We start from the raw sequence: 57,805 nt of genomic DNA, 5'->3' as shown, positions 1-57,805 counted from the left end.
GGACCCACTAGCAGTCACGGACCAGCCCTGTTATTGGTATAAACATGAAAAGCTATCTGTTGAATTGGGCCCACGTTTTATGAAAGAACAAGTCAGACAGATGCATTCTGGTTAATATGAAATAGCTTTGGTTGGCAGCTATGGAATTGCATCATTGATTCATAAACAACTAAGGTTGTATAGTGATAGTGCATATCATACTCAGCATGTTATAAGCATTTAGTAACATCAATAGTATTTAGACAGTTGCTGTTTTTAAAACATATTTTTTTTCTCTTTCATGACAGTGTAGTAGACATGACTATACCAGGAACTCAGCTTAGCAACATCTCACCCAGGTCTTAAAGAAGATGTGAAAACTGCTCTCGGTGTTGAATTTACAACATAAAGTCAATAGCCATTCCTTAAAATGTGTCGGCATTAACTTTTGACCTGGCTGTGTATCCTCCTCCGCCTTCAATATTTTGATTACCGTTACCATGGAAAACTGCTAAAAATTCCCTCATACTGTTAACACATCTCTTCCCCATGATCAGTCCAGTTACAGTACATGAGAGGAGAGGGCGTGGAGGGCAGTGTGAAGAAGGAGGGGGGTCCACACAGAGGTCACAGTGTATGACCTGGAGCAGGCTGAACACAGAGGGGCGTTATGTGCTACCATTCAGCAGAGAGACAGACAGAGAGTTCCCCATTCATGCTGTTCAAAACACCCCCAGGGACCTGGGCTGAGGGATCACACCCTGGCTACTGCTAAACCATGCTCTAAGAGGTGTGTGTCTGCGGTCACTCACCTAAACCAAACCTGGACTTCAGGCTCTCTCTCTGGGATCACTCAGGCATGTGATGAGTCACCTGGACCATGGTGGAGCTGAAGATCAGGTTAGGTGTGACCTGGTCTCAGTTGGCCTTGTAGACCAGGACTCTTGGAAGGCCAGACTTTGGTTTCTATCATTTAGTGGCTCATTAGAATAAATATATCAGCAGCTCAGGGTAAATGAACAAAGTGATTAATGGTCAGTAGAAGGCACACAGAAAGGCAGTATTGCAAACCCACAGGCACCCCCTTGTCTTATTTTCTTGAGTGAGACTTAAAATGATCTATTCTGGACACAGGCAAACACACGCACTCTCTCCAAGAGTAGCAGTGATCATGTGGTAAGAATTCCCAACTCAGCTCATCTTCTCACGCACATCACGAGATGGATCAGAGCAGCCAGCCAAGAACTAAGGAGGGGTTACCAAGCTGTCTGGAGTCAGGCCACTTTACTCAGCTACAGCAAAGACCGCTGCCGCCACCGGGGTGTGAAATCACCCATCTGATGATGGGAGACGTCCCAATGACACCCAGAGGAGACAGGGACAGTACAGGCTGTAGTGTAGAATGAGTCCACTGAAATATGGTGCTGTCAGAGGAGGGGAGACGCTGAGCAGAGTGGCGCGGGCGGCTGCAGCCGAGGCCTCATCCCTCCCTGTGGCTGACTTCATCAGCTTTCTGTGCGGCGATCAGTGGGAAGGATGACGTCTGCAGACATTCTGTACATACATACATACAGACAGATATACCCCTCACTAACTGGGGGAGTCCTATCTCGCCTCCTGAACATCCAGTCATTTGTTTCAATTGTCTGGGACCATAAACACGAATATCCCAACTTCAATTTCTTCCCCTTTCAAAGAAGGGGAATCTTAATGAGAATGTATTGCCCTGTTGTTGCAGCCGTGCAGTCGTTCGGACTCCCAAGGGATACTGAAGGAACGAGACATTTGCATACTCCTTAAAATTGATGAGTGGAGAAAGTGAGAGAACCCAAGTTTTAAGAAGAATACATCTTTGCCTCAGACACCAAAACCGGGGCCAGATGTTTCAGAGATGAGGCACGAGGCATTTAAACTGTCAGGCTGTGCACTCGAGTGTGTCGTCAGTCTACTACTCAAGCTGCTTCCCAGCCTCGTATAACGCCCATCACTTTTGATGCAGAGTGCTAACACAAAAAGTGAGATGTTTGTTATCTCAGATATATACGGCACACTCGGCTCTGTATAAAATATGTGCAGGATGAGGCAGGATGAGCCATTATCAAAACAAATGAGCCAGCGACTGCAGCTGCATGTAAATCAGAATATCATTTTTTCTCACGGTTCAAATGATGGAAACAGTTTTTTCTTCTTGACTTACACTGTGCTCACGCAGTCATTGCTCCCTTTCTCTCCATCCAACCTGGACTCAGGGGTAGATGCAACACAGTAAACGGAAATCTGTGACACAAATTAGTATGATATGTATTGTATGGGTATGGTATGTATCAGTGGCGGTCTGTAACATGTCGTCCTTTCCTGCAGTCGAATGACCAAAGCGTCCTCTAGTGGCCTTATGGGTGGAATGTTATTAACATTTTTGCACAGCAAATCTGGTGTTTCTAAGTCAAACGGTTTTGTTATATTTCATTCTGTGATGTATATAAAGTGTAATTGTCACGTGTGCTTCCTCTCCGACCTCTAGGTCACCAGGCTGCTCGATTGGCGCACACCTGTCACCATCGTTATCGAGCACCTGCGCGTCATCAGACTCACCTGGACTCCATCACCTCCCTGATTACCTGTCCTATATATGTCACTCCCTTTGGTTCCTTCCCCAGGTGTCATTGTTTCTGTTCCAGTGTTAAGTATGTGCGTTGTTCGTGTTTCTTGTTTTGTTTTATGTTTGCGATTATTTATTAAAACACTCACTCCTTGAACTTGCTTCCCGACTCTCAGCGAACAGCGTTACTGTAATATTGGGATGCAAACTCAACATATAAAAACATTTCAACTCTACACTGAGTGTACAAAACATTAAGGACACCTAGCTAATATTGAGTTGCACCCCCCCCCCTTTTGCCCTCAGAACAGCCTCAATTCATTGGGGCATGGACTCTACAAGGTGTCGAAAGCGTTCCACAGAGATGCTGGCCCATGTTGACTCCAATGCTTTCCATGTCTCAATTTTCTCTAGGCTTAAAAATCCTTCTTTAACCGGTCTCCTCCCCTTCATCTATACTGATTAAAGTGAATTTAACAAGTGACATCAATAAGGGATCATAGCTTTCACCTGGTATGTCTATGTCATGGAAAGAGTAGGTGTCCTTAATGTTTTGTACACTCAGTGTATATCTGACATGGTACAGAGGTCTTCTTTTTTAAGCCCATAACCATGTGTGTAAGGTGTATACTTTTTGTTTAAGACTACCTGATTTAGACCACTGCAGGAAGGCTACTACTAGGCTACTACATGATACTAAAATGTTCACTATACCTATCATGAGGTTGCTACAACCTAGCCTATGAATGAAAGTTTACAACGTAGGTGCACAGATCGAGAGGGAAATATGAGTAATCAAGGTGACAGACAGTGATACATTCAATACCATATTGCACACGCTTGCCTGCATCTAGCTGATCTAGGGTGTAATCATTAGTCTAACAGTTGCAAACGAGACTTTCTATTGGACAAATTCTGATATGTATATCCCAGTTTCATTCCGTTTGCTTCCATTTAAGAAATGTTTTTCACCAGAATCGGCGGAGTTACTAAACCCCTGATCACACGCAAACACAGTTGACTTTCATAGCAGCCACATACAAACAGCATAATCATTTTGCTTGTTGTAGAATTCCTTCTCGCAACTATGCGCTCTCCACCTCTCATCTTTTATCTTCGCTTGTGGACGCTTCTGTGACCAGGAAAAAAAACTTTCCAAGCCAAACCTTCATATCATGACCGCTAACCACTACACGTAGCCTACATTGTTGTCAACAACCCGCTACAAGCAGTTTCACCGGCGGGCCCCGGTCGCAATAAATTAATAAAACCTAAAGCTTACCTTGACTTGGAAGAGTTCTAGTGTTGGAAAGCCATAGCCATAGCCAGCTAGCAAACATAGCATCCCTCTATGTTTGAGCCGGGTGTTTGAGAAGGATAAACTAGCTAGCTGCATTCGTTAGCTAAGTGAAAGTGAAGAAAATACAACAAAATATAACTCTCTCTCTCTCTTGCTTCTCCTTCATTTTTAAAGAAATTAATTTGTTCAGAACTGTTCAACTGTTGTCCTTCTCTTTGAGTCAACTATTCACGACATTTTATGCACTGCAGTGCTAGCTAGCTTTAGCTTATGCTTTCAGTACTAGATTAATTCTCTGATCCTTTGATTGGCTGGACAACATGTCAGTTCATGCTGCAAGAGCTCTGAGAGGTTGGAGGACGTTCTCCAGAAGTTGTCATAATTACTGTGTAAGTCTATGGAAAGGGGTGAAAACCACGAGCCTCGTAGGTTTTGTATTGAAGTCAATGTACACAGAGGAGGACGGAAACTAGTTGTCCTCCGGCTACACCATGGTGATACCCTACAGAGTGCTGTTGAGGCCACTGTAGAAACTTCATTGCAAACAGTGTGTTTTAATAAATTATTTGGTGACATGTAAATATATTTTGGTATAGTTTTATCTAAAGAGGATAACGTTTTTAATATTTCCCTATTTTGATTTGTATGAAATTCGAAGAGGAGGATGGTCCTCCCCTTCCTTCTCTGAGGAGCCTCCACTGGTATGTATTAATTTGTGGATGTAACATTTCGTACGATATGTTACAAATTGCAATTTCTACAATATGTTACGATTTTCAATATGTATATGTTACAAATTCCAATTTGTGGCTAACACTAAGGTTAACTTGATGGATAACATTTTTTTAATTTTACCTTTATTTAACTAGGCAAGTCAGTTAAGAACAAATTCTTATTTTCAATGACGGCCTAGAAACAGTGGGTTAACTGCCTTGTTCAGGGGCAGAACAACAGATTTTTACCTTGTCAGCTCGGGGATTCTATCTTGCAACCTTTCGGTTACTAGTCCAACGCTCTAACCACTAGGCTACTTGCCGCCCCATTATCTAGGATAGGGGTTAAGGGTTAAGGTTAGGGATAGGAGTTAAGGTTAGGGGAAGGTTTAGCTAATATGTTAAGTAGTTGAAAAGTAGCTGAAAAATAGTAAATAGTTGCAAAGATGCTAAATAGCTAAAATGCTAAAGTTGAGCTGCTAGACGTTTGCGTTAGATGCAGACCCATTCAACCCGACCAACCACCCTCCTTTAGTTTTTGCCTTAAGTAACCTTCTTTCATATGTAACCATATCATACTAATTTGAGTGTCCTGGATTTACATTTACTATATTACATCTAGTCAATGAGACCAGGCTGCTCCATCTCTCCTGCTCTCATTCTTTCTTCCCTCCTTTCCTGAAGACAATCTCTCCTTTCTCTTTAACCACAGAGCAACATGTTAATCCTCCCTGAAAACAAAGGTGAGCCTTTATTCATTGAATGAAGTTGAAAAGCACAGTAACAGACAGAAGATGAATTACCTGTGGCCTTGATGTTGTGCCACAGAATATGTGTGCAGCAGGCAGGCTCTGCAGATTGAGACCTCATGTCTGGGGGTTATTTTTTGGCACTGTCTGGTTGCATAATAATTCCTTTTCTCTCCTTCCTCTAAATTCAATTATCCTCACCAAGAGAATGCTTGAGTGGGGAGAATAGCAGTCTCAAGTTGTGTCTTCAAGCCTTGTCTCATCGCAAGCCAGCTGGTCAAATTATGTTGGAATGCTTAGTGAGCTTATAGCTAGTTAGTTCTATCATTGATCTGAGCGTAAGTAAGGATAGAATGCTAAGGTCAGAACACTTAGAAGCTTTATAATTGTGTCAGAGGAAGTAAGATGGTAAAGACCAAAGGTGGACTAATGAATATTGATGGAGAGGAGACAGACAGGCAGAGGCAGGCAGAGATACATAGACAGGCCATGGAATGAAGATCCATGTAGCTATGACATGATTAAGTGTTCTGTGACTGGTTATTAGATACATCAATTACCTGTCCACTCCCTCTGGCCTCATGGGAGTTTTAATAGATGGATCTCTAGGACAGTAAGCTGTCCTGTACCTCTCCTATGGGTGTGAATGGACCTCAACTTTGTACTGAGTGACGGTCTGTGACACCCTCACAATGAGGATAATGTCAGATTTAACTCTGCAACACTGTACAGCTCACCATGCATTTTACAAGTCACTCATCACCCTCATCGACCCTCCTCACACCCACTGCTTCCTTTCCTAGAGCCTAAGAAGTACAAGACCTCAGTTGAACCCCATAGAGCCACGCCAGTAGCATGAGAGTTCTTAGATGCCAAAATGTGTTCCCAATGTTTGCACAAAACTGAATCACATGCCATAACTTGGATATACATTCACACTTTTCCATTTTTTATGTAAGAGCCTAGAAATGCCTACCCACCCTGTTTATAAAGCTGATGTCAAATTATGTACAGTAACTCACTGCAGTGAGTATTCTGTTACCCTGTCCTCTCTTTCAAGCAAGCAAGCAAACACACACACACACACACACACACACACACACACACACACACACACACACACACACACACACACACACACACACACACACACACACACACACACACACACACACACACACACACACACACACACACACACACACACACACTCACACACTCACACACTCACACACACACTCCCACACGGACCCACACACAAATACCTGGAGGACTTTTTTGGAAGTGTCTGTGTACCGTAAGGAAAAGGCTGAGAGCAGCCTGAACAAATAGCCATCACAGAGAGGAAGTCCCGTCAGAGTGGTCAGGGTAATACAGGGACAAACAGGAGGAACATAACAACCGTGGGGATGACACAGGAAATATTGGACATTTTGTTCTCCGGAGATGAAAAATATTTTAATTCCGAAGGATGACAATGCTTCCTGAGCAAACACCACTAACTTTCGTCACCCAACATATTCAAATCATAATTGTTCACTCAATCATGATAAAACATTGCCTTCAATGTCCAATGCAGCTGTTTTTATCTCAAAATCAAACATTTCTGGGTAACAAATTAAGTACCTTACCGTGATTGTTTTAAATGAAAATGGTAAAAAAATTGCTTCTTAGCACGAACAATTTCTCAAGCAACAATTTTGCTAGGACTATATGGGCGTGGTTTGAGTGGGGATGGGAAACTGAAAACTAGCTGTTATTTGCAGAGGTTTGGAACTCTCTTTCTTATTGGTCTATTAACTAATTTAACGCATGGTAATGTCACCATGGAAAGCCGAAATTCCCTCCCACCAAAACAAGCTGATATTTCAGGCGGTATTTTCAAACAGCTCTTGTACTAAAAGTGCATTGATCATTATCACTATTTCACAGTATTATTCCAACCTTATAGTATGGAAATATATATACAATACAGGCAAAAGTAAAGTTGAAGTGAGTTTAACAGAGGGCAAATCCCTGTTTTTAAAATCTTATCCTGCTGCATTAGTAATACAGGAAAAGTATCGGCCAGACTGTTACACAGGCAAACAGTCCCTTCCTCACAGTATGAATCTAGGCTGCTCCACTCTCCTGGTGAGACAAGCCTGTGAAATATCCTCAAACACTTTCACTCAGCCTCTCTGTGTGTGTGTGTTAGTATGTGTGTGTGTGTGTGTGCGTGCGTGCGTGCGTGTAGGTGGGTTGTATCTGTTGTTTTCTCCTTTCATTCTCTTCCATTGGGTTTTTCAAAGAAACCAAATCAACTCTTCTTTGTTTGAAGAACCTTCTAATAACCCTTTCTACCGAAGGTGATTGTTGCTTTTAGGAAGTCTTCAAAAGGCTGGATATTGCTTGCTGTGATATGTTCTATACCCCCTACTCAGGCGTTCCTGTTACCTCTTGTTGTTTTAAGTGTCTATCACTACCCCACATATTTGTAGTCTAGTTAGATTGGCCTGTACTGTGGGGTCAGGAATGCTCAGTAAAATAAGCCTAAGCCCTTCAGCTGCTGTTGGAAAAGCATCATTATTGAGAAACACATCAACAAATGTTACTTTTCAGTATTGGGGTCGTTTGAGAAAGCTTTTGCTTTTGCTAAAAAAGGCTACACTTATTTGTATTCCTTTACCGAAGGCACTGTGTGTCCATATCCATATTCTTATATGGACTTTATGGCATTGGATGCTCATAATGATGTTCAACTGTAAAGCCCAATCGAGCTGATCTTGCAACATGTCTCCGGACAGGAGATGTGTGCTCTGTTTCAGGCTTACTAACATAGAGAGAGACTGATGACCACCAAGCCTGCCCCGAGACACAAAGTAATTAGTTGTGCGATATCAAATGATGAATGCATGACACAAATGAGACAGCCGTGTCTCTTGCTTGGCCATGAAGAGCTGTCTGTATATTTGTATTCACCGTATATTTTTGTGAATCTGAAAAGGTCTGTTTTGCATTCCTGCCTGGATGCTGCATGATAAATGTACACAACTACACAGACAGACCTACAGTAAATGCCATAATGCATTAAACATACCGCACCTGACAGAGTAGGAAACCATAAATAACTTTTCAATATTCAAATCTCAGGGCATTTCTGAATCAACAGCACTGTTTGTTTGGATGTGTGGCCTATTATGTGAACGCCCCGGAGCAGTGGAATCCCAAACTGACACTGGAACTCTTATTTAAACATAATAGGGACAATAAAATGAAGGTACCGTAACAAAATGGATGTATGTCCAAATCCTAACATGAGATACACACATGAAACTGGAACTTTAAGTACTTTCCAGCATTGAAGTTTGGTCTAATGTTTATGTCTCGTGCATGCAGATGTCCAAAAACCTTGAATACATTTTTGATCCATTTTTGTGCTATTATCCCACAAAATGCAACATATTTTTTTTAAACGCAATGACAGAAACCACATTGGTAACTACAGCCTGTAAACAACATTCACATGTCAGTCCAAACACCTTATAGAGGTGAAAATATATGTCTTTATTGGGTATGTCATTTTTGACAGGTGTTCAAGAACAGAAGAATTCAAGCAAATCAACATATACTCATATATTTAATAATACCTGCTATAATCCACAAGTCTAATAGTGTAATTCCATTGATTGAATAGAATCTCCTAATTATACTTTCCACCTGTCTTGGTAAACCTACAATATCAAGAGCAACCAGAGTACAAAGAAGTGTTGGTCAATGACAGCATTGATAGACTACTATGTACAATGTTAAAATGGTAACGTTAACGTGTAATATGGTATATAAACAGTATACAAGACTAGACCTGTTCTGCATTTGTTCATGTTTCTAAATCCTTTCTCTTAAGTGTTTTACTGTAGGTGTGTGTGGCAATGGAGTGTGTGGGAGGCCATAGTGGGCCATCATCACAGGGATGTGTAATAGAAACCGTACACTCAACTGGAAACAATAGCTCACTCTTTAAGAGGTAGGTAGAGACGGCATTTCAGCACTCTGTCTGTCTGTAATGCCAAGCTAAACCTACTAGTGTAACGCATCACAATGATAGTTTTTTTTACCACATCAGTTTCTTTTTTGCAGTCACTCTCTGCCGCAACACACTCAATTTGAACAAGTCAAAACTATGATCTGGATTTGCATAAAAAACGATATATGAGTTCCTGGAATTTCACAAATACAGCAACAATTCAAACACAGTACTAAAGACCCTTTCGTTAAAAAAAGAGAAGAATCAAAATACAATCAATTAAAACAAGTACAGTTCTCCATAGCTAAAACCATGCATCAGTGGGTTAATTGTCATGTACATTCTTCTTACAAAGCTACAGATAACCTATTTGGCATCTGACCAGTGTTGGTAGTTAAAAAATAAAACTCCAATGTAAGTTTTATTCTGGAAAGCACCTGGTTGAAAATAAATGGCAGTTCTGCCAACTAAGCTTTATGTTTTCCTGTGAGACAAATACAAAAATGAGGGACGAGGACGGAAACTGACTTCGACGGTATTTAGAGGCGGTAACGCTCTAGGTTCTGACAGCCTCTTTGTGTTGAGTGACTACTTGATGGAGACTAACGTGTGCAAACAAACAAGACCTGGTTTCTCCCCTCTCTCTAGTCTCTCCATAATATTACACTATGCAAATGTGCTCAGAGAATCACCATTTTTCAACCTGGCACAAAGAGGCAGAGAGAAGAAGAAAAACAACACTATAATGGTCCTAGTGAGTCACTGGCTGGGCTGCCATGTCTTCCTCCCAGACAGCATGGATGAATGCACAATTCTTTGAATTTGTTGAATTGCAGTTGAGCCCAGACTCGTCTGGGACCACTAATTTCAGCACCAGCTCCATTTCACACCTTATTTATAAACTAAACCGAGCCACTCTGCTCACAGCTGTGAGCAACGTATTCACAATGTCCAAGATGTTTACTATTTCATGGACAAAAGCCTCATTAAGGCTGTCAGAGTAGAAATAAGAGCAGTGGGGTTGGTCTGGGAGAGAAGGTTGTGGATAATATAGAAGGAAAATGACAATGGAGACTGTGGGAGACTGGAGTGTTGAGTTTGGTATGGGTTTTCAGTTTGTGTGCTTGTGTAAATATCCCCATGTTCTCTTCAGTGCCACTGGAACCCTTGTTCACTCTGGGCCCAGGAAACCAAAAACAGCACAAACAAAACAACAGCAACAACAATAACAAAATGAATTCCATTCACATTTCAATGGAACAGCCCTGTCCTGGAGGACTCACCCTGGCTGGGCAGCCTTCCCGCGTCCGATCAGGACCTTCAGGATGGACACAGAACAAACAACACAATGAGGCGGTGTTCATAACAGGGAGAGACAGAGAGGTTAGCGTACCTGTCCACACATTCTTACTAAAGACCTTTTCTGTAGACCGAGGCAAGGTTATTATAGTAAACTTAAACTGAAGCTAAAACGAAAACAAATCATGAAAAAACTATTTAGAAACCGAAAGGAAATAATGAACAAACCCGTTTGAAAAACGAAAACTATTATCTTTGACTCCAAAACGAGCTAAAATAAAATAAAACAATCAGGAATTATGTTGTTTCATTTTTCCCCCTAAACTTTGGACAGAAATCGAATGGGGTTTTCATGCTTTTGAAGTGTTTTAATGCTACTGAAAAGCTGCCAGGAGATGGAGAAGTTTCAAATAGGCCTAGTTTGTGCATCACTGTCACTAGCTATCACTAGGTAACAAGGAAAAAAATCATCTAAGTAGCTAACTTGATTCGCCTTTAGGAACGGACTGGCCGAAATGTCAGATTGGCTGGTGCATTTTTAGCCCAGTGGGCCTGTCTAACATTTTTGTTGTTGCACTAAATCAGCATTATCTGGCTAAAATTGGGGGCCTTAAATAAATAAAATGGGCTGGTGAGGGGGCCTCAAGTGAAAAAAATGTCTGGTTTATCAGGGCTGATTTCTGGTCCCAGTCTGCCCCTGTTCTTCTTATATGTACCACTAAAGTTAAAAAGCATTGGATTGGCGTAAACATGGGTGAGAGAGAGTTTCTTTCCCCCATATCTTTTAGTACCAGTCTCAGAGCTTGAGATGAAGTTTAAAATTTAAACCTAACCTAACCTATGACCTGATCAATCAGCCCCTAAAACGTTACAATAGAAATGGCTCCACATGCTTTCTGTCCCTAACACAAAACCGTTACAATAGAAATGGCTCCACATGCTTTCTGTCCCTAACACAAAAACGAAATTGCATGTTTGTTGTTAGTTATTCACAACTAGGACATACACAGAGGGTATATACTGTCATTATATGTTTCCATATCAATCCAATGTCAAATAAAACTTCACATATCACTGTTGTCTCATAGGGTGACATGGTTTTCTGAATGCTTTAGCCCACTCACCATTTATTTATCTGTGTACTCCCTATATACTCCATAGAACTAGAGGTGATTTACCACCTCACCTGTACATTTTCATAGCTCTAAAGCTAAGTATTTTTCCTAAAAAGGATTTATCAGTAATTCGGAGTGTAATAATACACTTCCTAATCAACCCATTGAAAGTACCAATAGCCTTACTGCTCCTTATGAGAGGCAGTATAAAACTGTCAGTAATCATTCATCTTGGTGACATTGATGAACATGATTCACAGAATCATTAGGTAATAAACAACATGAGTTCTAACAGGTAGTTTGGCATAATAATGAGAGCTTGTCTTTTGACTAGTGGCATAAAAGAGACGTTGCTGTACTCACTGAGATATCTTGCAGTTGGTTGTTGTGACGAAGCGTCCCGTGTAGTGGATATTACACCTCACCACATTGTTGGTGAAGTCGGACTCCAAGATAAGGTACTTGGGGTTGACCTGGAGCTAAGAGGCAGAGGAGGACACAAGAGGATACCACTACAGCTAGGCAGGTAGGAATAAAACAATAACTTACACAGTACTATTATCAGTGGAATTCTGGGCAGAGACTGGTGAGAGAATCTTGATTTGAGATACTGTATGTGTAAATAAAACATTTGAAGTGCTGCTTAAATCGTTTGTTGATATCAATGGGGAATTGATGAGGAACTAAGATAGCTATATGTGTGCTCTAGGCTAATTTATGTGCTCTCTGACACCTGGAGTTGCATGGCAAATGGTCCAGGAACAAAGGACAATGCCCAAGGATTAGTCAGCCCTTCCCCTTCTGAGGGGCCAAGAATATTCGTCCCTCAGTGGTGGAAGGGCTGACTAGTCCTTCGGCATTGTCCTTTGTTGTATCTCTTTTATCTCTATAGTATCCACATATGGTTTCTATCTGAAACTTGTTCACTGAGGATAACTCTGATGCTATCTATATATATGTATTATCTCTGTGGTTACTGTTCACTGAGGAGAACTCTGATGCTATCTACATATATGTATTATCTCTGTGGTTACTGTTCACTGAGGAGAACTCTGATGCTATCTATATATATGTATTATCTCTGTGGTTACTGTTCACTGAGGAGAACTCTGATGCTATCTATATATATGTATTATCTCTGTGGTTACTGTTCACTGAGGATAACTCTGATGCTATCTATATATATGTATTATCTCTGTGGTTACTGTTCACTGAGGAGAACTCTGATGCTATCTACATATATGTATTATCTCTGTGGTTACTGTTCACTGAGGAGAACTCTGATGCTATCTATATATATGTATTATCTCTGTGGTTACTGTTCACTGAGGAGAACTCTGATGCTATCTATATATATGTATTATCTCTGTGGTTACTGTTCACTGAGGAGAACTCTGATGCTATCTATATATATGTATTACCTCTGTGGTTACTGTTCACTGAGGAGAACTCTGATGCTATCTATATGTATGTATGATCTCTGTAGTTACTTGTGTCTGTATAGGGTAAACTCTGAATTATTATATGCAAAAAGATTTGATGTTCCTCTCAGGAATTCTGTCTTATTTACATTGGTCTCATCCCCCACTCAAGCCTTTCAAATGCTGTGACACCCTGTGTAGATTGGGCCTGGGAGTTTTTAGGTTACTGCCAACTTGGTATCATTTGATTGCTCAGTGGTGGTTGGTTTTGGGTTGAAAGGTTACACCTTCAGATGTTATAAATGGAATGAAATGCCTTTGATCACTCTCTCATCCTGTATCCAGTCCATGCCCCAAAAATGGTCAAAGACTCCAGTCACCCAAGTCATAGACTGTTCTCTCTGCTATCGCACGGCAAGTGGTACTGGAGCGCCAAATCTAGGACCAAAAGGCTCCTTAACAGCTTCTACCCCCAGGCCATAAGACCGCTGAACAATTAATCAAATGGCCACCTGGACAATTTACATTGACCCCCCACCTTTGTTTTTACACTGCTGCTACTCTCTGTTTATTATCTATGCATAGACACGTTACAAATTACCTCAACTAACCTGTACCCCCACACATTGACTCGGTACCGGTACTCCCTGTATATAGCCTCGTTATTGTTATATCATTTTCTTGTGTTACTTTTTGATTAGATTTTTTTTTCAACTTTAGTTTATTTTAATCTTTTCTTAACTCTATTTCTTGAGCTTCATTGTTGGTTAAGGGCTTGTAAGTAAGCATGTGACAAATTACATTTGATTTGGAGGAAGGTTGTAGGATCAATTCCAATTTCTTAGGCTTCCAGGCCTCTGGACTAGTAAACATATTTTTGTTCATACTTTGTCCTGTAAATTAATCTTAGAATCTACTGTATATACTTAGAATAATGCCTTGTAATGCTTGTTAATGCTTTGTAACTTAAGCTTTATGGCTTGTAGGTGAATCCATTCATTGTACAATGTTAATTAAATACCTGCCTTTGATATAGACAATTCTCAGACCAATTCTTGCTAGTCAACGTCAACTCATTGCCTAATGCTTGCTTGTGTATTTTAATTATCTTTATGGAGTCAGAGAAACATTTTAATAGGCTAATTGTTTAGTCTTCTTACGATTCGCATGTGAGGTATTTATAATATCATATATACTGTATATAGACATGTCAAATATTACTGTCCACTACATGCAACCCAAGTTAGGATTTGTCCCACATTGAAACACTTGAGGTCAACACAGACAGGTAGAGAGCGATGGGACTGAATGGCAGTCAAAACTAGTAGATCAGTATGAGCCACAGTCTAGGAAACGTAATGTTTTATAGCTTTAGACAACTTTCCAAATGTAAAACTTTCCGATACATTTTTCCAGTAACCTTTTCCTATGGAATGTTGCCTTTGGAATGTCGCCTTCCTGGAAGATTACCAAGTACACATCAGAACTTTCCTCTGCTCTTAGTCTCACCTTTAGTATGTAGTTCCCAGGTTGGATGTCTGTTATATCGATCCACTGGCAATCAATATCAGCGTTGTACGTATCGTAGCAGCCCGGACTCAGACCCTGGAGGAACATAGAGGAGAGTTATTCATGTGGAACATCAACAGACTATGCTTATAGCTCAGCACCAGAGAGACGTGCCTGCACCATCTCTGACTCATAGAAAGACTGAGTGGGGTGGAAGAACTGTTAAACAAGAGACATGTTGTAGTTGCTCGCTGAAATCTCAGATGATGATACATTGTTGCAGTACCTGGTGCAAGACCATGACACCGACTTGCCGTCGGACAAATGAATGATACCATGCCAAATGTACTGGCAAATCTACCTTTGTGAGATATGTTTTGGTGTATCTACCTGAGTGTGAGATGTACAGGCATAACGCTTCAGGTGACCAAAGTCACAGGTGGTGTCCTCCAGACAGAAGCTGGCCTTGTGTCCCTCAGCCACCTTCCTTCCTGTGGTGACCTCCAGCAGGTCATAGTGGCTGAACTCATCCATGCTGTGGTAGTGTCTGTGGGTAGACAGAAGGGCAAATAGGTGGTCGGTAGTGCAAAAAGAGGGGAGTAAATGTCCACTTTTACCTTATTAAACCTCTCTAGGGACGGTAGTGTCCCACCTGGCCAACATCCGGTGAAATTGCAGAGCGCCAAATTCAAAATACAGTATTATAAATATTTAACTTTCATAAAATCACAAGTGCAGTACATCAAAATAAAGCTTAACTTCTTGTTAATCCAGCCAAGGTGTGAGATTTCAAAAAGGCTTTACGGCGAAAGCAAAGCATGCGATTATCTGAGGACAGCACCTCGCATACAAATGCATGACAAATCATTTTCCAACCAGGCAGTTGCGACACGAAAGTCAGAAATAGCGATATAATATATGCCTTACCTTTGAAGATCTTCTTCTGATGGCACTCCAAAGGGTCTCAGTTACATTACAAATGGTCCTTTTGTTCGATAAAGTCCTTCTTTAAATCCATAAAAACTCAGTTTAGCTGGCACGCTTCAGTCAATAATCCACCCAGTTTCCCTCCATCAAAATGCATACAAAATTAATCCCAAACGTTACCAATAAACTTATCCAAACAAGTCAATCAACATTTATAATCAAACCTTTGGTACCCTAATACGCAAATAAACGATCAAATTTAAGACGGAGAATAGTATGTTCATTACCGGAGAAAAAAAACAAAGAACGTGCTTTCCTCCACATACTTGGAAACACTACAGCCAAAATGGGAAAACTACAACTTCTCCCTCATTTAAAAAAAAACAGCCTAAAACTCTTTCTCAAGACTGTTGACATCTAGTGGAAACCCTAGGAACTGCAATCAGGGAGGATTTCACCCTATAATAAAAGTGCCAGCCATTGAAATCAGTGTTATGCTGATTTTTTTGGGGGGGATGGTTTGTCCTCGGGGTTTTGCCTGCCATTTCAGTTCTGTTATACTCACAGACATTATTTGAACAGTTTAAGAAACTTTAGAGTGTTTTCTATCGAAATCTATATTATACATCTATATATATATCTATATATCTATAATATATGCATATCCTAGCTTCTGGTTCTGAGTAGCAGGCAGTTTACTTTGGGCACGCATTTCATCCGGACGGCAAAATACCGCTCCCTAGCCCAAAGAGGTTAAAATGAATTTGTGACAGGTAAAAGGCGTCTGTGTGTAGCGCAGGAGAGAGAGGAGGCATGGAACAGGGTGGTCAGCAGGGGAACAAAGAAGAGTCTAATTTTAACATTTATAAATTCAGTTAATGACAGGTACAACAGCCAATACTAGAGACATGCTCAATTTGCATAAAGTATAATTACATGATAATCAGTAAACCAACACAAAGCAAACTGTTTACTGCAGGCCACCATCCAAAGTCTTTAAATTAGATGTGCTTGTTTATTTGAACAGCCCATTGCCCTCACCTGTCAACACTTCAACTCGGTGCAGCTTGACTGAGCATATCACAATGTACCAAAGGAGACTATAATGTAATTAATACCTACAACCATGCACTGATGAAGCAAGACATTAACAATCGATTGATGTATGAGGTCTCGTTAATTACTTTATATCAATCTGGAAAGTTTTAATCACTACCGCAAGAGAAGTGAAGGATTGAGCATGTGTTTGTGTGTGTGTGAATGTGTTTACACAGCTTTAACAGTGTTGGAATGCTGCGTTTTGCCACTGCTAGCCTGGTTACCCATGAGAACAAATCATATCCTCAGAATGTGAAATGAGTTACACCACTCCGTGTCTCAGTGTACTGCTGGTGCTGGTCCATCTGAAATCATTTACTCTAATAGCCTTTTACCATCTTGTAGCTGGGATGTGGACCAATGCCAAGTGTCAGACAGTGACCTGAGAGGGCTGGCTGTTTACTGTTGCCCTCTGCAGACCAGCATGTTGTGAATATCCTTTCCATACTAACTGTTAACACTGTGGTACTCAGATAAATCAGACAGATACCGTTACACTGTAAGGTTGAGAATACAAGTGACATACATGGGGGATTCCTTTAAATATGCATTAGAAACAGTGTGGCACTGTGAATAAGAAGGCTTCCTCTGTCTTATTCAGTCTCCTGCTGTTTGGAATAAATGGCAGCATGGTAAATGTTAAACATATTGCATCTTGATTCCCAGATACATTAATGGCCTCGTATTCCCGCCAAGTTAGATTTCCTATGAAAGACGTCATCTGAACTGTGAACACAGCGTCTAATGGCTGAAAAGCTGGAGTGCTTTGTCAACCTATTCATCTCACATGTACTTAAATGTATCCTAATCCTAATTATTGAAATGAATCACCCTTTCTTGCAATTTTTACCGAAAGTCACATTCCAGATTCCAGACACTAAGAATTTTGTCAGTGTTTGTTTTGGTGAATGTAGTGCAGGTGTGGTAAGTGCTGGAGCTGGTTCAGTCAGTTGGACTCAGACTGCATAAATAATAGCCTAGTCTCCTTACCTCATGCTCCCTGTTTTAACATAGCTACAACTTTTTACTGGCGTAGTCATTAAAGATTGAATGGAAGCTTGGAGGGAAAGGCAGACGGGTACTTTCCACCAATGGAGGAGGTGACAAATGAAAGAAGAAGTCATTCTTTCCATAGCAGTTGAAGATGGTAAACAGCTCCTCTCAGGTGAGGAACAGTGTGTCTCCGCAGGCTAAAAGCTACACCATGTGATTCTCTAAGGGGGATCTGCACCGACTACACAGGGAATCTGTAAACCCAGAGGAATTGAAAGGGCTGCACACTGGGTATCCTGAGAGGGCAGCTCTCTGCAAAACACCCTCTGTATGTGGTGTGTGTGAGTGTGTTTGTGTGTGTGTGTGTGTGTGTGTGTGTGTGTGTGTGTGTGTGTGTTTGCGTGTATGTGTCTATGGGCAGGGGTTTTGAGGCAGGTGTTCAGTGCAATGGGGGTTTCAAATATGGCCATAATTTTTTCCCCACGACAGACGTTTATTTATAGATGGTAGCCTTGAGATTGTTATCTCTCTGTGAGAGTGGGACAGACAGGGAGACACTGGGCCTAGAGCTGTCTGTGCTGGAGGGCCCTTTTCCTCGCCTTGGAATCCTGGATCTCCCCCTGTGACTATGTCAACTAGAGAGAATTAACTTTTGGAAGGACACAGGGAGAAGGCTGGAATAAGACTGGCTTGTAATCCTAACAGACAAACATTCCAATCCAACTTTGCACTTTATACCCATGAGTCATTTCCCAGTTGTGTTCAAATGCAATACAAAGACTTCCAGGAGGCCAGGCAGGAAAAGGGGGGAAATATTTAGTGGATGGTGTTTGCATTCCATACAGTGCAACCAGATTACAGGAATCCCAGAAATGTATCACAATAGACCTGGGCAAACAGTAGCCATGGCCTTTGACCTTAGAGGTAAGGGGTCACTGTATGCTTGTGCTGCATAGAGATAAAGAGAAGAAAAGAGGAGAAAAGATATCTGCATGTACAGTGCCTTCGGAAAGTATTCAGACCCCTTGAGTTTTTCCTTATTCTAAAATGGATTCAATAAAATAAAACTCAATCTACACACAATACCCCATAATGACAAAGTGAAAACATGTTTTTAGAAATTTTTGCAAATGTATTAAAAATAAAAATCAGAAATACCGCATTTACATAAGTATTCAGACCCTTTGCTATGAGGTACGAAATTGAGCTCAGGTGCATCCTGTTTCCATTGATCATCCTTGAGATGTTTCTACAACTTGATTGGAGCACCTGTGGTAAATTCAACTGATTGGACATGATTTGGAAAGGCACACACCTGTCTATATAAGGTCCCACAGTTGACAGTGCATGTCAGAACAAAAACCAAGCCATGAGGTGGAAGGAATTGTACGTAGAGCTCCAAGACAGGATTGTGTCTAGGCACAGATCTGGGGAAAGGTAGAGTTCATCTTTGGAGATGGGAGAACCTTCCAGAAGGACAACCATCTCTGCAGCACTCCACCAATCAGGCCTTTATGGTAGAGTGGCCAGACGGAAGCCACTCCTCAGTAAAAGCCACAAGACAGCCAGCTTGGAGTTTGCCAAAAGGCACCTAAAGACTCTCAGACCATGAGAAAAAAGATTATCTGCAATCATTTACTCTAATAGCCTTTTACCATCTTGTAGCTGGGATGTGGACCAATGCCAAGTGTCAGACAGTGACCTGAGAGGGCTGAAACCAAGATTCAACTTTTTGGCCTGAATGCCAAGCGTCACGTCTGGAGGAAACCTGGCACCATCCCTACGGTGAGGCATGGTGGTGGCAGCATCATGCTGTGGGTGTGTTTTTCAGCGGCAGGGACTGGGAGACTAGTCAGGATCGAGGCAAAGATGAACAGCGAGATTCTTGATGAAAACCTGCTCCAGAGCGCTCAGGACCTCAGACTGGGGGCGAAGGTTCACCTTCCAACAGGACAACGACCCTAAGCACACAGCCAAGACAACGCAGGAGTGGCTTCGGGACAAGTGAATTACCAGCCAGAGCCCGGTCGAACATCTCTGAGGAGACCTAAAAATAGCTGTGCAGCAACGCTCCCCATCCAACCTGACAGAGCTTGAAAGGATCTGCAGAGAACAATGGGAGAAACTCCCCAAATACAGATGTGCCATGCTTGTAGTGTCACACCCAAGAAGACCCGAGGCTGTAATTGCTGCCTAAGGTGCTTCAACAAAGTACTGAGTAAAGGATCTGAATACTTATGTAAATATGATGTTTCTGTTTTTTATTTTATTATTTAGTTTTAGAAAAATAATAAATTACACATTTTAATAAATAAACATTTCTAAAAAACTGTTTTTGCTTTGTCATTATGGGGTATTGTATGTAGATTGTGTGCAGATAGATGATCCTAAAATCAATTTTAGGATAATGCTGTAACGTAACAAAATGTGAAAAAGGTCAAGGGGTCTGAATACTTTCCGAAGGCACTGTACGTCATCCGGATTTTAACTGTGTACATCTGTTGTACTGTTTGATCATTATTGATCACTCTATTTTGTAAATTGACAGAAATGTAATATTGAGATGTACATAATTCTTAATAGAGAAATCTGAATCTAATGATGCACACTGTATTTAAATTGAACAGAGTTCATACTATCTGTTTGTCTCCATAAAACACTGATTCTAAGGTTTTATCCTAAACTTTCTGTACCGTACAACATTTGCTCAATACACAAATGAACATATGGATGGATTAAGGGGGCATACTCTGACTACACATTGTACTGAAATATTCCATTGGGGTGCAAAATGTAGGACAGTAAAGTTGATTTGACAAAGAGTGTTCGTTTTCTCAAAACAAGCACACTTGTTACTGTGTTCTTTATATTTATTTAACCAGACAAGTCAGTTAAGAACGAATTCTTATTTACAATGATGGCCTACCCCGGCTGACGCTGGGCCAATTGTGCAGCACCCTATGGTACTCGCAATCCTGGCCAGATGTGATGCAGCCTGGATTTGAACCAGGTACTGCAGTGACGCCTCTTGCACTGAGATGCAGTGCCTTAGACCGCTGTGCCACTCGGGAGACGGGGAGTTCTGTGCTGTTCCACTAACACAAAATCATGTCATCATATAATATCAGGCACCAGGCCTATGATGCCAGGGCACAGATTGACAGGAACATTAATGGATTCTATTCCCATTTCCATCGGCTAGTCAAATCAAGCTGTTGCATTGGCTAACTCCCGCCCTGGAAACCAATGTATAAACGAACAGTGATGTCAGCAGGCAACATTGCCAATCTGCTAATGGGCAGTCAACATTCCATAGAGCTGAGGACAGTAAGTACAGCCTGAGACTTGTTGCACAAACCCAATGAACCCAGACATACTGTGACCAACAAAATCATTGTGGAATGCAAGGTCATAGAGGAAGGGCAGGGCAGAGGGTTTCCAAACATATCAGTGATGTCATGACATACTGTATTAAGTAAAGTCATATTTCACCAAAAAGAGCAAATGTGAACGCACTGAACTCAGCTAACCAAACTAATAGAAAACGAATGAGCTAAACAGACAACTTTTAATGTCACGTGAAACAGCAAATCGGATTAACCCTGTAGAGCAAGGGTCTTACAGTTTTTAGCATAGCAAGGTTGTGTACAATGGCAATGGAAAGGATGGCTGCCGTTTTATGGGCTCTTTAACCAATCGTGCTATTTTGTTTGTTTTTTCGCATTGTTTGCAACTTATTTTATACATAATGTTGCTGCTATCGTCTCTTATGACCGAAAAGAGCTTCTGGACATCAGAACAGAGATTACTCACCTCGAATTAGACAAATCATTTTTCTTTAATGAGTCGGAAGAGAGGGATTTACTCCAGACACCCGAACAGGCCCTCATCCCTGTCATTCGCAGGAGAAAGAGACTGAGTTTTCGAGGAAGGAGATCGGGGTGCCTTGTTAGGATCCGTCAACGAGTGGCTAATCTGCCTTTGCCATTGGTACCATTGGCCAACGTACAATTGCTGGATAATAAAATGGACAAACTTAAAGCACGTATATCCTACCAACGGTACATTAAAAACTGTAATATCTTATGTTTCACCGACATGAATAACATGAATAACCGACATGAATAGCTGACGGGTTATACACTGTACCGGCAGGATAGAAAAGCGGCCTCTGGTAAGACAAGGGGTGGCACTCGATGAATAGTTGTAAACAACAGCTGGTGCACGATACCTGGTGCACCAGCTGGTGCACGATAAGGAAGTCTCGAGGTTTTACTCGCCTGAGGTAGAGTATCTCATGATAAGCTGTAGTGGCTTCTCCCTAGAGAGTTTTCATCTGTATTTTTCATAGCTGTCTACACAACACCACAGACCGATGCTGGCACTAAAACCGCACTCAATGAGCTGTATACCGCCATAAGCAAACAGGAAAATGCTCATCAGGAGGCGACGCTTCTAGTGGCCGGGGACTTTAATTCAGGGAAGCTTAAATCAGTTTTACCTAATTTCTATCAGCATGATAAATGTGCAACGAGAGAGAAAAAAATTCTAGACCAGCTTTACTCCACACACAGAGTACAATCCACAGCACAAAGCTCTCACCTCGCCATCCATTTGGCAAATCTGACCCTAATCCTATCCTCTTGATCCCTGCTTACAAGCAAAAATTAAAGCAGGAAGCACCAGTGACTCGGTCTATAAAAAAGCGGTCAGATGAAACAGATACTAAACTATAGGACTGTTTTGCTATCACAGACTGGAACATGTTCCAGGATTCTTCTGATGACATTGAGGAATACACCACATCAGTCACTGGCTTCATCAACAAGTGCTTCAAGGACATCGTCCCCACAGTGACTGTAAGTACATACCCCAACCAGAAGCCATGGATTACAGGCAACATTCACACTGAGCTAAAGGGTAGAGCTGCCGCTTTCAAAGAGCGGGACTCTAACCCAGAAGCTTATGAGAAATCCCACTATGCTCTCCGACGAACCATCAAACAGGCAAATCGTCAATACAGGACTAAGATTGTATCGTACTACACCGACCCCGACGTTCGTCGGATGTGGCAGGGCCTGCAAGCTATTACAGACTACAAAGGGAAGCACAGCTAAATAACTTCTATGCTCACTTCGAGGCAAGTAACTGAAAAATGCATGAGAGAATCAGCTGTTCCGGACGACTGTGTGATCACGCTCTCCGCAGCCGATGTGAGTAAGACCTTTAAACAGGTCAACATTCACAAGGCTGCAGGGCCAGACGGATTACCAGGACGTGTACTCCGAGCATGCGCTGACCAACTGGCAAGTGTCTTCACTGACATTTTCAACTTCTCCCTGTCTAAGTATGTAATACCAACATTTTTCAAGTGGACCACCATAGTCCCTGTGCCCAAGAACACTAAGGTAACCTGCCTAAATGACTACCGACACGTAGTACACATGTCTGTAGCCATGAAGTGCTTTGAAAGGCTGTTCATGGCTCACATCAACACCATTATCCCAGAAACCCGAGACCCACTCCAATTTGCATACCGCCCCAACTGATCCACACTGCCCTTTCACACCTGGACAAAAGGAACACCTATGTGAGAATGCTATTCACTGACTACAGCTCAGCATTCAACACCATAGTGCCTTCAAAGCTCTTCACTAAGCTAAGGACCGTGTGGTGCAAGGCAACAATCTCTCCCTCAACGTGTTCAAGAGCAAGGAGATGATTGTGGACTACAGGAAAAGGTCCGAGCAAGCCCTCATTCTCATCGACGGGGCTGTAGTGGAGCATGTTGAGAGCTTCAAGGTCCTTGGCGTCCACACCCCCGAAAAAAAAAAATAAATATCATGGTCCAAGCACACCAAGACAGTTGTGAAGAGGGCATGACAAAATATATTCCCCCTTAGGAGACTGAAAAGATTTGGCATGGGTCCTCAAATCCTCAAAAGGTTCTATAGCTGCACCACCGAGAGCATCCTGACGGGTTGCAATACTGCGTTGTATGGCAACTGCTCAGCCTCCGAACACAAGGCACCTCAGAGTGTAATGCGTACGGCCCAGTACATCACTGGGGACAAGCTTCCTGCCATCCAGGACCTCTATACCAGACGGTGTCAGAGGAAGACCCTAAAAAAGACTCCAGACACCCTAGTCATAGACTGTTCTCTCTGCTACCACATGGCAAGCAGTACCGGAGTGCCAAGTCTAGGTCCAAGACGCTTCTAAACAGCTTCTACCCCCAAGCCATAAGACTCCAGAACATCTAACCAAATGGCTAACATTTATTACCTCAATTACCTCGACTAACCGGTGCCCCCGCACACTGACTCTGTACCGGTATCCCCTTTATATAGCCTCGCTATTGTTATTTTTACTGCTGCTCTTGAATTATTTATTACTTCTATTTTTTTTTAAATCTTCAAACTGCATTGTCGGGTAAGGGCTTGTAAGTAAACATTTCCCTGTAAGGTCTACACCTGTTGTATTCGGTGCATGTGAGAAATACAATTTGATTTGATTTAAGTATCATAAACCAATAGCATATATGGGTTTTGGGAGACACTGGTTACTCACTGATGGCAGCTGTGCCACTCCCAGGTGTGTCTGGGTCGGTTGGGCATGAAGTCAGCCGTCCCCTGGTTCTTAACCCTCTGTGGGAAGCGAAGGAGGACTCTGATGTCATAGTCTGTAGTCTCAGCGCTGTAGGCAGTGCTGTGGGGAGACAAACACAAAGTATGGAATAGCAATGAGTGAAGGAAAGTACAGATGGCTACAGAGAACTAGTCTCCCAAGGGTTGTCCCGGTGAGTTTCTGATACCTCAGGCTCACAATGTGTTCCTGCAACTAGACAGAATTGAGCGGGCCTGGAAAAGCTACAGGGAAGGAATATGATAAATAAATAATTCACATTACAGATTACTGTGATTAATCTCCATAGCCTACTGCACAGCTTTTCAGTCTTGTAGCAAGGACATATTTGTAGTGGATAGGCATACACTGTGTAGAGAGTTCCAGTATGAACACATGTTTTAGAATTGTTTTAATATTAACCTGCATTCCAAAGTATCAGTAAATATCTTTGTAATTGTTGTTGACATTGGAGTGTATAGCACATTATACAAGGCCATCTGTCCATGATTGCTGATAACACAGACAGGATATGAGAGGGCTTCGAGGAATGGCGGTGCTTGAGATGGGAAGGAGGGCAACCAGGAGAGGCAGTGGGACAACAAAGTTCATCGCCATCATTTAAATGCTCTGCAGCCTGGGCAATTGTACCGTACCCATATAACCCTGGGGCCAAAGTCAGAGGCCCATTATGTGTGCTGCGACTGCAGACCAAACCACTCAGAGAACCATTTACTGACACGCCAGGTTAGATAGACAAGCTTTAGGCTGTGTTTACACAGGCAGCTCAAATTTTAACTTCTGCCCAATTATTGGGAAAAGATATGATCTGATTGGTCAAAAGACCAATTAGTGGGAACATATCCGAATTATGTAAATGCAGCCTTAGTGACAGGCATAGGTGACCCGATTTTAGGTTATTGATGTTGCACTGTGAACTGGGTTCCAAACTTTATATACTGCAAATTAGATAAGGAGTAACTTTACTAAGCAGGTAGATATAACAGTCCGGTGCTGAGACATTAAATGAGAATATTCACCGATAGGTGTAACGGATGTGAAATGGCTAGTTAGCGGTTACGCTAACTGGCTAGTTAGCGGGTAAAGTTGTACTGTTACATTGATGCTGTTGACCCGGATCACTGGTTGCTGCGGAAAGGGGGTGAGTGTAACGGATGTGAAATGGCTAGCTAGTTAGTGGGTCCGCGCTAATAGCGTTTCAATCAGTTACGTCACTTGCTCTGAAACCTAGAAGTAGTGTTGCCCCTTGCTCTGCAAGGGCCGCGGCTTTTGTGGAGCGATGGGTAACGACACTTCGAGGGTGACTGTTGTTGATGTGTGCAGAAGGTCCCTGGTTCGCGCCCGTGTCGGGGCGAGGGGACGGACGTAAAGTTGTGCTGTTACATTGATGCTGTTGACCCGGATCACTGGTTGCCGCGGAAAGGGGGGTGAGTGTAACGGATGTGAAATGGCTAGCTAGTAAGCGGGTACACGCTAATAGCGTTTCAATCGTGTCGGGGCGAGGGGACGGACGTAAAGTTATACTGTTACATAGGCACATGGAATCTTTCAATCTGTTCTAACTGGAGGAGACTGATTGTTCATCAGAATGTGTATACTGGCTTACAAAAACTGGTGATAATTTTTCATGCCATTAAAGTGTGCAGAGTGACTACTAACAACATTATGTGTGTTCTCTTCATCCAAAGCAAATACAGACACTTATTAAAACACTTAAAAGGTTTAAAATGGTCTCTTACCTTGCCAAGCATTTCTCCTCGGCAGCACAACGGAGAGAGTACATGTGAGCTCTCTGGATATACGTGGAGGCCTGCACATAGTTTGGATCAGGAACCAGGTCTGGCAAACCTAGAACAATACACTTGGCTCAACACATAGTATCCTTCAACAGCAATTGATTCAATCATGTTAGTACCAGCACCTTGATGCCAATGTCAACTTTAACAGTTCTGCATCATCCCTTGACAGAATATAGAGTATTGATGTGGTGCACCGACCAGTGGGGTCATTCCTCAAATAAAACAGCACAGCTTTACACCTATTTATCAGCTCTATTTAATTCCCCTGCATCGTGTTATTGTAAGGACTTTGATACAGATGCTGTAGAAGGTCCTGCCTTAAATCAAATGCAGCTTATAAAGCCTTCATAAACACTGCAAAAAAGTGTTACAAATCATCTATAACCGTATGTTATGCTTTATCAATTGTTCATAAATGTGGCATAACTGTGTGACATAACCACCACTGTCAAATGTGACACAACCCACTATGTCAAATATGACATAAGCCTGCGCTTTATAAAGGGTGGTATAAGCACCGCTAATAAAGGCCTTATAAATCATATTAAATTGAGGCTTCACAAAGCATTTATAACTCTGTCATAAGCATCGCAACGGCAGGCTATTGGGTTTGATTCCCAGGACGACCCATACGTAAACATTTATTCATGCATGACTGTAAGTCGCTTTGGATAAAAGCGTCTGCTAAATGTTCTATATTAATTCACTAAAACATTTCTAGGATGGCCCAACCTCTTTCCCTCTTGGGTGCAGAGTCAATATTGGACCTGAACTCAACTTCCTCCAAAATGCTGTGTTGCAGAATGAAACACACTCTAATGTGCAGTCATGCACAGCAAAACACGTTGGCAGGGCCTTTTTCACACTTTTTAAATAGAAAAACAACCAAATTGGATTTTCTGTGTTCACAACAATGCTTAAAACTTCTTAAGGCTAGGGGGCACTATTTTCACGTCCGGATGAAAAGTGTGCCCAAAGTAAACTGCCTGCTACTCAGGCCCAGAAGCTAGGATATGCATATTATTAGTAGATTTGGATAGAAAGTTTCTAAAACTGTTTGAATGATGTCTGTGAGTATAACATAACTTACTTGGCAGGCAAAACACTGAGGACAAGAAACATTTTTGAGGTCACTCTCTTTTCAATGGGTTTTCTTTTTTTAATTTTTAAAAAACATTTTTTTATCCCCTTTTCTCCCCAATTTTCGTGGTATCCAATCGCTAGTAATTACTATCTTGTCTCATCGCTACAACTCCCGTACGGGCTCGGGAGAGACGAAGGTCGAAAGCCACGCGTCCTCCGAAGCACAACCCAACCAAGCCGCACTGCTTCTTAACACAGCGCACCTCCAACCCGGAAGCCAGCCGCACCAATGTGTCGGAGGAAACACCGTGCACCTGGCCCCCTTGGTTAGCGTGCACTGCGCCCGGCCCGCCACAGGAGTCGCGATGAGACAAGGATATCCCTACCGGCCAAACCCTCCCTAACCCGGACGACGCTAGCCCAATTGTGCGTCGCCCCATGGACCTCCCGGTCGCGGCCGGCTGCGACAGAGCCTGGGCGTGAACCCAGAGACTCTGGTGGCGCAGCTAGCACTGCGATGTAGTGCCCTAGACCACTGCTCCACCCGGGAGGCCCTCAATGGGTTTTCTATGGAGATCTAGATTTCTAAGGCACTTAGAAATGCAGTTCCTATCGCTTCCACTGGATGTCAACAGTCTTTAGAAATTGGTTGATGTTTTTCCTTTCAGAAATTAAGAAGTAGGGCAGTTCAGAACGAGGGTCGAGTGAAGTGTACAGTTTGTTAGAGGCTCGTGACCTGAAAGCTCCCTCCACTTTGTTTTTATCTGCTATTGAACGCAGTTTATCCCATCTTAAATTGTATTGATTATTTACGTAAAAAAATACCTAAAGTTGTATTAGGAAAGTTGTTTGAAATGTCTGGATCAAGTTTACAGGTAACTTATTAGATACTTTGTAGTACTGTTGCGCGAGTTGGAACCAGTGGTTTTTCAGAATCAAACGCGCCAAATAAATTGACATTTTGGGGATATAACAACAGAATTAATCAAACAAAAGGACCATTTGTGATGTTTAATGGACATATTGGAGTGCCAACAGAAGAAGATCTTCAAAGGTAAGGTATGAATTATCCGTTATTTCTGTGTTGTGTGTAGTTTCTGTGTAGTGTTGTGCCTGGCGGGTTGAATTATGATTGTCATGTGTGTGTTTGATGGGGTGCTGTCCTCAGATAATAGCATGGTTTGCTTTCGCTGTAAAGCCTTTTTGAAATCTGACACTGTGGCTGGATTAACAAGAAGTTCATCTTTAAACACTTGTATGATTTATTCATTATTATTATGAGTATTTCTGTTTTTGAATTTGGCGCGCTGCTATTTCACTGGGTGTTGTCAAATCAATCCTGTTAACGGGATTGGCGCGCAAAGGGATGACTAAGAAGTTTTAAACCACATTAAGGGATGACTTTTGATGTCTGGAAAAAATCGAAGAAACTAAGATTTTTGAGTGTTGTTGACATTTAATTCAATGAGCATGCCCTGCACTGTTGTTTGGTTTGCGGATTTTCTGTAGTGAAGTAAGCGCACATGTAATGTGATTCGGGCGCCAATGGAATTGGTTGAGTAAAAGGCCAGGAACACCGTATTATTCAGAGCCCCATGAAATGACACCATCTATACATTCTAGAGATCCTACTGAGTATTCCCTACAATACTAAGCCCATACGTATTCCATATACAGTGATTCATATTGGGGGCATTTATTTGACCTTGGAACATATTTTAAAACACAAATTTAATGCAAATGTCACTTAAATATGAAAAATATGAGTCATTGTTAATGTTTAGACAGTTATTGTTCATATCTCATTAATGGTTATTGACACTTTTCTGCTATTACGTTGGGCACATTTATTTTTTTTAAATCAGAAATTCCGTGACACGGAAGTACTTTTTTAGTGTTGCCGACGAGACGCTGATCATGTGATGAGTTCAAATGCCCACTTGTGCTGCCGCTTGACAGTAAAAAACAAGTAAATTAACCTTTATTTATTGTAATTTAAATTAGTTTGTGGTAGTTAAGTGTTGAGTTAGATTACATACTATAGCTACCTCAATTGTTATTTAAAATAATTTTGGTGACTTCACAGGATTTGCTAGCTAGCCGAAATGTAGCTACCTAGCAGGCTCAGCAAAATACAAATCCCCCTAGATAGAGCCACGTCTCATAGTCACGTCATGATAGTAATATTACGAAGTGAATATAGTTTTCCATCTTCCTTCCCATTTAGAGTTAATTAACATGAACATATTAGCATCTCCTGGCTTCCACGCATAGCATACAAGCCACTGACGCAGACCTTTAAAACATCTACATTTTAAAACGTCAATAAATCCATATAAGAATAGTCTACACCATCACAATGAATCCATTATTTATTTTAGACAAGTCTAAGGAAACATGATATGAAGAAAATGTAGTCTATTTCAGAAAAACAGAATTGCATATTCTGAGCTCTCCTTATGTTAGGCCCTGATCTGGCTATGCCATATGGCTGTGGTCTACACTAGTTCCTCACTACATATCCGTCGCCAAACCCACTGGCTACAAGTCATCTTTAAGTCTTTGCTAGATAAAGCCCTGCCTTATCTCAGCTCACTGGTCACCATAACAACACCCACCCGTAGCACGCGCTCCAGCAGGTATATTGCACTGGTCATCCCCAAAGCCAACACTTTCTTTGGCCGCCTTTCCTTCCAGTTCTCTGCTGCCAATAACTGGAACGAATTGCAAAAATCTCTGAAGCTGGAGTTTTATATCTCCCTCTCTAACTTTAAGCATCAGCTGTCAGAGCAGCTTACCGATCACTGTACCTGTACACAGCCAATCTGTAAATAGCACACCCAACTACCTCATCCCCATATTATTACTTACCCTCTTGCTCTTCTGCACCCCAGTATCTCTACTTGCACAACATCATCTGCACATCTATCACTCCAGTATTACTGCTAAATTGTAATTATTTTGCCTCTATGACCTATTTATTGCCTACCTCCATACTCTTCTACATTTGCACACACTATACATAGATTTGTCTATTTTTCTATTCTATTGTGTTATTGACTGTACATTTGTTTATGTGTAACTCTGTGTTGTTGTTTTTGTCGCACTGCTTTGCTTTATCTTGGCCAGGTCGCAGTTGTAAATGAGAATTGGTTCTCAACTGGCCCACCTGGTTAAACAAAGCTGAAATAAAAAAAATAAAAAAATACATTTAGCAGACAAGATTTGCTTAGAATTCCATTGCATTATTTTATATTATTATGTATTATATATTATATCTACATGGCATGTGCGACTATGATTTTAGAAGGTAAATCAGTTTAGCCTTTTGTCAATAGGGGGCGCAGTTAGCATTTTTTATTTCTGGGTGTCGCCAAATTAAACTGCCTCGTGCTCAATTCTTGCTCGTACAATATGCATATTATTAATTCTATTGGATAGAAAACACTCTCTAGTTTCATAAACCGTTGGAATTATGTCTGTGGGTGACCCAGAACTCTTTCTACGGCGAAATCCATGACAGGTACTGCGATGGTCTGAGAGCGAAGCTCTGGTTTCAGATCAGATTTAAAAGTCTGTGTGTATCCTATGGAACGACATGAACTGCACCCGCCTTCCCCTGGATGTCAGTAACCAATGAGAAGTGGAATGGGCTTGCTGCGTAGCTCTCAGAGGTTATAAAAGGCCAAGGAGTGAGAGTAGCCTTCCTTTCGACGCTGAACATTGCGCAGGGAGGGACCTCAGGATGCCATTTTCAAACGCTCAATTTTAAACGTTAGATGTATCTGTTTGTAATTCAATTATACATAGGTGTTAGAAGCATCATAACGAAGCTATTTTAAACCGAGTTATATCAGATAATGCGAGTATATTGCTATTTTTCAGAATTTCCTCAGTATTGCGCCTTGAGGATTTGGACACGTTGGGGCAAAATAGCTATTGTTAGCTACTGTTAGCTGCTATATCAGAAGTTGAATGCAACGTTTTACAACCAAGCAACGATTCTTTTGGACAAAGAACCACCATGCCAAGATTCTGATGGAAGCTCGTCGAAAGTAAGAGCTATTTATGATGTTATTCCGTTTTTATGTGGAAAAATGTAAACTCCATAATGGCGATTAGTGACCCGATTATTGCAGCACTAGTCTGGCTGTAACGCACACTGTATGTCTAGTAACGTTAATTTTAAAAATCTAACTCAGCGTTTGCATTAATAACTAATGCATCTTTCATTTCATGTCCAACCTGTATTTTTTTAGTCAAGTTTATGAATAGTTTTTGATAAAAATATTTGTATTTTCAAAATGGCGCCGGGCAGATTGCTTGAGTAGTTGAACACTATTTCCATTGTGTAAGCACGATTTGTGCCGCTAAATATGCACATTTTCGATCAAACTCTATATGGATTGTGTAATATGATGTTACAGGAGTGTCATCTGAAGAATTCTGAGAAGGTTAGTGAAAAAATTAATATATTTTGGCGATGATTACGTTATCGCTCTCTTGGGCTAGAATCAATGCTCTGGTAACGTTTGCATATGTGGTATGCTAATATAACGATTTATTGTGTTTTCGCCGTAAAACACTTAGAAAATCTGAAATGTTGTCTGAATTCACAAGATCTGTGTCTTTCCATTGCTATGTGCTGTGTATTTTTAAGAAATGTTTTATGATGAGTAAATTGGTAATACACGTTGCTCTGTGTAGTAATTTTAGGAGCTTTGGTGAGATTTGTGATGCTGGCTGCAATGGCAAACTATGATTTATACCTGAAATATGCACATTTTTCTAACAAAACCTATCCTATACCATAAATATGTTATCAGACTGTCATCTGATGAGGTTTTTTCTTGGTTAGTGGCTATCAATATCTTAGTTTAGCCGAATTGGTGATAGCTACTGGTGTTGAGAAAAAATGGTGGACAAAGAAAAATTGTGTCTTTTGCTAACATGATTAGCTAATAGATTTACATATTTTGTCTTCCCTGTAAAACATTTTAAAAATCTGAAATGGTGACTTTATTCACAAGATCTGTATCTTTCATTAGGTGTCTTGGACTTGTGATTTAATGATATTTAGATGCTACTATTTAAATGTGACGCTATGCTAGCAATGCTAATCAGTGTGGGGGGGGTGGGGGGGGATCCCGGATCCGGGTTTCTGAGGCAGTAAAAGTTAATATTACAGATAGATTGTGGCTTCCATCAATGTAATTGTCTGCATCCTTTCCATTCCCCCATATTTTTTTTTGTAAATATACACCAACGTTCAAAAGTTTGGGGTCACTTAGAAATGTCCTTGATTTTGAAAGAAAAGCACATTTCTGGTCCATTAAAATAACATCAAATTGATCAGAAGTACAGTGTAGATGTTGTTGTATGTTGTAAATGACGTAGCTGAAAAAGGCAGATTTTTTACGGAATATCTACATAGGCGTACAGAGGCCCATTATCAGCAACCGTCACTCCTGTGTTCCAGTGGCACGTTGTGTTAGCTAATCCAAGTTCATCATTTTAAAAGGCTAATTGATCATAAGAAAACCCTTTTGCAATTATGTTAACACAGCTGAAAACTGTTGTGCTGATTAAAGAAGCAATAAAACTGGCCTTCTTTAGACTAGTTGAATATCTGGATCATCAGCATTTGTGGTTTCAATTACAGGCTCAAACTGTCCAGAAACAAAGCACTTTCTTCTGAAACTCGTCAGTCTATTCTTGTTCTGAGAAATGAATGCTATTCCATGAAAGAAATTGCCAAGAAACTGAAGATCCCAGACAACGCTGTGTACTACTCCCTTCACAGAATAACGCAAACGGGCTCTAACCAGAATAGAAAGAGAAGTGGGAGGCCCGGGTGCACAAATGAGCAAGAGAACAAGTACATTAGAGTGTCTAGTTTGAGAAACAGATGCCTCACAAGTCCTCAACTGGTAGCCTCCATAAATAGTACCCGCAAAACACCAGTCTCAACGTCAACAGTGAAGAGGCGACTCCGGGATGCTGGCCTTCCTCTGTCCAGTTTCTTTGTTCTTTTTCCCATCTTAATCTTTTCTTTTTATTTGCCACTCTAAGATATGTTTTTTTCTTTGCATCTCTGCCTAGAAAGCCAGAGTCTCCACTTTTATATAATGTCAAAAACACGATTTCAAATTTTGCTACATAAGACCGAATCCAGGTGGTGAGTCACATATTCGACATAGTGGGTTATGTCACAGTTGACATTGGTGATCATTTTATGTAGCGCTTATGAAGTCTTTAGAAGCTAAACGTCATTTAAAGAGGGACCTAAAATTTTGTGTAGACTTACAAGTTACATATGGCAGCACATTCAGATAGGTGGAAATAAGGGTCCTGTGGTCAGTAGTCAGGAATCACTAATTACAGTACATTCCTCATGATCATCTTAGCAGAATTAGTACTCCCTCCCTATAGGTCACTATAGATTCTGATGTTAGTGTACAGAAAAAAGCTAATCATGCCAAGAAAAATAAAATGAGTATACATGAATGAGTCATTCATTCTTTAAAAAATTCTTCCCTAGAATCTGAATGTGAAAGTGAAAACATGGTTGGTACACACACAGGGAGAAATTATGCTAAGACGCTGGGGCTTTCCTAATATGATGTGATGTTTCACGACACTAATCCTAATATGAACCTGTCATTTCATGTTAACCTTTGGCATGAAAAATACATTCAGACTATTCATATCTGGAGGGGATAATGCTAAGCATTAGAAAGTCGACTTCACCAGAATACTAGACAATTATGTTCTGCTACAGTATCCAAAGTTTATATTTCATATTTGTTGTAGGCTCCTAGTAATCAAATATTGAAAGATATTTCACGTTTATGCAAGAAAATGTGAGAGATGGAGGGATAGAGAGAGAGAGAGAGAGAGAGAGAGAGAGAGAGAGAGAGATAGAAAGAGAGAGAGAGAGAAGCACGCTAAGGTAAAACAACAATGATCTCCCACCCCGCTGTTCCTAAACTGGGCCAGTGATCGACTCTGTCAGAGAAACAGAAGAATAAATAAAAAAGCAGGCCTGAGTTGTCAGAGCTAATGTGTGTCCCATTTCCAGTAAAGGGCATGCCAGAAAGGGTCACTGGGATACCTTATCACCACCCCCTTCCCTCCCCCTTTACCTCAACCTCAAAGGCCAGACATCCACTTAAATATGAACCAGTTGGAGCAACATAAAGTCAATCCCAAGTTTTGACCTCTGGTACCATTCAAAAAACCTACCATCTGCTTCATTTTGGTTCCAGTAAAATTGACAAAACAGTAAAACAACTGAAGGCATTTGGGGATATGATATTTAGCGTTGTGCTTTTCTATTCCCACTCTGTCGTTACTGTTGTTTACAGCAGGCCTCGGATACAATTTGTTTATAGGAATTCTACAGAGAAAGCTTCCTATCTCCTCTGCCTGTTTAACGTCCAGGTGAGCCTTCCCCAGTTTAGACACAGGTTCAAGTGAGGGTTCTGTCTTTCCCAGCACTGTGTACACATCCAATTTGTCATCTCTCTCTGAAGCAGACTTACAGGCCACGGGAAGCTTCCTGGGGCAGACCATGTAAACACTGTAAGGCCTGTGTGAAATGCAGAGGTTTTCCATCCAGCAGTGGACTCTTCTCCCTCTTCTTTCTGCAAGGCCTTTGTTCTCTGGGCCACTAATCTCCGGAAACTGGAAATTGGGTATTTTTCAGAGGGATAAAGTGTGTCTGAACCAAAAGCTGATCAGCCCTCGAAAGCATTTGACAAGGCTACATACTGTATCATATTCTAAATGGGGCTAGAGAAAATACGTTGGAATTTGCCATTTCTTTAATAATGTCTTTCCCTGAAAGTCTACAATGCACAACATGCCAGCTCATCCCTTTTGCTAAGTCAATGGCATGTCATTTCTTTTTGAGAACAGCTCTTTCATTATAGTGGGTGCATGTGAGAATACGTGAGAGCTTATGAGTGGTGAGAGAATAGAGTGCAATACAAATATTGCACTATATAATAGTCTGTGACGGTTGCAGTCACAGCACTACGTGAACAAGACAAGTCCGAGCCTATTGCAACACACCAACACAGGTTCTCTCCACCACCTCATTGTATCATGTTCCCATTAAGGCAATTTGGCAATAAACAAGACAAGTTACTACTTATCTCTATTGATAACTCAATACAGTAACACTTCCCACCGGGCAAAAACTCGTTGAATCTACGTTGTTTCACACTAGTTAACAACTCAACCAAATATAAATCAAAACTAGACATTGAACTGATGTCTGTGGCCAGTGAAGTTATTTGGATAGCCCATATGTAGATGCTCTACAGACTGTCACTAACATTTCAAATAACTATCTACTGACCCTAACCCTAAACTTAACCCTTACCCTAATGTAACAGTATAACTTTAAACCGTCCCCTCGCCCCGACACGGGCGCGAACCAGGGACCCTCTGCACACATCAACAACAGTCGCCCACGAAGCATCGCTACCCATCGCTCCACAAAGGCCACGGCAACACTACTTAAGTCTCAGAGCAAGTGACGTAACTGATTGAAATGCTACTAGCGCGTACGCGCTAACTAGCTAGCCATTTCACATCCGTTACACTCACCCCCCTTTCAACCTCCTCCTTTTCCGCAGCAACCAGTGATCCGGGTCACGGCACCAATGTAACAGTATAACTTTAAACCGTCCCAATGTAACAGTATAACTTTAAACCGTCCCCTCGCCCCGACACGGGCGCGAACCAGGGACCCTCTGCACACATCAACGACGGTCGCCCACGAAGCATCGTTACCCATCGCTCCACAAAGGCCACGGCAACACTACTTAAGTCTCAGAGCAAGTGACGTAACTGATTGAAATGCTACTAGCGCGTACGCGCTAACTAGCTAGCCATTTCACATCCGTTACACTCACCCCCCTTTCAACCTCCTCCTTTTCCGCAGCAACCAGTGATCCGGGTCACGGCACCAATGCAACAGTATAACTTTAAACCGTCCCCTCGCCCCGACACGGGCGCGAACCAGGGACCCTCTGCACACATCAACAACAGTCGCCCACGAAGCATCGCTACCCATCGCTCCACAAAGGCCACGGCAACACTACTTAAGTCTCAGAGCAAGTGACGTAACTGATTGAAATGCTACTAGCGCGTACGCGCTAACTAGCTAGCCATTTCACATCCGTTACACTCACCCCCCTTTCAACCTCCTCCTTTTCCGCAGCAACCAGTGATCCGGGTCACGGCACCAATGTAACAGTATAACTTTAAACCGTCCCCTCGCCCCGACACGGGCGCGAACCAGGGACCCTCTGCACACATCAACGACGGTCGCCCACGAAGCATCGTTACCCATCGCTCCACAAAGGCCACGGCAACACTACTTAAGTCTCAGAGCAAGTGACGTAACTGATTGAAATGCTACTAGCGCGTACGCGCTAACTAGCTAGCCATTTCACATCCGTTACACTCACCCCCCTTTCAACCTCCTCCTTTTCCGCAGCAACCAGTGATCCGGGTCACGGCACCAATGTAACAGTATAACTTTAAACCGTCCCCTCGCCCCGACACGGGCGCGAACCAGGGACCCTCTGCACACATCAACGACGGACGCCCACGAAGCATCGTTACCCATCGCTCCACAAAGGCCACGGCAACACTACTTAAGTCTCAGAGCAAGTGGCGTAACTGATTGAAATGCTACTAGCGCGTACGCGCTAACTAGCTAGCCATTTCACATCCGTTACACTAATCCTAGCCCTTGCCCTAATGTTGCTTATCAACAGATTGCTAATCAACAGATAGTTTGTTGATAGTATGACCATACATAGAGCATCTACAGATGGACTAGCCAGACTATCCAAATAAAATGTGACCCTCAATACTTCTGTATCTAATCTCTCTTTGATTTGAGTCCTTGTATTCATTTGAGTGGGAACAAAGCGAACCGGTCTCCACATTTGAAGGTATGTCAGTTCAATTGGAATCCCTTGCAGCCTGCGTATGCTTCTATTGACTGTCAGCCCATTGGAAGAACTTCTATCACATTGATTAAATGGCGTGTGAGAAAGCTGAGGCATCTGCACACATGTTGGCTGCGTCTAGGACAGAGAAGAATGCTTCCACATTCCAGTGTCTTAATGAGTGAGACTGAGTTATGGAACTGAAGCACATGGCACATTAAAGAGCCTGATGCACAGCCAGGCCAGGCAGAGGAATAGAGATATGTGTAAGTCAGTCTTCCATGCTCCCAACCAGAGGAGAGGATCCCATCTGATGTCCCACCCCCTCAGGCCATGGAGGCTCCTAGCAGCTAGAACAGAGAAAACGGCCACACACGTGTTGGCAATTGCGTCACTTTACGCCACAGGGCTTCAGTTACTCTAAATAAATGTTTTCCACATTGCCAACTTTGGGTTCCAATAATAAAGTCAGTGTCCACCCCCTACCCTCACCCTACTCCCTAACCCAGCCCTGTGATTGGCTCTCAGAACAGAGTCTATCAATTACCCATGGTTTTCAAGAAATGGTGTGTTTTTAATTACGAAACAAGTCCTGGGCCTTTTGGCTGGGCCGCTGCATGTCTAAGAGCAGCTCATTGATGCTCCCTCCCTCTTCACCTCAGCTCATACTAAATATTTGTTTGATTTCCTGAGGCAATGGACCCCATGTGTTACTGGGACTTTCCACGTCTCTCTCCCTCTCTCTCCCTCTCTCCCTCTCTCTCCCTCTCTCTCTCTCCCTCTCTCTCCCTCTCTCTCCCTCTCTCTCCCTCTCTCTCCCTCTCTCTCCCTCTCTCTCCCTCTCTCTCCCTCTCTCTCCCTCTTTCCCTCTTTCCCTCTTTCCCTCTTTCCCTGTTTCCGTCTTTCCGTCTTTCAGTCTTTCCCTCTTTCCCTCCCTCCCTCTTTCCCTCCCTCCCTCTTTCCCTCCCTCCCTCCCTCGGAGTGGTACAGGCAGCACCCCCCTCTCTCCCATCCCACTCACCCAGGCCCCAGTCACCCTCCTCCAGCCAGCCCCAACACCGAGGTCACCTCTATTCCCAAGTTCTGCATCCAGGTCTCCCCAAGAGCCAAGCCATTTTCAGCAGACTATTACTCCCCAAGCTATGACACAGTGAGCCCTGTGTGTGCGCTCACCATATTGGCAGGCCTTTCTCAACACCTGGTTTCAATAACCCCTGTGAGTGGGAAAAGATAAACCGTCCTTCAGTACAGTTTGCTTTTGTTTGGCAAAAGGGAATTGAAAGACTTGAGCCAGTAAATAACAATGCTATTCTGGTCATTTAAAGGGATTTCCATGTACTGTGTTTTGGGCCTGAGAGATGTGAAATGAAAGACCTCTAGAAACAGTGTACTTCTCCAGCTGCAGAGGCACATAGCTGGGGAGACAGGTGGTAAGGGTTCTGCTCCCCCTGGGCTCACACCGTCCACCGCTGTCAGAAAGCAGCAGAGGAGCAGAGGAGAGGAGCCACATTCCCTTCTTGTTTTCTCTCCTTCAACTGAGGAAAAACTTGGATGTGACCCCACAAGTGCATCATCCGCTTCACATGTGCACTACTATTAGGATCTGGTGGTTCCTTTGTGGTTTGCATGACTGTCTTGTACTGCTCACTTCAAACAGTCTATAAAGTTGACTAAAAAGAAGATGACGAATCTCTCTAGTTTCTTTAGGACCACATACAGATCATCTTTCATACTCTCAAAACGAAATACTGTACATTCTGATGATTTAAAACATCTGGTTGGACAGTGGACAAAGAGCTGGCTTTGTTATAGGACATAAGACGTTGAACTAAATGACTTTGTGCATGTACATTGCGCATACCTCTCTGTTCCGGCCGGTAGACACTCCCGACGTTGACGCTGGGGTTCTCCACGGCCATGTTGGGGTTTCTTCCTGGCACCACAGGCTGGAGGAAAGGAGGCTGTGGCTGCACCTGGGGCCTACCGAACGGGGGGAACTGCTCATACTGGGGGCTTCGTACTGGAGGCTGAGCGCCACCCACTGTCCTGTCCGGGGCAGCGGGCACTGTGTCGGCAGGGGCAGCAGCAGGATCCTCTCCTCCATTGTAGAGGCTGTGTGTGTATCTGCGGTCCAGGCCATCTGAAATGGGTGGCTGGGCAGCCCGTGCTGGCACAGCAGGCACGGCAGGGTTGGGCCCGTAGCCATAGGACTGGTAGTAACGGTAGCCATCCTCACCATAGTCCTGCGGGGAGCGTGGAACCACAGGTGCCAGACCAGCACCAGTTCCATACCCGACTCCAGTGTATCCTCTACCACCAGCACCATATCCTCCACCACCAGCACCATAGCCTCCACCACCAGCACCATAGCCTCCACCTGTGGCCCTCTGGAAGGGTGGCTCCGCGTAGCCCCGACCTGCTCCCTCCACCACACTTGGATCATAGGGCAGGGGGTAGGGCTGCTGAGGGAAGGGGTATTGCGGGTAGGGCTGGACAGGGACGTTGTAGGAAGATGAGAAGGATGATGAGGATGACGAAGAGGACCCAGTGGATGGCCTGAAGCGGGGGTTGGTGGAGCCTGTCCCCACGGAGCCCTGGCGCCAGTTGTCGGGCACCTGTCCGAAGCCAAATGGATGTCTGGCCTGTCCTCTCACGGTCTCCGAGCCTCCCCTGGAGGGGGCCTGCCTGCGTACGTTCCCTCCTTGTGGTCTGCGGGGGGTTCGGGGGCGAGAGTCAGCCACCACCACTCTGTGACTTCTCTCCTGTTCCTGTGCTCCGGCAGGGACGTACTCAGCTCCACTGTTGAGGAGGCTGAACCTCCGGCCGTTGTTCTCCCACTGGATCATTTGTCTCCAGGGGGTGGCAGCGCCATCCTGCCCCACAGCCTGGTCCTGGGCCTGGGCCCATCCAAAGCCCAGTAGTACACACACCAAGCTCTTCACAACAAGAGGCAGCATCATCATGACACTTAACACACCTCAACTCACCACCACACAGAGAAAACAACCAACAGCCGCTCAAACACGACCAACCACCTGTACCCTATGTCAACACAGCATGAATCCTCTTCTGGGGGTATGGAGCAGCGTGTGGTGGGGGTGTGGAGAGGATAGCAGGAGGATATGCCAGTGGTTCTGTCCATTCGCTGCTCCTTACAGCTGGCTAGAGAGGCTGAGGATCAGTCTGTGTCCAGGAGCAGTCATATCCGGGAGGGGGGGAGTGGGCTTCAGAGGCCCCGCTGGTGGTGCTGGTGTCTGTTAGTGCTGTGAGAGAATGCCCTGTCTTCCTGGCTGTCTAGCTGCGCTGTGACTGTCAGTTGACTGAGCATTGCTCTCACTCAGCCTTCTGGAGAGGAGTGCCTGCCTGTGTGCCTCGACTGCAGCCTTCTATTTGCTTCTCTGATTGCTTACAATGGGCTGTGAAAAAAAGCACTCAACTTTGTTTTTTTTTAAGGAGAGGTCCCACATGGCCCTAGTGCTAGAGTGGTTTCCTGGACTGACTTCTGGAGCCAGGAATTGCTCTGTAAGGCTTCCAGAGTCAACATCACCATCTGCAAAGGCATTCAGATTTATATCGCGGCTCACTTTCCGTTGCCCAAATTCTTTCATCATCCTGAACAAGCAAAGATGCGTTGAACATGGCCTGGATTCACCCACACAGGTGTCTAGCAAACCCTTTTACCTTATAACTGCGTACAGATGGGAAATAACTTGTACCAAAACTAACTTTAGAAAGGAATTGGTAACAGAGTCTTCCTCACTCAGATCAGTTCAGTTACAATGAGCAACAGGTTCCTTTAAACTGGAGAATTGATGAAGAGGAGAGAGTGTGAGGGACAGCTTTCAGAGAAACACAGAGGGATCAGATAGTCTTTGATTCAATACTTAAAAGAGAACGGCCATTGAAAACAGTCACTATTATTGCCTTCTGTATACTTATTTCCTGATATAAGGGGATTTTCCATCTGGTTATAGAGAAAGTCTTGTTGTTTTTTAATCTCAACAATCCACCCACTATGTAGTTGTACTCATGTTTGGAAATGTGAAGTGTCCCCCACCCCAAGACCTATTATGCAATGAAGTTCAGGTCAATTAAGCAACCCACCCAGCATCTCCCCTGTGGCCAGTACAATGCACAATACACCCATACAGAGCTCCCAGATCAAACCGGGTGCACTGGCCTAATAGTACCCCCTTTTAAATGATATTGTAGGGTAACATTTTATATGAAGTTGCTCTTATACCTGTGTAGTATTGCTGTAATCACACTAGTACACAACTGTTCTCAAAGAAAGGTAAACACATTTCAAACATGGGGATGAACAGCAGATCTGGTTCCTGCTTGCCTTGACAGAGTGGAGGGAGAGAGACAGAGAGAGAGAAAGAGAGGGAGAGAGAGACAATATAATATTCTTCCTGTTATCAAAGTCAGCGGTTTCCAAGGTGTTTGAGTTGGCATATGCTTTTGTCGGGAGCGGGCAGAATGTGCTACAGACCAACAAAAGGACAACATTCCACCACCACAGACAGGATCAGAGGTTTAAATGAATCAGCGGAGATCTGCCAACTCCGCTCGGCTCCTTTTGAAACACGACTCGGTAAAACAACCTGATTTTGTTTTTCTTCACATTTTTTGAAAGTCAGATCAATGTCCTGCAAAGAGCTAGCCTGGTTCCAGATTGGTTTGTGTTGTCTTTCCAAACTCATATCTTAAAAAAAGAAAGTGACCTTTGTTTAACAAGGCAAGTCAGTCAAGAACAAATTGTTATTTACAATGACGGCATACAGTGGGTTAACTTCCTTGTTCAGGGGCAGAACGACAGATTTTTACCTTCTCAGATCTGGGATTCAACCCAGCAACCTTTCAGTTACTGGCCCAACGCTCTAACCACTAGGTTACCTGCCACCCCTCCTGTGGTCAACGCTAATGAGGAAACGTAGGAGGAGCTCCTCTAGGGAGTGGGCCACAAGGTTCCTGTAGAGGGCATCAATATGTATGTGATACTGTGACGCTGTATACAGCAGAGCAGAGAACTAAATCATTCCCAGGTGCCACTTTGCTACAGCGCTACACAATCTTCGTGGTTCAAGGCTGTATGGAGCAACCAGCACAAACTCAAGAGGGATGAGAGGGGATATCATTTGAGTATTGAAATGCTTTACCGCATCTTACACACGTCAAGCAGATATTCTTGGTACGGGCTTAGTTTAGATAGTTCTGTCATTGATGAATTAGGATCATCCAACAGGTCAAGACCAGAAAACGACCGTAGCAAGATAGCAAGCAGTTCAGAGGAGAAAACAGGGAGGCAATTTCAACATATCTCCCCATTCGGAGAGTTGGTTGGAGTCACGAGCATTTCTCACATGCTTTCCCTTCTTGCAAAGTGGATTACCTGCTGAACAGAACAGAACAGGAAGCACAGCCGTTCTGTTGCTCTTCCCACTCCTGACTGCACCACAGTTGATCTCTAATAGCCTGGTATGAGCAGATCATTCTTTTCTTGTGCAGCTATCACAGGCTGTTAAAATGTCAACTACCTTTCATTCACCAATGGAAAATTATTACAGGTTGGAGGCAATTACCCTCGATTTACCTTGTTATTTAACAGCAGGGGCACTGCTATGCTGCTGTTGAGACAAGTGCTCATTTATGGCAAAGTTCAGTGGCAGAATACATCTGGTTTTATTCTCGCTGTTAAAACTGTAGTACCGATGATTGCTGCTGATTCTCTGTTGCTTTCTTCTACTGTGTAGAATGCCACTGCCCTGGTCATTTCATTATCACTCGTCTCACTACCCCACGGGACGGTTGCGCTAACGTAGGCTAATGCGATTAGCATGAGGTTGTAAGTAACAAGAACATTTCCCAGGACATCAACATATCTGATATTGGCAAAAAGCTTCAATTCTTGTTAATCTAACTGCACTGTCCAATTTACAGTAGATCTTACAGTGAAATAAAATAATGCTATTGTTGAGGAGAGTCCACAGTTATGAACTTGAAAATATATTAATAAACCAATTAAGCACATTTGGGCAGTCTTGATACAAAATGTTGAACAGAAATGCAATGGTTCATTGGATCAGTCTAAAACTTTGCACATACACTGCTGCCATCTAGTGGCCACAATTTAAATTGCTCCTGGGCTGGAATAATACATTATGGCCTTTCTCTTGCATTTTAAAGATGATGGTAGTTCGATTTGGGTATGTCATTTTAGGAGAACATTGAAAAAAGGGGCAGGTTTTAACATCAGGTATAGCCAAGTTAAGGTTCAGTTCAATGTACTTAATGGTTGGTAATCTTTGCATGTTCCGAGTTAGTGGACCTCCTCAGTGGGCCGAGTTAGTGTCTAGGATTCCCAGTATTCTATATAAAGCAATGTAGTTCAACTATGTAGTCATATAGCTGACATGCATCTACATGCATCCTTCTGACATGCATCCTACTCTCCACTTACTCCATGAAGTTGATATAGCATGGAAGTTCACTGTCCTGATCATTCCACGATCCAGCATTTTCCTTCCACCCGGGGGGAGTGCATTCCAAGACCACTGTTATCCATCCAATCTACAGAGCTACACAGGTTATTTGAGGATAGATCCATACATAAGGTATCCATCTCTCCATCTCCCATGGCTCTCCCCATCACCACACAACACCCTTCATGGGACTGCCTTAGCGGGGATTTTATCTCCATTAAGCTGACATAAAATTATGAAATTCATTATGGAAGAACAGTGCAAGATTCCTGTAGTGGCAGACAATTGATGACTCTGGGACATGTCCTAGTTCTGCTACCTCCATAGCTTTTGTTTTTAAAGACAAGTATTTCCCCCGAGGACCCTGGGTTGTTTTTCTCCCTTTATTACTACAGTCATACAGAATTTCATATCATTACAGTTTTTAGGCTTAAATTAAGTTTAGAGTTTTTTATTGTTTTTTATTATAGAATAATCCCAGGAGATTCTCTTTCAGAATAAAACGTGTTGGTTTCAATAGCAAACCCACAAGACTGATTCTAAGTGCCCTAAAATCCCATCTTTAATACATTCCGTTGAGATTTGGTTTGAGCTGTGGCAGCTTCTCACGTCTCGTAGAAACACTGTGTACTTTGTGAAGAACAGTGACAGGAGACATTGATCTAAAGGGACTGTGTGGCTGTGTGCTGGGGAAACCCTGAGGGAGCAGGTGCCCCACTGAGAGAGAGCAACCCTGAGAGCTCCACATAACAGGACACAAGTATATGCTCTTGTTCTGCCATCTCACATCTACAGTATAGTCACTTTCTCAGCTTATGATCTAGGTGAAATGTCTATGTCCTCTTGCATGGTGTTGGTTCTATGGTTGTATGTAATTACCCTAGACTAAATGTACTACCATAGTCACATTATGTTTTAAATGGTACGTCTCAATTCAGCTACAGTATTTGCTCAGCGTGTGCTCTTTCACCCAAGTCCCTACAGTACGTCTGTGCTAGATAGATTCAGATGCCTTGAATACTGTCAGTACTCTCCAGATGTCTGTTGGGAATCACGTTCAGTAGTGCTCTCATTCCCTCCTTCCGCTCCTCCCTCTCTCTTTTCCTGTCTCTCCTGGAATTTGAGCTCAGAACATTAATCTTCTGAAGGATTGTTACTGTGAAATGAGAAGTAAGAAGTCCATCTTTTTGGCTTAATTCCGGTAATGAGAAGCGGTAGGTGGCACTTCTTATTTTACTGCTCCTTTGACGACTCCTGAGGAGCATAATACTAATGTCTGTTTCATCTTAGCCTGCTCACAAGAAAGTAGTCTCCTGTATTTAGTTACTTCCGCTCACGAGCCCAAGTTTCACTTCAGCATGTCAACTGCAATAATATATACAGCTTAGGGAGGCTGGCTATTGTAAGATCGTTTGGTCATACAGTACTGGATGAGAGGCTGTAGTCTTTGAAGTGAACCCAACTGTTTTCAATTACATTCCATTGGCATTCAGTGAGAAGGCGTGATGCACCTGCAGACAGTTTTCCTGGCTCTACATTAAGCACAAGGACGACCAGGCAAACGCTCTCAATCAACAAATCATTACATTCGGTTTCATCAAGGCATACAAAAATCAGCCTGGTAATGTTACACAGATTAACAACATGATACACAAATGAAGATTGCTTCTCTGTCAAGACAAAGCATGTGTTGGTCTACTTGTACTTCTTTAAACTATCTTCGTTACTTCTTGTAACATCTGATTTGCGGTTTTCCATACAAACCAGACAAAATCAAGTAAGCCCTTTCTGGCTGCTGGAACAAATCTCTTAGCTGAACTAATGAGAGAGCCTTAGGCCCAGTTCATTCAATATGGACAATCTGACTGGATTGACTTGGGCTCCAGGTGTACAATAATCACTACATGGTTCAGTCCACCTGCACCACTTGCCCCTGGTGCTTGTTGTTTTGTGTCTGTCTGTCACACACCACACGGCACACAAAGGACACGACCTCTACCTGTAACCGGGACAGGAACCTCTCCTTGGCATGTCAGGCTTCCAGATATTCTAACAAACATCAGTGGGGGGAGCCCTGCGAATGCACCACACGTCACAGGAATCAATGAAGGGTAGAGATGCTCGAGGGGGAGGATGTAGGCTAGACACAGGAAAGATGGGCATCGATGAGCGAGGGAAGAGAGTGGCTATTTACTGCCCCTGATAGATTCTGGAGACCCCAATGCGTATGTACTAGCACTGATGTGCTGTATGTAGGAGTGACGTGACTGATGACTGAACATAGACAGAGGTTACTCAGGGGAATAGAGCTGTCAGGGTGGCAGGACTCATTTGGTACTGATGAGCATGTTACTATGATGCAAAGGCACTGGAGGGACACACGTTGATGAGAGAAACATGTAGGCACACGCAGGAACACAAGCATGCAAACAGACACACACATGCACACACACACACACACATACATGTGCAAACACAAAAACACCGGCATGTCCATATTCCCACCCACACTCCCAATGCCACTATGTTATTGAAAGGATCCCTGACCTTCTGGTTTCCACCAATGTCCCATCGGTTGTGACCTCAATACGCTTCCCCATCTGCTCCCCAAATGTTACAGTGGAACATTTCACTGGACAGACAAATGAAGGAATACACAGGTGGTCCTCTCCTCACCTCTCCTCTCTCCTCACTGTTTTCCTGTCCCTCTCATTGAGATGTTGTGACCTGCAGCCCTCTGCCTCCAATGTCATTTTCTGCGCCCAGAGCTCATTTGAGATGGGGTTCCATCGGATGGTGGCCTTTCACACATGTGGCACATACAGGCTCAAGGGAAGGACAGCGGCATAACACCAAATCAAAATCCAAGATAATAATACAAACAGCCCCGCGGGTCTCTCTAATGACTAAGGTGAGCCCCAGACTCTGGCTCTGACTGCACCGCAATACTAATGAGCAGTCTCATGGACGGGGAAATGTCGAGGAGAGTGACTGGCATAGTAAGTGGTTCCTCATCTCACTGTGGGTTTCACTTGCACAACACCAGCACAGTTAGCTAACACGCCATGTTATGATGACTGGCCATGAAATCTAAATCCCAAAGAACAGAGGAAAAACAAAGACAAAGGAGGGGGAGAGAGAGAGAGAGAGAAGAGAATAGGAGAATTTCATTGTCATGTGTTTCCCAAAGCAAATGGAGCCTGTAAATTTGATGAAGCGGCCCATTCAATTAGCTCCCGACATCCACAGCTGTTCCCTTGGGAGTCGTCCTCACAGATGTTCAGTGTGCTGTTGTCTGCAAACCCCAGAAACTCTACTCTCCCCCTCTCTCTCTAGCCTACTCTCTTCTCCTCTCCTCTTCTTCTCTCTCCAGTCTCCTCTCCCTCTCCTCTCCCCTCTTCTCCTTCCTCTTCCTCTTCCTCTCCCTCTTCCTCTCCTCTTCCTCTCCCTCTCCTCTTCCTCTCCCTCTACTCTTCCTTACCCTCTAGTCTACTCTCCCTCCCGCTTCCTGTCCCTCACCTCTCCTCTCCCTCTAGCTACCTCTCCTTCTCCTCTTCCTCTCCCTCTAGCCTCCTCCCCTCTTCCTCTCCTCTTCTTCTTCCTCTACAGTCCCTCTAGTCTCCTCTCCTCTTCTCTCCCTCGAGCCTCCTCTCCCTCTCCCTCTAACCTCCTCTCCCTCTCGCTAGCCTCTACTCTCCCTCTTCCTCTCCCTCTCCTTCTAACCTCCTCTCTTCTCCCTCTTCCTCTTCCTCTCCCTCTCCCTCTACCCCCCTCTCCTCTCCATCTTTCTCTCCCTCTCCTTCTAACCTCCTCTCTTCTCCATCTCCCTCTTCCTCTCCCACTAGCCTCATCTCCTCTCCTTCTTCCTCTCCCTCTAGCCTCCTCTCTTCCTCTTCCTCTCCCTCTCCCTCTAGCCCCCTCTTCTCTCCATCTTCCTCTCCCTTTCCCTCTAGCCTCCTCTCCTATACACTCACCAGCCAATATCACAACAAGGTCCTGGCTGACTGAATGATTATAAAGAAATAGCAGACACTTACTGGTCTGAATCTGAAATCTCAGACCGCTGCAGCTTGATATTGCTCAAGGACAAACAGACACTCTGCCTCATAAATGGCTCGCTTACTCACCAAGATAGTTTGTTTTAGTCTATTTTAATAACATCCAGACAGGGAGTGACAGACCCACAGATGAACAGACAGTCAGACAGAGGCTTTCCTTACGTGGACACAGACACACACAGTCTTGTACAACTAACCTTGTGGGGACACACAATTCAGTCCCACTCAAAATCCTATTTTCCCTAACCCCTAACCATACCCTAACCTTAATCCTTACCCGAAAACACACACACACACACACACACACACACACACACACACACACACACACACACACACACACACACACACACACACACACACACACACACACACACACACACACACACACACACACACACACACACACACACACACACACACACACACACACACACACACACACCAGCCCTTTGTGACAGACATAGTGATTGATCTGATACAGCCCTGGGTGCCACTTCATTATGTGGAGTCTCATTGATAAGAGAACAGCTATACAACTATTTTCTTTCTCTTTATCTCTTCTGTGGGGTGGTGTTGCTACAGAGACATCTATGGACCCTGGCTAAATATCATTATTCATTTGGTTCCCAGGCTTTAGGTCATGATTAGTCTACTAATACTACAGTACAGCCCAGAAATTCCTGCTAAAGGCCACAAATATGGCTTGCTCTTTACCGAAGACTATGAACACACATACCATCTTACAGAACCACAGTTATACAAGCAGCATAGTTGTCTGCCTTCCTTTCCTCTGGATAATTGAATCATTTTATTCATTTTGGACAGGTGTTGAATGTGGGGCTTCGTACTGAAATTCCCACTTTAAACTCAGCCTCCTTTAAGGTCAGGGGTCAGGAGCGTGAACACAGGAACTTAGACACCTCACCCCGTTCTCTCATTCCCCCAGCCTCTCGCCTGACCCCATTCCCAAGTCACTGCTTGGAGAGAGAAGGCCATTGGCCTGAGTAACATACAAACACACAGCATATGTTCACTGTTTAATCTACAGCAATGGTTGGCTTCATGTATATAATTCAGTCAGACTGTGTTCCCAATCTGTGCTGCATCAGGCAGTAGACTATAACGACTAGAGATGCACACTATTCTTCACTCCCGTGACTAGACTCCATGCATATCTTATGTTACCTATAAAACACAATTAAGTCTCAGTTGACATGATAAGAAAATAGACTATTACAATAAATACTAAACTGTCCTTGTTCTCCACAGACTAAAGAGCAGAGCATTTCTCATTGATGTAGCTATGCTGTTCTGAGCGGCGGATGGTATTTCACTTCAGAGAGAGAGAGAGAGAGAGAGAGAGAGAGAGAGAGAGAGAGAGAGAGAGAGAGAGAGAGAGAGAGAGAGAGAGAGAGAGAGAGGAGAGAGAGAGGAGAGAGAGAGAGGAGAGAGAGAGAGAGAGAGAGAGAGAGAGAGAGAGAGAGAGAGAGAGAGAGAGAGAGAGAGAGAGAGAGAGAGAGAGAGAGAGAGAGAGAGAGAGAGAGAGAGAGAGAGAGAGAGAGAGAGAGAGAGAGAGAGAGAGAGAGAGAGAGAGAGGAAATAAGAGGGAGAGAGCCGTGCAAACCCACACGCAGGGCCAAGCCAAAATTTGTTCTCGGCTGCCTGATTTAGAGCTCTGGCATTTGGGATTTAGACGGGCAGGTTAAAACATTGTCCAGGCATTTCCTGACGGCACACGGTGTGAGGATCAACCTTGGCTGCTTCCACTTCACCAGATATAGATATAGACGCTAGACAGAGGGACATGTTCTTTCTCCATGTCAGCCCTGGTCTGTGGAGAGGCATGGTGGTAGGTCCAGAGAGTGTCACACACACAGACCGACAGAGTCTCTACACCTCCCTTCTACATCCTAGATCTACGGCATACTGTTCGCACCACACAGCAGGACATTAACCCTGTATACACCACTATTCCTATCCCTGAAGGCACACATACAACCGGCTAACGTATCCATGGGCACAGGCCAGCGGAAGAGTACATTGACATGTTGTTGTCGAAGACATCACTCCAGAAGTCCTGTAAATACACAGTTACAAAGACAATTATTTGTGTATGAAGAGAGAATATACTGGAAACAGTGATCATCTACCCCAGACAGTTCCAGTTGAGATTCAAGACTTTTGACTGGTCTTCAGTCTACCATTGTTCACAACAACAGACCAATTTTAAGATAGAGAAGAGCAGGAAGATTTCCAGAGGCAGAACAGTAATGGCTGTAAACAAGCCTGACTCATCAGTACTATTCACTGACTCAATGACTGGCGGCTCTTTGGAAACCCTTTCATTTTTCTTCCCAATCTCATCCCCACTGTCTGCTGAGCGTTTTAGAGACAGGCTATTGGGCAAGGCTCAGAACAAATGCATTGGACCAAATGCATCATCAATACAAAGGGTCCTCTAATGACCAAGTTTGTAATGAGCACAAATTGTATTTTGTTTCTGTTCATTATCAGAACAATGGACTCACACTAATGGCATTAACCATTAGTGTGAGTCAAATAGGTTGAAAGAAGAAACCTACAAATTGCTGCCACCTAGTGGCTGCCATGGTGGGTAAACGTGTAATGATTGACACTAGTTGAAAGATATATTTGCAGATGCTTGGGTGCTCTCAGACATTCACTGTTATACACTGAGTGTACAAAACATTAGGAACACCTTCCTAATATTGAGTTGCCACCCCCTTTGCCCTCAGAAGAGCCTCAATTTGTCAGGGCACGGACTACAAGGTGTTGAAAGTGTTCCACAGGGATACTGACCCATGTTGACTCCAATGCTTTGTTGGTGGACCACTCTTGACGCACACTGTAAACTGCTAAGCGTGAAAAACCCAGCAGCGTTGCAGTTCATGACACAAACCGGTGCGCCTGGCACCTACTAACATACCCTGACCGTGTAACTCTGTTGCTGCGCTGCTCCCTGCATATTAATGTCCTCTGCAATGAATCAGCCAGACCATCCAGTAAGGTGATACTCCCGTCCTCCGTCTTCGTCTCTCATAGGACACCTTCACAGCGCACACACACACAGCGCACACACACACACACACACACACACACACACACACACGCACGCACGTACACACACACACACACACACACACGCACGCACGCACGCACGCACGCACGCACGCACGCACGCACGCACACACACACACACACGCACTAGAGCTCCCTTCTGCAGGCGCGATGCTGTGCATGACTACATCACACTACTGCACGTGGTTGGAGGACACGACAGCGGATGGATAATAGCACCATGACTCACTTTAGGGTCACATCATGTAATAGTCGATGCTGTTACTTAGCGTATGGCTGAATGTATGAGTGTGAGTGAACCTAAGTGGTCCAAATTATACTACCATATTAACGGGACGTTGATGAACAAGTGATTCATATTCCTTATAGGTCGCTGTATCCCGTTATAACAACCCTGGGTTCCACCCACAAGCGTACAGCAATAACTAAGGGACATGTAGGCCTTAGGGGAATTAGGATGACAACTTTTGGGATGAGAAGGCCCAAAACGTTATGGTGACAGTCTACAGGACTGTAGGTGTGGATTTGGAGAGGGTAAAGACTAGCAGAGAACTTGTGATTCTGCTTGCATCTTCAATGTGCCCTTCGAGACAACAATATGCTGGGACAAAAATAAATAAATAAAGGGAAGGACATATTATTCTTTTCATGGTGCACTTCTCAGGTCTTTATCAAGCTGATATAGTATTCACTCTCAGCCCTTTCAGCCCCTGGATTCTACTCCACCAGAGAGATAAGAGGAGTGCCCTTTCTTCACCTGAGAGATAAGAGGAGTGCCCTTTCTTCACCTGAGAGATAAGAGGAGTGCCCTTTCTTCACCTGAGGAAGAAGAATGCAGCGTTCGTCCCCGTCCCACCGCTCAAAAACAACAACACAGGACTCTGACTCCTCGTCCCGCCCGCCACGGCAGAAATGTCATCCCAACCCGGCAATAAATCACACGGTCCTGTGATGTGTTTACTTAGTACAGTAAGGAGCATGGCTATCATTCTCTGCTCTTATTTACATCTGTATACCGCCAGACACGCAGGTCTAGCCACTCCTACTGCTCCATCTCTCTGTCTCTGACACACATTTATATAGGATGATATCGCCCTATAAAAAGTTACAGGACACTAAAATAGCATTACAGATAGAGTTACATAGTGTTCCTTTGTTGTGAATTGAAACACCTCTTCCAAGAAATGAAATAAGCCTCCAAGGATAATCCATAGGCAGCACTCGGTAACTACCAACCAGGAACAATTCTAAAAGAGAACCTACTTTTAAGTCTGCCCAGTCGAGGGGACAAAATGCCAGACGGTTATAATCGCTCTGAAATGCAATCTCCAACAAGCCAATAATGTACAGTACTCAAAGCACTAGACAGAATATCAAATCGTTCTTGGAAAAGGGCCCCAGTGAAATCTATGTATGTGGGCAGAGCATGGGTTCATCATGTATGCATTGACTACTTGACTATTGCAACACCCACCCAGGCTCTCAGAGGGCTATCCCTGCTTCCTCTACACTCAACAACAGAACACTTAACCTTCTACTGAGCCCCTCTTAGCCCTAACATGACACCATGTACTTTATTTTGGCCCCCAAGAACCGTAGACGTTGCAAAAGTGGTGAGGAGCAAAACAGGAAGATCCTCTCTCCTCTCTCTCTTAGTCGTAACAGGAAATAACGCAGCTGCAGCCAAAGACAGCTACGAAACGATTTGATAAAAGAAACACCTGGCAATTACACTGCAGCTGCCCACATGAGAATAAGAGTGCATAACCTTGTGCAGTGACATGGTCGTCATTAAGTCCCCAGAGAGGGGAAACAGGCACAGCAGCTTTGTGATCACAGTGTCTGTCTGGCTCTCTGAAGCAGAGCAGGGTAGGGCTCACTGCTGCCTGGCTGACTCTCCTCCCTCTCTGCTCCCTCTCTCCCCAAAACTACATGATGATGGCCAAAGACACCATGACATGAAAAAGCAGAATGTGTCATCCAAATAACACAATTTAACTAGGCGACTCAGATCCTCTGGCCCTCTGATCTCCTGTGGTCATTAGTGGGAAGGCTGTGCTCTTAAAGAGGCTTATGGAGGAAGACGTCTAATGCCAGAAGTTAAGTCTTTGCAAAGTATTACAGACTAGGACCCACTGTCCCAGGCTTTATAATCACTTTACAATGCATGATTTTGCTGATGATCATGGATGATAGTTAATGCATAAGTATTTTTATGTTAGGAACCATTAATTGAGTGGTGATGGTGAGTTCTGTGCTCGATTGGACAGTTCTATACCCGTTTTAGTGAAAGAAAAAGCCAAGTTTGCTTGGGTGTTCAACCTAAAAAATGACTAATCTCTTCTTGCCAGCCTCAGGGATACAAGCACGGATACTTTATATGAGCCTCCCTAACAGCAGCACAGTCTGTCCTCTCCTCTGCTATGCCTACCTGCTGCACCGGCACCGAAAACACTGACAAAGTTAATTTCAAAAGCATGACTCAACTCTAAGTTCTTGTCTCCAACTCTCCATGTTAAAGTTAGCCCTGGTGTCCTGTATTTTCTCCACCCCTTATTCCAGCTGGTATTAGTCAAGCAACACTATTAGAGACAGCTCACCATCAATGGCCCGCCTGGGTAATACTGAATAGACCAAACATACAGGATAATACCTTCTTTCCATGCCTGTTTTTCATTCATGTGCCAATATTGCAATTGATTTCATAAGTGGGGCAGAAGGTGAGCCAGCTAGGATAGATTCTCTGGTTGTTGTGCCTGATCATGCTGCCAGTTGGACTTTGTCTCAACAAGTGAATCTACTTTGTGATTGTCCCCAATGCAGTGGAGGCTGAGCCCAGAGAAGTGCAGGTATTTTTGGGAGAGGGGAACAAAGAGCCTATGCATAAGGCCCTCATTTGTTCCGAAAGTACAGTCATGCTTCACTACGTCTGGACTGGGCCTCCGCCACTGTGCTGGCTTAGAGCAATGCTGTGTTTAATAGTCACATGTACAGGGGTTGCAGGTGGGATTGCAAGGTACAGTTCAAATCTTGACTAAGTGAAATAAGTTAATCATCTTTGTGATTGTCCCCAATCACAAAGTAATAAAAAACAACAGCAATTGAAATAGAAGTAGCACTATATACATCATCACTGTAGCAGTGATCAATAAATACATGTCCATTGGGGTGGAGACAGAGGAAAGACTATTGGGGGGGATGTCCATAGGGGGAGTAGCAGGGGAGCAGGTAGCTGCAGTGTGCATTGCAATGGCAATTGCGTCGTCTGTGGATCTGTCAGGGCGGTAGGCGAATTAGAGAGGGTCAAGAGTGTTGAGGAAGGAGGAGGTGATATGGTCTTTGATTAACCTCTCGAAGCACTTAATGATGGCGGAAGTGAGTGCTACTGGCCGGAAGTCATTCAGTTCAGTTACTTTCCCTTTCTTGGGCACAGGGATGATAGTGGACAACTTGAAGCAGGTGGGTATAGCGGCCTGAGCTAAGGAGATATTAACAATGTCAGAAAACACAACAGCCAGCTGGTCTGCACATGCTCTGAGGGCACGGCTAGGGATGCCGTCTGGGCCGGCAACCTTGCGAGGGTTAGCACGTCCTCAGCGGAGACTGTGAGTGTGTAGCTCACGTTGTCGAATTTGCGTTGTTTAAACCAAACTATTGTCCCCGGTCACCTTGCCCTTTTTATAAGCAGCATCTCTCTTTTTCAGTTTTCCTGCAAGGCTGCTATCAATCCACGTTTTTCAATTCAGGAACATTTTGAGAGACACTATCGGTATCACATCATTTATGCATTTTTCTATGAATCCGGTGCCTGAGTCAGCACATTCATTGATGTTATCTCCAGAGGTGACACAGAACATATTCCACGTGATTAAAACACTCTTGTAGGTTGTCTATACTTTATATGCGTTATATTTAGGACAACTGCCAATCATAGAAATGATAGGGCCGCCTCTGTCTCTGAGCAATCTCGCCCTTATGCTATGCTGTGTCACACCTGCTCCCCGGCATTGCTGATTCCTACAAATGTCAATAAGTAGGTATGATGACTGTACTGTAAATTGGATCTTAATCATTGTTGGGGCATTTATAACATTGTAAATGCATAATGCATTTATCGATGCAGTCATGAATAAATACTGGTCCAATAATGCAGACCTCAGGTAATGCCTGTGTCTTGAAGAGTCCATATCTGTCTGTTTTGAGGAATGGCCACTGTTTGGAGATTAATCATGTTTGGACGCGGGTTGGAGATTAATCATGTTTGGACGCGGGGACGGGAGTCAAGCCGGGACGGGGATGTGAAGCGGGTGGCGCAGGGCAATGACTCCTATCCTGGGTCCACTGGGGACAAGCAGGAGGCTTGAGGGATTAATTGAGAGCCTGTTGCATGGTGCTGGCTCCATGAAGGGTCTCCATTCACTCTGGTGTGGGAGAGAGGATGGGTATGGGGCTGCATCAGAGAAGAGGGGCTCCATTGCTCAATTAGATTTCAGCAGGGATCTTCAGCATCGCTAATAAACAATAATTGACGTGTTACAGCATTACTTTACATTTGCTCAGTTCCCCCCGAGAAAACTATAGAACCCCCCCTCCCCAACTAAATTTCCTTTTACAAGAGGATTGGAGTGTATGTATAGATGATGAATCAAATTAGGACTTAGCCAGTGTTGTGTTTGAGTGCCTTGCAGAATGTGGAGAAGGAACCTCCATTGGTTCATGTTTTCCTGTAGTAGTAGTTTTTTGTTGTGCTTGTGTATTTTAGTGCGAGCGATTAAGCATGAAGAGCTATGTGAATGGACGATCATTATAGCCATTTAGAAATGAGCACCGTGTAGAATCCCAAGCAGAATAATAGATGTTTCTTTGTTTATGGAACCTTTGTTTGAAGGGGAGTGTACAGAGTGTATGGTTTGTGAGTGTACTCAAATAATGGGACACTTAACTCACTAGGGCGCGAAACATTTCAATGGATGCAATTAAAGCAAGGCAACTCTCATTTTACAATGCGCTCAAGCCTATCAAATTGATCACACTTTTTCAGCAGCGGATTCTGAATTGCGGAGAGGGGGAAAGGAAAACATATGGTCAGCGGTTTCTTTTCAACCCTTTTCACTTCTTCTCGTGTGAGGCGTACTCAGGTGCTAATGTTCTGCAGCTACTGGAGGAGAGAGAGCTAGGCAGGCAGCAGGCGGGATAGTGTCGCTAGCTGCTCTGTTGTGTACAATATGAGAGTCAGCAGGATAAGAGTTTGGCGCCCCACACACACACACACACACACACACACACACACACACACACACACACACACACACACACACACACACACACACACACACACACACACACACACACACACACACACACACACACACACACACACACACACACACACACACACACACACACACACACACACACACACACACAGAGAGAGACATCCTGTCAAGAAAGAGGTCAGCTGAAAGCGGAAGCCAGACAAATTACACATCCACACTGACAAAGGGGTTGGAGAGAGGGAAGGTGCATTGTGGTTCCCTCCAAGGGCCTGGATTTGTCTCAGATGAGTAATGGTGTTGGGCCCGGTGCTGGTTGATCATACATGCAATCAGTGTGAACCAGATGCTTTCAGAAGACTCAAATCCAGTCTGTGAGAGGACAGTTGGTTTCCCAGGCCCGTGCTTAAAAAGTAATCTCATCTTCACCAGTAGATGGCGTGGATGTCCCAACTCTGCTGCTGCCATTCTGGAGGTTTTTTCCTGCTTCCTTCATTTCACTAGTTTTATAATGATGCTGCTGAATTACATAAGAGTGCAGCATCCCTCTCACTCTCTCTCACCAGGCTGGCTCTCCATAAGAAATGGTGCTTTAGATCTTCTCTGCTGAAAGTCCCTCGCTTTTTTTTCTTTGTTAATGCGCAGAGCTCCATCATAGAGCCACCAAAATGTTTTTTCTTCTTTCTGTACAGTGATAGAAAAATCCAGCTTTGATCACTGACCTAATTAATGAACCAATTGATGAATGCAAATACCAGATTAGCTATGCAAATGTCACAGCGGAAAACAAATACTCTGCCCTCATTTGGAACTTCTGAAGGCTCTAAAGAAATTAGAAATGCATGAGACAAGATCTTGTTCATGATACATTTAAGAAAAAGTAAAGCTGTGGATTAGGGTCTGCGGCTGAGCTGAGTGACGATCTTTTGGGGGACATTGTGGCGGAGAAGGGGAAAGGGAAGAGACTTCACACCGGCGAGGCCCTGATGTGAGAAGAAAATAATGAAAAAGAGAGCAGAGAGGCTTAAAAAAGTCCTCTTTCTAAAATGACCAGTTTTTTCCCCACAAGCCTATGCCATGTACTAAGGATCAGTGTTCCTCCATATGCTACTCATGTCCGTTTCTGCACTGGAGGGTCCAGGGATTAAGTTGCTGGCCTTGGAAATGAAGCCAAACTGGTCTGAGTTTCACTGTGCAATATATATATACAGTACCAGTCAAAAGTTTTAGAACACCTACTCATTCAAGGGTTTTTCTTTATTTTACTACTTTCTACATTATAGAATAATAGTGAAGACATAACTATGAAATAACACATATGGAATCATGTAGTAACCAAAAAAGTGTTAAACAAATCAAAATATATTTTATATTTGAGATTATTCAAATAGCCACCCTTTTCCTTAATGACAGCTTTGCATACTCTTGACATTCTCTCAACCAGCTTCATGAGGTAGTCACATCTACAGAGATAAATTGGGATCAAGTCTGGGCTCCGGCTGGGCCACTCAAGGACATTCAGAGTCCTGAAGCCACTCCTGTGTTTTCTTGGCTGTGTGCTTAGGGTCGTTGTCCTTTTGGAAGGTGAACCTTCGCCCCAGTCTGAGGCCCTGAGAGCTCTGGAGCAGGTTTTCACCGATCCTGACCAGTCTCCCTGTCCCTGTCGCTGATAACATCCTCA

At 43.5% G+C, this 57,805-nt stretch overlaps 1 protein-coding gene across 1 annotated transcript; it reads right to left on the bottom strand.

Annotated features, from left to right (window-relative positions):
- Nucleotides 1-8,862: 8,862 nt before the first annotated feature.
- Nucleotides 8,863-40,601, bottom strand: LOC129854304 (lysyl oxidase homolog 1-like). The gene is made up of 7 exons (XM_055921199.1): nt 39,068-40,601; nt 26,093-26,201; nt 24,279-24,416; nt 15,081-15,237; nt 14,691-14,786; nt 12,124-12,239; nt 8,863-10,664 (listed from the first exon to the last, which is right to left on the bottom strand). Exons 1-7 carry the CDS (start codon nt 40,167-40,169, stop codon nt 10,658-10,660), a joined length of 1,725 nt encoding a protein of 574 aa, XP_055777174.1. The 5' UTR covers nt 40,170-40,601; the 3' UTR covers nt 8,863-10,657.
- Between the last annotated feature and the right edge of the window lie 17,204 nt (nt 40,602-57,805).

This window comes from Salvelinus fontinalis, chromosome 4 (assembly GCF_029448725.1).
Source record: "Salvelinus fontinalis isolate EN_2023a chromosome 4, ASM2944872v1, whole genome shotgun sequence".
Taxonomy (NCBI): Eukaryota; Metazoa; Chordata; class Actinopteri; order Salmoniformes; family Salmonidae; genus Salvelinus; species Salvelinus fontinalis.
This window is presented reverse-complemented; position numbering and strand designations above follow the sequence as displayed.

Excerpts from the sequence above, each read along its gene's own strand:
- LOC129854304 (XM_055921199.1), bottom strand. The coding sequence starts at position 40,169 with ATGATGATGCTGCCTCTTGTTGTGAAGAGCTTGGTGTGTGTACTACTG. Across the intron at positions 24,417-26,092 it reads GAGGAGAAATGCTTGGCAAG|CACTGCCTACAGCGCTGAGA; the intron begins GTAAGAGACCAT and ends GTCTCCCCACAG. Across the intron at positions 15,238-24,278 it reads GAGTGGCACAGCTGCCATCA|ACACTACCACAGCATGGATG; the intron begins GTGAGTAACCAG and ends GTCTACCCACAG.